The sequence below is a fragment of the Mandrillus leucophaeus genome, unplaced genomic scaffold, assembly GCF_000951045.1.
Source record: "Mandrillus leucophaeus isolate KB7577 unplaced genomic scaffold, Mleu.le_1.0 Scaffold621, whole genome shotgun sequence".
Classification (NCBI taxonomy): Eukaryota; Metazoa; Chordata; class Mammalia; order Primates; family Cercopithecidae; genus Mandrillus; species Mandrillus leucophaeus.
Window position 1 is genome coordinate 692,473 of NW_012106709.1, and position 72,089 is coordinate 764,561.

Genomic DNA, 72,089 nt, shown 5'->3' on the forward strand with positions numbered 1-72,089 from the left:
TATTATGAGAATAAAAGATTTATTAGGGGAGCTACAGTTTACCAACTGAGGGAAGAGCTGGGGAAGTGAAAGTGCAAAAGGGAAATTTGGAGGATCTGAGATAAAGCATTAACCAGGCCACCTGAAGCACTATGGCAGGTGGACATGCTAAAGCTTGCAGAGAATTCGTGAAGCACAGCATATCCAATGTCAAACTAGACTGTGAAGGGGAAGCCCATGGAGAGGTGTCTGAGAAGTCGTGGCTTCTGTGCAGCCTCTGCCTCTGTGAGTCTACAGCCAAGTAGCTAGTGATGGTCTTAGGGCCGCTGTGGGTCAGCTGGGGCAACAGTTGGAAAGATAAGCTGAACAGGAAGTGGAGTGGAGTGAGGAAAAGCTGGGGAAGTGAAAGCCCAGAAGGAAATTTACACATTCAGAGTCAAACAGACTCTCCCAGTTACTACTGTGATCTGGAGAATGTTAATTAATTTTTGTGAATTTCCATTTTCCTGGTTGTATAATAAACATGGATAAAATATCTACCTTTAGGGGCTGCTTGCTTGCCTTCTAACATTTTTTGGAAATCCATTTATCCTTCTGTTCATTTTTAAGCTGACATAAAATGTTTTCATCATAAAGTAAACTAGTTTCAAAAGATGTGATTTCTGCACTGTTTTAATTATTAACGTATGATAAAATGGTAATATTATTTTTAATTTATCTATGCAATATAAATACAATAGCAGCTTTTCCCACCACCACCGATTTAAAAAATATATGAATAAGCTCTTTTTCAATCATCAGAAATTTTACATTGTTCCATTTTCTCTTTGAACTCATATTTCCATTCCATTTTTCCCATATAATTTTATCTTAACATATTTTTATGCTTGAAGGTCTTTTATTGATAGTAAAATTACAATAAAATATGTATATAAAATGAATTTTCTAAATATTAGTTGTGATGATAAGACCTAATATTTTTTATCTGAATTATGATATAATACAATCATTATTGGCATATTATTTATCAAAGAAAATTAAATATATTGTAGAAATTGATAAGTAAACCTAAAAAGTAAAGTTTAATTAGAAATGCACTTTTTAATATGTATATATACATAGGCATGTCTATGAATATATAGAACTCCTTTCTCTGACAGTGAGAAACTTGGATTCCATCACCCTTAATATATTTACTTACCTGATCAATCCCACTCACAACTTACCAACTGCCCATCACCACCACCTCCATCACCCCATGTCTACAACCACCTCACCCCTTTTAGGCTCTGGCATTCCACACAGGGCCACTGTGTAGATGTTTTCTTCATCCTGCTTAGGTTCCCACACTTGGTGCTGGTCTTGCATTCCTACTTCCTCTCTTTGTGTTACTACATTCGGCCCTACCTACTGGCTTTTGGACTAAATTATTCAGAAAGGAAATGAGAAAGGGAGAGAGGGGAAAGAGAGCATGCATTTTCTATAAATCTTAACCCTTCTAATTCTGAGATAGGTAGGTAGATTAGATAGATAGATAGATAGATAGATAGATAGATAGATAGATAGATAGATAGCACAGAGCTTTTCCAAACGTTTCTCACCTAGATCACATAATCCAAGATGTCCTTCAATACTTATTACTGATACGCTTTTGTTGCTTTATTCTCAGGATCTTCCTCAGCATCAGTAATTTCTTTGGAAAGAATTGGGGAGAAAGAAGATACACATCTTTAAAAGGAAATTGTCACTACCTCTCTAACCGAATTCTGCAAATATATCTGACTTCAGAATATCCAAGCAAAGACAGAATACACAATTTTTAAATCTCCCACTTTTTCTAGGACAGAAAAATGTATGAGAAACGGAAAGACAAAAGCCCTATCAAAGGCTTATGGTGACCTGGTTAAAGAAAGTTGCAGGCACTGTGATAAGAGTTTGGATGGGTGAAACATAACCCTTTCTTTTGTAATATGATATAAGTTTGGTTGTGAGATGGGGAAGTGGGAAAGGAAAACCAAACTGAAGCCCTGACCACAGACTTATTCTAGGCAGATCAATTTTAGCAAAAAATAGAGAAAATGAAAATGGATTTTCTTATATCTTTTACTGCCTATAAAGTTCTTGGAAAACTATCATGGATTCTTACAGGCACATGTACCCACTTGACTAATTGTTGGTGTAGATGCTCAAAAACATTAAAAGTAGCAATAAATTTTAGTAAATTGATGGCCCTTAAAAAATAAAATAATTCATGCAGATAATCCAATAATGTCCAAAAGTTAGAATGAGATGAAACATATTAAAATATCAATGAATAATCACTTCTATTTGATTAAAATATCAATTCACCAATGAGAATAAGAAATGGGTATAAATTACACTTCACTTCTTTTCTTCTTTTTTTTTTTTTTTTGGGATGGCGTTCACTCTGTCACCTAGGCTGGAGTATAGTGGCGTGATCTTCGCTCACTGCAACCTCCACCTCCCAGGTTCCAGCAATTCTCTGCCTCAGCTTCCCAAGCAGCTGGGATTACAGGTACCTGCCACCATGCCGGGCTAATTTTTGTGTTTTTAGTAGAGATGGGGTTTCACCATCTTGGCCGGGCTGGTCTTGAACTCTTGACCTCGTGATCCACCCACCTCCGCCTCCCAAAGTGCTGGGATTACAAGCGTGAGCCACCATGTCTGGCCTTACACTTCATTTCTATAAGATAGAAAAACATGTAGTAGAAAGCATAAAAGTAATTTTTAAAAATTTGTTTTAATTTTTTGCCATTGTAAATCCAACTTTTCATATTAATATATTTATCTCTGTCATATTCTCAACTATTTAGATTTAAGATGTAAATTACTATTTAAATTACTGTTCAAATCTTAAAAGCAAGAAGTATTTTTAGGACAGGTATCCACTTATTCACCCATTCTGTTTCATCATTCAGCAAATAGTTGAATGCCTACCAAGAATTAAGTACAGAGACAGCACAGAGAATGAAATAGGGAATTTATATATGGTCCCTGCATCCGCAGAGATAGAGTCAAGAATTCTTTGATTGAAAGATACACAAACAAACAAATAAAAAAACCCATAAAATAAAAAACACGGGACTTAAGAAAATGCAAAATACACATTAGCTTGCCAAAATGTGACCCTTAGCTGCAGAAATTTGAGGGCCCTGTTTTTGAGGTGACTCCACTGGTTCATCCAGCCATAAGTACCTTCCATACCTGTGTACTTTTCCCCTAATTCAATCACAAGGTAAATTCAATTGACATAGCTCTTCGGTGGTGTTTCCACCTCTGGGAATTGGTGTGTGACTGTAATTGGTAGCTCTGCAATAAACAAAAGGAAAGAAGACTTTTTTAAGGCTGAAGATGTTGGGGGTGCGGAAACTGGTTCTTCTACTGGCAGAAAAACGGAAAGTGTATCAGGAGTAGGAATGTCCGCCCTAGCTTTCAATCATAAGCCAAAATCCTCTCTGGTTCATCTTATTTAAAAAATCAGCTTAGTTTCTCTTAGTTTAAAATTTTAAACTGTGGGTCAATCCCTACAATGCTATTTCACTTTTCCACTTCCCTCCCTTTCTCTTCTTTTTTATTTCTCTCTCTTTTACTGCTAGCCATATGCTTCAGCTTTCCTTAACAGAGTTCATGCCCATAATCATAGTAATATAGAATTTATTTTAAAAGTCAGCGTTGTAATGTTTTTCTATAATTATAATATTAAAATAGAGCTATAATAGTCTTCAGATTTATAAAAAATATTTTTCAGATATATGTATGTACATACATTTGCGACATGTGATGTACACATGAATGCTATTCACATTGTGCAGCACATCGTATAGGGAAGCAGCTCAATCACCAGTCAGCACCTTCATTTCAAGCCTCTACCCTGGTGACCTACTAATGTTAAAGGTGAAGGAAATGTCCTGTGGTAACTGGGGCTGTTTAAAAGAGGAAGGATGTTGCCAGGGACTCAGTGCAACCCGATATATAAAAGGAATCCACTTTCCTTTTTACTGCACCCTAAGGTCATGCAGTGATTTTTATCTTAATGTCATTTTTTAAATATTTGGGGTTTTGTGGGGTTTTTTTGTTTGTTTTTTGGTGATTTTCTTTTTGCCCTGTTAATAACCACTTCAGTAGCCTAAATTTCAGACATTAAACTGATATTGCATTCCTTGCTTTGAGGCTCATATTAAAGCCATTGTTTTCTCTGTCCGTGGCATCTTAATATGCGTGGTGTTGTCTCTCCTGACTGGTGGCCAAATTTCCCTCAGGCTCCAGTTCTAACTGCCGATGGCAAACCTGTCCTGCCTTGCAGTCCCAGGGGCATCTGCTCAGGCCTCAGTTTCAGCTGCTGTAGAAGCTGCCTGCCTGTCTGTTGGGGCCAGCCACTCCTTACACCATGCATGGGTCTCAGTTGTCCTTGACTAACATGCCTCTTGTCATTGTCCTCAAGAGGTTATCCTTTTCATACGAACTTTGACTCAGTGTCCTCATTTTTGTTTTCAGGCATTTGATGATGTGATGCTAAGATCTGCGAGTTTTTGAGTTTGCCTTTTGTCTGATTTAATTTCTTGTGACTGTGGCTGAAAAAAGTTTTGAAATCAGACATGTTAGAAAACTCAGGAACGTTTGAGATGCTCCGCCTTCAAAACATAAAGCAATTTTTAATGCAATATGACTAACTGAAATCTTTGAAATTATGCTCCCTCAATCTTCCACATGTAATTTGTGTGATTGTGCATAGTATATGGTCTACAGTTTAAATCAGGCCATTCCAAATACAATCTCAAAATTTGGTGAAAACTTCACCTGTTTGTTTTCACAAGATGTAGTTTAAAAGAGACAGAAACCTCATAGAAATTAACATTTCATGACACAGGAGACAAAAATTTTAGGCTCTTGCTAAACTCCATGAGCTCTTTGCACATGAAAACTGGTACTGCGTTGCTGGATATTTTCTTAGTGAAGCTACTGCCCTCCTCAGTTCCCTGCTACTCAGCATTTCCAGAGGGGCCTTGAGCAGTGAAAGGCCTAGAGAATGCATGCTAACTTGGCAATAGTGACAAACGGGTACTTGGAAGTTATTCTGCATTCAGAGCAGAGCACAATCAAGAGAACGCTTGATTACTGGGGGGAAAGGAAGGTGAAAAGTGAGGTGTGCCAACAAAATTGCCTAGGCCTTCTGGATTTGGGGCATACTTTTTTGTTAACTATTTTTAAGAAAAATCATTTTCAAATGATATTTCACCTTTTCCCCTCATTTTTATGAAATTTTGCATTTCTATCAGTTTCAAAAAAAAAAAAAAAGACTTAACAGTAGGTAACTGTTGTCTCTGGATCATTGGTTCTCACAGTGCCATATTCATATATTCTAATGGATATGAGAGTTGTTAGTTTAAAGAATTAATGAAAAGATGTCAATTTTCAATTTTCAAGATGAATTAACAAAGCAAGTCCTAATCGATACGACTATAGCTTTTGGTTGTTAGACAAGCATGTCATATGTATGTATGCATGCCTTCATTTCATCCCTGTGTTCTTTTGTTTAAACAAATTCTGTTAAGAGAAAACTGAAATGGCAGGAGCTTACCAACGCCTGGGGGTGTGTGAAGCGGCCCTCATTTGCCCTAACTCTGGGAAATCATTCCACTGTGGGCCCAGACCAGAATACTAGCGTTAGTAACTTGCACTATTTTAAGTAGCAGTGTGAAGACTAGACATAGGTTTCCTTGCTGTAACTCAGAACTTATTTAAATTATGAGAGCCCGTGTTTATTACTTATATCAAGAATTAGAGATGACTTGGCCTGGCATGGTGGCTCAGGCCTATAATTCCAGCACTTTGGGAAGCCACAGCGGGCAGATCACTTAAGGTCGGGAGTTGGAAACCAGTCTGGTCAACATGGAGAAACCGCGACTCTGCTAAAAATACAGAAATTCCCCGGGCGTGGTGGCGTGTGCCTGTAGTCCCAACCATTTGGAATGCTGAGGCAGAAGAATCCCTTGAAACCGGGGGGTGGAGCTTGCAGTGAGCTGAGATTGCGCCACTGCACTCCAGCCTGGGCGACAGAGTGAGACTCCATCTCAAAAAAAAAAAAAAAAAAAAAGAAAATCAGAATTAGAAATGACTTTTATTTTGTCATTTATAACATTTGCAATTTCCAAATGTCCTCAATGAGCTTTTATTTCTTAAAAAAAAAAAATTAAAAAGTAATTTAAAATTTAAATATCTAATTCTAGAGTTAGGAGTCAATATTTATATCAAGGGTAGTTTAATTTAGCTCATATGAGTTAAAGAGGAGGAAACATTTTGGGAATTGGCATATTGAGCGTAAGAAAGATTCAAAAGAAGCATACCAAAACATGGCTTTTGGGGTTTAAGGTGATTAAAATATATTTTTGTACTTGTCTACATTTTCCAAAATTTCCACTGTTAGCATGTATTACATTTATCGGTAGAGAAAATTGCCTTTAGAAGCATTGCTGAGCCCCGTGTGCAGCCCTAGGTATCTGATTCTGCTTTTATCAATGTTGTAGTTCCTTTCTCTTTGCACCACAGAGCAAATAAAAAGCTTAGAACTGTTACTACACCATGTTGCTATAAGAAAAGAAAATGCAGAAAAAACTTAGCATTATAGACGGCACTTAAGAATGAAGAATATAGAAAAACCACTTGTGTAAAGTCACTCACACCAGGGAAGGATTTTGCTAAGTGCTTATTCATTCCACCCCTTCAGTGAAAACAACATTCTCCCAAAGCCTAAAATTTCACAGTTCGAAGTCTTATTTAAAAAGTGCCAATAGCTGTCATTTCTACATTTGAATAAGGTTAGTCATTGTTGCTTTTTTCCTAACACCTAAATCACTTTAGTTCACTGAAACTCTAGTGATGTGGGCGTGGGAGTGGTACCATGGAGGCATTTTACAGCGTGGCATATTCCAAAGCAGGGAAGATACATCTGAATGGAGCCCTGTAGTGAAAGGCTCTGGGAGGCTGGGGATAAGGAGTGTGCCCTAGGTACCTAGAAATAAAGGGGAAGGCCTGGAAAATCCTAGGAGACTTATAGAATGAAGAAGACACATATCAGAGGCAAACCTCATTTGCTTAGAGTCAATCTACTGGATGATACAGCCTTGAGGACAGGAGGAATAGAGAAATTAAGAGGTCTACAAGGGATGAGCTCAGAAACACCAAGCAGATCCAGATAAACAAGCACACCCTCCAAGATCCTTTACAGTCTGTTGTCTGATATTTGAATTGTATGACTTTAATACTTACCAAAGTATAATACTTCCAGCAGGAGTAATGCTTTTAAAGACACAGCAGAGAATAGGGAGTGATTGTTCATGGAAACAACATTTATTTCTGGAGTGATACAAATGTTCTAAAATCATATAGTGACAATATTTCCATAACTCTGTGAATATGCCAAAACCCACTGAATTGTACACTTCAAAAAGCGTGTTTTTTTTAAGTGAATGAAGTAAACTCCAATGAAATTTATTAGATGACCTTCCTTTCCCCTCCTACATACCTTAAAAAAGATATAAGCAATCATTTAAATCTTACAGAGAATACATGAACTTACAGTGGAGTTCAGGGAAGAAGGCAATGTGAGCAAATAATTGGAAGACAGAATGGAGAATACTCAAAGGGGCAAAGTCAAAACAACTAGAAAGCAATGAGCACTGATGCCCAACTCAGACCCTCAGAGTCGAAAAAGACCTAATGGCTGCCCTAAGGGACATTAGAACACATTAGATTAGTCTCAGGTAGAAAGCTCTACTGTCTAGAGGGCCTTGGCAGGCAGTGTCAGCCTACAGAAAAGTTCTCTGATGACTTTTCAAGAAAATAAGAATAACCATCTACAGTTTTATGTAATATCAACTTATTAGTTTTGAATATTGGCAACCAATTGAGAAGTGCAATAATTTTTTGAAAATCCCAGGTCAAAAGACACTTGGTTGGTAATTCATAAAACATCACATGGGGTGACCCGCAACCCCAGGACTAAGCACCTGGACAGGCCGTGGAGTTTAAAGGATGATTTGACAAGCAGAGGAGCCTTTCCAGAATTCTTATGGGAACATTCCATTCTCAAAACACTGTTTACCGAATAAGCCATCTCTCCACCCTGATTTGTTTGGCAACTGTGCCACATATCAAAACTCCATAAATGTAAGTATCCTTTTCTGGGCATTCTTTTCTATTTCATTGGTTAACCTGTATGCCTCTGAGCCATTATTAAGTATAGCTGGCAAGTGGGTAAAATCTTTTCCTTCAAATATATCCTAACAATCTTAATGCTCATTCTTCTCGATTATGTGTGTGTGTGTGTACGTGTGTGTGCATGTATAATGCCACTAATCTCATCATGGGGGCCCTACTCTCATGAACTCATCTAAACCTATTTAGCTCCCAAAAGCCCTGTCTCCAAATACCATTTCATTGGGAGTTAAAGCCTCAGCGTATAAGTTGGAGGAGGACACAAACATTTGGTTCACAACAGTCTCCAAACCCCCAAGGCCTATCCCTTTAAGAAGATGCACTTCTCATCCTGCTTAGGGTCTGATTCTGCTCTGAATCATTCTTCCATATGGACACCTCCATTCCCCACTGGGTGAACCGGATGCCTATGCTGGGCCACCCCTTTGTGTGGACGCCCTCCTCTCCCTGACCAGGCTCTGCCTACTTGCTCTGGGCAGCCCTCCTACAGGCACACCCACCTCACCATATTTGGGCTCTGAGAGCCCATCCCCTACCACTGTGGCATCCCTTCCCCTCTTCCATCCACATGAAGCCTACCTGGCTGTGCTTCACCTAATGACTTTAGAATTGAATTGTCTGGGAAGGGAAAGGAAGAGGAAGAAAAGCCCACAGGTTTTTAGAATTATCTTGTCAACTTCCATGAAAAGTCCTCCTGAGAGTTCTATTGAAGTGGCTTCAAATCTATAGATTGATTGGTAAGAATTCACATTTTTACAACACTGTCTTCCTATTCATGAGCACAAGGTATCTATTAGTTTGTCTTTAATTTCTTTTATTAATGTTTTATAATATTTTGTGTTTAGAGTTTTACATACACTTTATTAGTCATATTCTTAAGGTCTTTGTAGTTTTGCTGGCCATTTTAATTTATTTGATGTCTTTTAAATTAGGTTGTCTATTTGTTGCTGGTGCTCAAAACTCCAACTTATTTTTTTTAATATATATATTTTTAAGACAGAGTCTCACTCTGTCGCCAGGCTGGAGTGCAGTGGTGCAATCTCCGCTCACTGCAACCTCCACCTCCTGGGTTCAAGCAATTCTCCTGCCTCAGCCTCCCAAGCCGCTGGGATTACAGGCACACACCACCACACTGGCTAATTTTTGTATTTTTAGTAGAGATGGGGTTTGCCATTTTGGCCAGGCTGGTCTTCAACTCCTAACCTCAGGTGATCCGCCCACCTTGGCCTCCCAAAGTGTTAGAATTACAGGCGTGAGCCACCATGCCCAGCCTCCAACTGATTTTTTAATATTGATATTAAATCCAGCCATCTTGCTAAACTTTCCTATCGTTCCCATTAATATGTCTGCAAGTTATAAGGACAGTTATGCTTTGACATTTTTTCTTCTGTTATTGAACATATAGGACAAGTGGCTACATTTGAAGTTTCATCATACATATGTAATGTAACAAAGTTTTAAAGTTGAATAATATCTTGATACTTCTCCCAGAAATTTTAAAGATTTAAAAATAGTTTAGCTTATGTTTTCCCCCCTTATGCCTTATATGATATCGTTAGTACTCTTGTTGAATATTTTATTTGTTTTTTAAAAACCCACATAATAGACATTATTGTTTATATTGATGATGTTTGTTTGAATTTACATGCCTGTTTATCATTCCATTTTCATCATTATTTCTTATGTCTCAGACCATCCTTCTAGCATGATTCTTCTTGAAGTGGATTTTTCTATTTTATGTTTAAAGTAGGTTACTTGGTGGCAAAATGCCTCAGTTTTATACATCTCTAATTTCTTAGAAATGTTGCCCTTGTGATTATTATCTATTTTATGAACAATAATTTTGCTAGGTACACAATAGGCTGACAGTGGTTCACTCCCAACAGTTTGGAGGTACATTTTGCTGTCTTCTGGTTCCCATTTCTGTAGTCAAATGTCTGAGGTGGTTTAACTATTGTTGATTTTTAGGTATCTGTCTTTACTTCCTGGCTGTTTGAATGATATTTGCGTCTGTGATATTCTGGGACTTCAATGGGATACATATAAATGTGTAACCTGTTGGGATCTGTAGAATCATGTGTATTCACTTTGGAAAATTTTCCTTAAATACTTTTTTCTTTGTTCTCCAATTTCATTTTCTGAGACTTCAGGTAAGTATGTGTCAGTCTTTTCATTCTGTCTCAAATGTGGCTTACCTTCTTTTTGTATTTTCCATTTCCTTTATTTCATTACCTATATTCTGGAAAAATTTTTCAGACATATTCTCCAGCTCATTAATTCTCTTTTCAATTGTATCTGATCTGCTGTTTAATCAAGCATGGAGTTTTTTTTATTTCAATGATTATTTTATATTTCCAAATATTCCATCTCTTTAAATGTCTGTTCATTCTTTCAGGTTTCCCCTGGGGTATACTTGTTTTTGTAAATTCACAATGTATTACTTCCTTAAATATTTTTTGTTACTTCTGCCCTTATATTTATTCTTATCTTAAAGTCAATTTTTTTTTTTTGTGCTGAGTGCACAATCCTAGGTTGAGAATTGTTTATTCCCAACACTTGTAGAAATTATTCCACTATCTTTATTATTCTTCAGGTTTTAATTATATATAGTATATGACAATTTTTCACATCTGTTGTCCTAGTGTCTACATTTATTCCTTCCTTGTTTTTTTCTTGACTTTCATTCATAACTTAATCTTCTCATTTGTTCGGCAGACTTTATGAGTTCATAGTTGCTTTTAACTTGTGCTAGTCCAATAGTCCCAACTTGGGGAAGCTTTTTGTTCAAACGAAAGTTGAAGATGCTCCTATCCTAGAAACACTTTGGCCTTCTCAGAACAAGAGACTGAGACTGAGCTTCCCTTTCTTGTAGCTGTTCACGTATTTCATGCTGCTTTAGTTCTGTGACTTCAGGACACCACCTCTCCCTGCTGCCCGCAGTCCTGATGATTTCTGTGTCTCTCTGGCTCCCTGTTGTTGTGACCCCTGGCTTCTCTGGCCTGGCTCCCTGCCTCTGTGACCTTGCTCCTTGCCTCTCTGGCCCTGCCTTAGGGCATTCACAACCTTCTCTCTAATAGTCTAGAAGGGCCCTTTGATTCCTGTTGACTCTAAGAAGTAGAAGCATGGGTTATCTGCATTCAATGCTCCTCCTTTTCTGCTTGGCTCTATTCACATTTCTTGCCTGTTTGTTTGTTTGTTGGATGCAGGAGGTCCACAAACCTCTCCTACCAATCTATATAACAAGTAGTGTGTCCAAGAGTTCACTATATTTGTTTAAGTAATTGATTAATTGTTGTTAACTGGCAAAGTTATCATGACTGGGAAACAGAACTCTAGATAACTTTTATATATCTTATAGCGTTTTTTAAAATCCATCTGATGGTGTCTTCCCCCTCCTAATAACTAAATTTGTCTGTGCTTCCTGACATAAGAGTAGATACATATTGCCTTAGGTCTGCTGTTTTATGCCATAGTTTTAATGTTATTTAAAAGGATCCTGTGGCAGTCATATTATGTTGCTGAAGTATTGAAATGTATTTCAAGAATGTATCAAAGAAATCAGGAGATTTTTGTAGGCTTTTTCAAGCTTTCATTAAACATCATTGATAATTCAAAATTTTTAATTTTTATCCATAACAACAAAAAATTATTGTCAGAGGAAGATATTCCACACTTTACTAAATGAAGCAGAAGATAAATCCTTCTGAAACTGATAGTAACATTCCAATGTTGGTGAAATTGACCATCAGCAAAATCTCAGACAGTGAATCTTCAGGGTTTGATGTTCTGGAGGAATTTTCTCACACTCAAGAATTAATGAGTGAACAATATATTCCGAAGGAAAAGGTGAAAAATGACACTCAACAGGAAGGAATTCATCCACAATCTTTTATTTCGCTAAAAGAACATGTATCAGAATTCTTTTATCTTTTATAAAATTTGTGCACTAGTATTTACATGATATAGTTTGTAAATGGACAAATGCTGAAGGCAGGCCTTTACCCAAAGGAAATTAGATAAAGTAGGAATGAGAAAAAAGATCATCAATTGAGCATTCTAAATGATGTCTATAAGTCTAAAACTGAAAATATTTTGCAATTGTGGAGCAAAGACAAAGTCCATTTCTCTTTAGCAAAATTAGGAGCCATCAAAGTTTTCAGAATTATTGTGTTTTGATAATGCAAGTGCCCCCCAAAAACAGGAAAGGAAAGAAAAGAAACAAAGAAAAAGAACTAAAAAATAATAAAAATGTATAGCCTTAACTTGAAATCTGGAATCAATGGACAAGATTTATGTATTCCAGGTTCATGCATAACTGTTACTAAGCATTTAGTTGCATTCAAATTACACTGCCCATTTTTGATGTGGAATTGTATGTATATTTTTGGGGAGCATAGAGTATATGAATATATACATATATGTGTGTATGTGTGTGTGTATACCTTCAAATGTAGGGTAATAAGGAGTGTTTGGCTTTGCTATGTTTTTCTTAGTAAAATTTCAAATGAAGTGGTTTTTCACTATCCTTTTATTCTTACTTTTGTAAATTATATTTTAAAAGTGTCAGTTGAACCCAGATGGTAAATGGTGATGATTTTTCTATTGAAGCTAAACATTCTTTTTTTTTTTTAAATCTTCTTGAGGCTTCAAAGATATATACATATATATGTAGGTAGATAGATAATAAGATAGATAAATGCTCCTTGAAATATATGTATATATTTCTATTGTTCCATACATAACTTTTATTGAAATAGAATATGCCTTTATTTGGCCCTTCCTTCATGTTTCTATATCTTGGTTTCTCATCTTCTCAACTATCCTTAGGTCTATCCCTGTCTTCTGTTTCCATTATCTTCTCTCCATGTACATTAAACTCTTGGTCTCTACCTTCTCAGCCCCTCTTCCTGCCATTACCAGCACATGGACTCACTAAGACTCCCTCAAACCATCCCCTATAATATTAATGAATTTTTTAGCACTTAATTGTGTGATTTCTTGTTACTATTTTTAGTTTTATTTATTTGTTAATATTTTAGTTTTAAGTGGAAGTATTTTCTTTTGCTTTAATTATGTTTATCTAGCTCTGGAATCTCCTTTTATAAATGTGTTGTTTTATCATCTCATCTGTGATTTATTACTTCATAGAATTAATGTTCTTTTTGAGGGGCATTCATTATAGGTAGTTTTCCTCTGTTTTCTGAATTCATGTATTATCTCTGAATGAATTAATCATCTGTAATTTTTGCTTATTTTGTTCCTTTCTTTAGCCTTCTGTTGTAGGATTTTTGCTTTTTCCTGTGCTTAAAAAATATCTCAAACATATTTAAGAAGAATGATTCACTATATCCTTTTCCAAGATTTAATTGTTTAAATAAGAAAATAGGTTTTTTAACCTATTACTTATATAAAATTCCAAACATTTTAATAAATTAACATGCTCATTTATGCTCATGTTTTATAAAATAGACATTTCGAAGATTAAATAACAGATTCAAAGGAAGTGGAATGTATGTATGTGTTGATTTTAACATTAATTTTTCTCCAACTTAATCTGTCTTTCTAGGTCTTTTGCAGAAAATTCTCTACCAATGTAGTGCCTAATGGCCCTGAGCAGTAATAACTCGAGAATCCTATGGTATCGACAGTAATATCTGGCAGCCAATGCACAGCTAAAAGGCTGGGTATGCTAAGGATCTTTGTGAAGACTTTTCAGTCTCTTAGAAAGCAGAAGCCCTAGATTTATCTGTTCTCAAGGTCACTAACTTTGCCCTCCATTTTAAAAACATTACTGCAAACATACTGTTTGAAAGTTTTTAAAAAGCTGTAACTTAATTATGTAAGTTAATAACACTGGTGTATTTGAGGAAATGAGAGCTCATTATTAAAAACAATTATGCATATATTTTAAATGAATACCTATTTGGTGTATAAGGTTTTGTTTATATTTGTGAATGTGTGTGTGTGTGTATGTGTGCATATATATATATATATATATAAAGGCAGGAACTCTGACTTTTCTGCCATTGATTCGTCATGACATAGCACAATGCTTGGCATATAGTCAGTATAAGATAAATATTTATAAAATGATCTCTCTCCCTCTCTCTCTCTCACTTTCTTTCCTTCTCTCTTCCTCTCTCTCTCTCCCCCTCTCATTTTTTATGGCCTGCAGTGGAAATAAAAATAAGCTATTTTGAGGCTCTGAGATACAAGGTTCAAATGTGACTAAAAATAACTAACCAAATAAACTCATACTTAAAAAAACTAAACTATTCTGTGATAATTATAAATTCACTTGCAGTTGCAAGATATAATAGAGGGAGATCCTTCATATCCTTTACCCTCAGTTGTAGCAAATGATGAGCTATAGCACAATATCCCAACTAAAATATTGACATTGAAAGAGTGATAGAAAACAATTCCATGGTGGTGAGGATCCCACGTTACCTTTTTATAGTCACATCCACTTCCCTCCCACCCCCAACCCTTCTTCATCCTGAACAACCACTAATCTGTTATTTACTTCTATGTTTTACATTTCGAGAAGTTTATATAAATGGAATCACATAGCGTGGAACCTCTTGGTATTGACTTTTTACATTCCTCATAATTCTCTGGAGATTCTTCCAGATTATGTGTATAAATAATTCATTCATTTTTACTTCTGAGTAGTTTTTTTATGGTGTGGATACAACACAGTTTACTTAACCATTCAGCTACTGAAAGACATCTGGTTTTTTTTCCAGTTTTTGGCTCCTAGGAATAAAGCTGCTATAAACATTCACGTACAATTTTTTTGTGTGAGCCTAAGTTTTAATTTATCTGGGATAAATGCTCACGAGTGCAATTTCTCACTCATACAGTAGTTACACAGTTACATTTTTAGGTTTTGTTTTTGTTTTTGTTTAGAAAATGCCAAACCACTTTCTGGGACGGCTGTACCATTTTACAATCTCGTGAGAAAGATATGAGTGTTCCAGTTTCTCTACATCCTTGCCAGCATTTGGTTTTGTCCCTAATTTTTACATTGAGTCATTCTGATACGTGTGTAACGGTATCTTTGTACATTTTGATATATACTTCTTGGATAGTTAGTAATGTACATCTTTTCGTGTGTTTATTTACTATCTATAAGTCAACTTAGGTAAAATGTCTCTTCGTGTGATTTGCCTATATTTTAATTGAATTATTTGTTTTTTGTTGTTGTTGAATTTTCAGAGTTCTTTCTGTATTCTAGATGCTAATCTTTTGTTGGATATGTAGTTTAAAAATAATTCTTCCCAGTGTATACCATGTCTTTTCTTCCCTTTAACAAGGTCCTTCACAAAGCAAAATTTTAAATTTCTGATGAAATACAGTTTTATCAATTTACTATTTTATGGTTTGTGTTTTTGCTGTCAAATCTCCTCAGATTAACTCTTCTATTTTTTCAAAAAGTTTTATAGTTTACCATTATATATTAGAGTACTGGGTCCATTTTAAGTTAATTCTTTTTTAAGACATGAGACCTGAGTTCTTTTGCCTGTAGATATCCACTTAATTACTCCAGTACCATTTGTTGAAATGGCTGTCTTTTCTCCATTAAATTGATTTTGCATCTTTGTCAAAAATCAGCTGGGGATATTTGTTTGAGTCTATTTCTGTGTTCTCAATTCTGTTCAGTCAAACAATGTGTCCCTTTTTCCACCAATACCACACCATCTTGATTACCGTAACTCTGTAATAAGTTTACAAATTAGGTAGATTGATTCTTCCCACATTTTCTTGTTCAAATATGTTTTAGTTATTGTAGTTCTTTGCCTTTTGGCATAAATTTTGGAATAATCTTATTCATGTTTACAAACATCTTGCTAGGATTTTTAGAGAAATTGTGTTAAGCCTGTATATATTTCAGGAAAATTTACGTCTTTACTATGTTTAGTCTTTTAATCCAGGAGAGTATGTATGTATGTACATATATATACACACATGTGTGTATAAGAATGCCTTTCCATTAATATAGATTTTTGTTGGTTTCATAATACTGAATATTTTGTTGGTTTCATAATATTTTGTAGTTTTCAGCATATAAGTTCTATACATGTTTTGTTAGATTTATACTCAAGTACTTAAATTTTTGTGATTGCAAATAATATTATATTTTACATTTTTGATGTCCACATGTTTATTGCTAGTATATAGAAATATAATTGATTTTTAAATGTTAATCTTGCATCTTCTGTCATTATTGTACTCTCTTATTAGTTCTAGTTCTGTGTATGTATGATTCCTTGCGATTTTGTACATAGATAATCATATCATCTGTAAATAGAGGCAGTTTTACTTCTTTCTTTCCAGTTTACACATCTTTTCTTTCCTTTTCTAGACCTATGTACTGGCTAGAACTTCCAGTACTATGTTTAACAAGAGTGGCAAAACAGACATTCTTACTCCTTTCGTGATATTAAGGGGTAATCATTCAGTCATTAACCATAATGTATAATGCAGGTTTTTGTAAATGCCGTTTATCAAACTGAGGAAACTCCTCCCTACTGCTATTTTTCTGGGAGTTTTTAAAATCATACACATGTGCTGAGTTTTGATAAACTGCATTTTCTACATAGATTGATATTATAATGTATTTTCCTTTTTCAGTCTGTTAATGATGAATTGCACTGATCACTTGTCAAATATTAAACTACTTCTGCATTCCTGGAATAAAATTCACATTGTCATGGTGCATAGTATTTTTGTACGTTGCTGAATTCTGTTTGCTACTAACTTGTTAAGGATCTTTGTGTCTCTAATCCTGAGTATTCTAGGTCTGCAGTTTTTTGTTTTTTTTTGTTTTGTTTTGTTTTGTACAGCCTTATATTTCTGTACTACCTTTGTCTGGTTTGGTATCAGGATAATACCAGTTTCATGAAATGAACTGAGAAGTGTTCTTCTATTTTCTGGAAGAAGTTGTATAGAATTGGTGTTTGTTCTTTAAATGTTTGGTAGAATTACTCAGTGAAAACTTCTAGGCCTGGAAATTACTATTTTGAGGTTTTAAAATTATGAATTCAATTTCTTAATAGTTATAGGGCATTTCAAATTATCCACATTGGGTGAGTTATGGCAGTTTGCATCTTTTAAGGAATCGATCCATTTTTATGTGAGCTGTCGAATTTATGCGTACAGAATTGTTTACAGTATTTCTTTATTATCCTTCTGATGTCTTCAGAGTCTGTAGTGATATTCCCACTTTTGTTCCTGATATTGGTTATTTGTATATTCTCTCTTGTTTCTTTATTAATCTTGCCAGAGGTATGCCCATTTTTCTGATCTTTTCGAATAACCACTTTTTGTTTTCACTTATTTTCTCTGTTGTTTTTCTGTTTTCAATTTTATTGATTTTGCTCTGTATTATTACTTTTTACTTTCCTTGCTTTGGTTCTTATCTATCTCTTCTTGTTCTAGTTTTTGAGGTGAGAACTTAGAGTATTAATTTGAGATGTTTTTATCTTTTTTCTAATGTACACACTTAGCGCTAGAAATTTTCCTCTCTGCACTCTTTTAGCTGGATCCCACAAATTTTAATATGCTGTATTTTTATTTTTTACAGCTTAATGAATTTTTTCATTTCCCTTGTGACTTGCTCTTTGACCCATGAATTATGTAACAGTGTGTTGATTAGTTTCCAAGTATTTAAAATTTTCCTGGTACCTTTCTGTTATTGACTTCTAATTTGATTCCATTTTGGTTTGAAAACACACTCTGTATAACTTCAATTTTGAAGAATTTGTTCAGGTTTGTTTTATGGTTCAGAATGTTGTCTTAGTGCATATCCACTGACCCTTGAAAAGAATGTGTATTCTGCTTCTTATGTAGTGGAATTTCTCTAAATATTAACTAGATCTTTTTTGTTAATAGTGCTGTTGAATTATTTCATATTCTGGCTGATAGTCTGTCTAACTGTTCTATCAACTGTTGAGCAAGAGATGTTGAAGACTTCAACTATAATTGTGAATTTGTCTATTTCTCCTTTAAGTACTATCAGTTTTTGCCTCATGTATTTTGCAGCTCTGTTTTCTGGCCCATACACATTTAAGACTGCTATGTTTTCCTGGTGAATTATCCTTTTTTCTCTATATGATGCTCATGTCTGTCTCTGGCAATTTTTTTTTGGCTCTAAAATCTACTGTATCTGCTGTTACTACAGCCACTCCTGCTTTCTTTTGGTTAATGTTTGCATGATGTATCTTTTCCTCCTCTTTCTATCAATCTGGCTATATCATAGTTGAAGTAAATGTTTTGTAGACAGCATACAGTTGAGTTCTGTTTTTTGTGAAACATTGGCATGGGTCACTCCGCCAATACCTGGCTTTTTAATTGATGAATTTAGACCATCTACATTTAATTCATACGTTAGGGCTTAACTCTGCTTGTTCAGTTTTCCTTCCTTCCTTCCCTCCCTCCCTCCCTCCCATCTTTTTTTCTTTTTTTTTGAAACGGAGTCTCACTCTGTTGCCCGGGCACCCAGTGGTGCTATCTCGACTCACTGCAACCTCTGCCTCCTGGGTTCAAGCGATTCTCCTTCCTCAGCCTCCCAAGTAGCTGGGACTACAGGTGTGTGCCGCCACTCCAGGCTAATTTTTTGTATTTTTAGTAGAGACAGGGTTTCACCGTGTTAGCCAGATGGTCTCGATCTTCTAACCTTGTGATCCGCCTGCCTCAGCCCCTCAAAGTGCTGGGATTACAGGTGTGAGCCATGGCGCCCGGCCCTTTCTTTCTTTTCTTTTCCTTTCTTTCCTTTTTTTAACCTTCTTTCTTTCCCTTCTTTCCTTTCTTTCCCTTCCCCCTTCGTCTCTTCCCTCCCTCCCTCCCTCCCTCCCTTCCTTCCTTCCTTCTTTCCTTTTCTCTCTCTCTCTCTCGCTCTCTCTCTCTCTCTCTCTGTCTCTGTCTCTCTCTTTCTTTCCTTCTTTCTTTCGACGGTGTTTTTGCTGTGCTGCCCAGGCTGGAGTGCAATGGCCCGATCTCGGTTCACTGCAAACTCCGCCTCCTGGGTTCAAGCAATTCTCCTGCCTCAGCCTCTGGAGTAGCTGAGATTACAGGTGCCTGCCACCATACCATCTATTTTTTTATTTTTTTTATTTTTTTTATTTTTATTTTTATTTTTAGTAGAGATGAGGTTTCACCATGTTGCCCAGGCTGGTCTCCAACTCTTGACCTCAGGTGATCCACCTGCCTTGGCATCCCAAAGTGCTAGGATTACAGGCACCAGCCACTGTGCCTGCCACAGTTTCTTTTTATTTCCGTGTTTCATTTTTCTGTTTTCTTTTTCTTGCCTTTCTGTGAGTAACTTGAACATCTTTTAGAATTATATTTTAATTTCTCTACGTTTTCAATTGTACCTCTTTGCATAGTTTTTTAGTGGCTGCTCTAAGTATTATAGTATGTAGTCATTTTACCAGTTTGAGTGAAGTGAGAATATTTTACCTTTTTATGCCCCTTTCAAGAAATATGGGATTCTGGGTTAAAAGTTCTTTTTTTTTCAGCAGTTCAAAATTGATTGCTGTTTCCCTATGGTCTCTTATGGTTTCTTATGAGAAATCTGATGTCTTTCAAATTATATTTCCCCTATAAATGGGTTATTTCTGCCTTACTACTTTGAAGGTTTCCTTTATCTTTGATATCTCAGTGGATTTCTTGACTTCATCATTTGAACTTCATTCAATTTCAGACTGTAAGCTTACGCCTTTTACCAAATTTGAGAAGTTTTTTGTCATTATTTCTTCAAGTATTGTTTTAGTTCCATATAGTTTCTCCTCTCTTTCAGGGACTCTGATGACATTAATTTTACATCTTATATTAAGTCCCACAAGCCTAGTATGCTATGTTCTCCTTTTGTTTTTCAATCTTTTTCTCTTTATTGTTTAGATTGGGTCATTTTTATTGTTCTATCTTCCAGTTCACTGATTTTCCAGTTTTCTTCAAATTTGCTATTAAGCCTATCCATGAGTTTTTTTTTTTTTTAATGTTGCCTATTGTGTTTTAAAGTCCTAAAATTTTCATTTGCATTATCTTTATATCTCCTACTTCTTTGCTGATAATCTTTTTTTTCATTTATTTAAAGTGTGTTTTTACTTGCTTATTGAAGTATTTTTGTGATGGTTGATAATTCTAACATCTCTGCCACCATGGTATTGACATTCACTGATTATCCTTTTTATTCAGTTTGAGATCTTGGTTCCGGGTAAGATCAGTAATTTCCAACAGAAATTTGGAAATGTTGGGTGTTATGTTGTAAGATTATGGATTTCACTTAAACTTTCTGTTTTTGATTGCTTCTTTTGTCAGTGCTCCAGTGGAGGGAGAAGGGGCACTGCCTCATTACTGCCGCTTGAGGATAGAAGCCCAAATTTCCCACATGGCCCCCCCTGATATCCCAAGGGTAGTGTCTCCTTGTTACTGCTGGTCAGGAGTGGCAGTTTGTTCCCCACTGAGCCTCCACTGAAAACTTCCTGGCTGAGAGAGGTATGAGTACCTTGTTCCCCTCATGAGCTCTGCTGACAGCACCTTAGTGTGGACAGGGAGCAGAACTGTAGCCTCGTCATGTGGTCTCTCCTAACATCACAGGGAGGGAAGGGCCCTTGTTACTACCACGTGGAGGTGAAAACTCTGGACTCAACTTTCCCTAACACCAGCCCCGCAGCAATGCTAGAGTCTGCAAGGGTGCAAGTCCAGGCTCCCCTCGGCTTTTCGTGACATGGATGAGAGTAGACTCATAGTTTTATTCATGCAGTTCGGCTGAAGTAGAGTGATTATTGTGTAAAAGCATTCTGTCTTGCTGTGCTGCCTCTATCCTGTTATTTGGCTTAAGAGAGCAGGCTTTTGTTGGTGCGTTTTCTGTCTGTGCCTATTGACATTTCCAAGTTGCTGCCAAAGAGAAACTCAGGAACCCTCCACCATGTTATTCTTTGGATTCCAAAGTCCCTAGTCAGTCTCCTTTTCCCCCATCCTTTCCAAGTCTTACACTTGTCATATATATAGGGTCCAAAGACTTTAGTTGTACATAGAGATAGGAAAAGGAAAAAATACCTCCACTCCATCTCCCTGGAAGTAAAAGTCTCTGCAAATTTTTTTTTTTAATTAAAAAAGTTTAATTTTCTCATATTTCTCTTGATGAAGCAACTTCTTCAAAAGTATGCCAACTTTGTAGACTTCTTAGAAATAATAATGCATTATACTTGCTTCAACAAATATAATGGTAGATTATTTAATGTGTATAAATATTCTTTAATAAACAAAAAACACCCTCTAATACTCACCCAAATCCTACAGAGGTGCTTGTAAAGAAGAACGATGAAAATAAGAATTTCCTTTCCTAATAGATTACAGTACTTGACAGAGGTGAATTTCTGGAGCATAGCTCTGCCTTAATTAGCTGTTGCTATAATAATGCTACATAAAAAGCATTCCCAAACTCAGAGACTTAAAACTTATTCTCATGCCTGTGGGTCTTCAGGTTGGCTGCAAGTTGGCTGAGCTGAGCTGGACTTCAGATTTCAGGTTCTAGCCTGCTGTCTGGGTTCCTGTCAGGAGACATGTGTTTCTCATCTTCCCAAACCAGCAGCTCCTGGCACATGTGAATGGCTTCATGTGTCTCATTCTAAAGTTCAGGCTGAAAGGTTAGACACTATCTGAGGCACATGTTTTCCATGATAGATTGTCAGGTCACTGATCCCCACAAGACATTCAAGGCCTCTGCTTGCACCTTGTTTACTAACATTGCACTGCAATCACATGGCCGAGTCCAGTAGCAATGAGACAGGGTAGTGTACCCAGCATAAGGTGGGAAAAGAGAGGAGTCACTATTTGCTAATACAAACGCTAATACAGACTGTGATGATTTCTTTTACTAACCTTGTTCCAGTGAGGAAGGGGAGAAAAAGCCAGTTCACTTGCCACCTGGAACTTTACAAGTATACTAGGGCCCTTTTCATTTTACTCAGCTATTTAACATGCTGGAGCCAGTTCCCTTGTCTTAGATCCAAAATTAATCAGTTACTAACGATTCCCTGACCTTTTTCCTCATGCCTGCTTTCAAAGTGACCTCTCCAAGTTTGGCCTTCTCCAGCTGCTGTCGTTCCTTCAAAGAGCTGTTTCCTCTACTTTCCTATACACCCAAATGAAAAAAAAAAGACATCCTGTTATTCTTTGGTGCAGATAAACACGTGTGTGTGTCTTTTGTAAAGATTTTTTATATGATGACAGAAAGAGTTCCTCTAGAATCCTTTCCCCCAAATTTAATTATTTCTTTTATTGCATTCTTGGAAATTTCCATTTCCTTTAATTCTGAATCTCATAATTTGTTTGCCTAATTGGGATGCTATAAAGACTCTCAAGATCAACCAGTTGTAGGAGTGCTGTAAACTTGGTATTTAATTCTGCCTCTGTCACTTCCCAGTTGTTTTATCTTGGGCAAGTCAAGAGCCTTTCAAAAGCTGTGTTCCCATATGTGCAGTGGAGCTAAAGATATCGATCTTACTGGATTATTGTGAAGACTGAATGAGATTATGCATTTCAAATTCCTCTGTGAAGAGGCCAGTGCTGATCAATTATAAATGATTCAAATATAAAAATTGAGTGGAAGGGAAAATGCTCATTTCCTCATTTCCCTTTATGTTTATTTCCAGTTCAAAACATTTGGAAACAAATGGAGGACTTTTTATTTAGACAGCTAGAGTTAATTCCTTTTACACAACTTCATGGGTTGGAGGAAGCTGATGGAGTTAGATTTTCCTCATATCTATTGCATCAAAGATTCATTTCAGAGAGTTCACCCATTGGTAAAATCTCCATCACCCATTTGTCTAGTCATGAGCCCTGGTTTTGCCTCTTGTGTGTGCTATAAGACCATGCAAGGCCCTAGGCACTCTTCTTTTGGGAATATCCACCCTTCACCATATTAAAGAGATTAAAACACATTCACAGCTCACCATAAAAATAGTGAAGTTTTTGTTGTGAAGTCTTTGCTGTGAAGATGGAAAATATTTTATGATTTTGCTTTAGAAATTATTTGCTTCAATAAATTTATTGAAATTTTTATTGCATATGCTTTATCAGCCATCATTCTACTTTTTAGGAATTCTTGAGAAGTAACAAAATCAAACTGAAAAATTATTTATGACGTTATTCTATTTCTTTGAATTCTAAATTTAAGAAATATGTAATGAGGTTGACAGGATGTTATAGTTTATTGACTTTAAATCAAAATGTATTAATTTTTAGGCTTTCTTTTCATATTTGAAAGTGTATATACTTTACAAAAGTGTGTGTGTGTGTGTCTGTGTCTGTGTGTGTGTGTGTGTGTGTGTGTGTGTGTGTGTATATATATATATATATATATAAAATGGGGGATTTCAAACATTGTCCTAGGATCTTTAAAATACCATAGTTCTGAGGCATGTAGTCTGGGTAAAAGAAATCACAGATGTGGTTCTTTAAGTATTTCCCCTTGTAAAATTTACCTAATACTTCCGGACCTGCCAGACCTCATTGCTGTGTTGGAGCAAGTTAATGCCTCAAATGTTTCCAGTGTCAAAATTCAAGTATCCCCAGTCTACCTTCCAAATCCTTGTGTGGGGTAAGCAGAAAAATGATCCCCCAAAGATGCCCACACTCTAATCCCTGGAACCTGTGAATGTGTTATCTTACATGAATAAAGGGATTTTGTAGATATGACTAAATCATGGACCTTGAGGTGGGGGGTTATCTGGTTGGGCCCAGTGTAATCTCAAGGGTCCTTATAAATGAAAGAGGGACTTGGGAGGTCAGAGAAGGCGATGTGATGATGGAAGCATGGGTCAGGGTAATGATAGTACTGGCTTGGGAAATTGAAGCGGACCACAGCCAAGTGTGAGAGCCTCTAGAAGCTGGGAAAGACAAAGAATGGAGTCTCCCTCAGAGCCTCCAGAAGGAACTCAGTTTTGCCAACATCTTGATTTAGCTGAGTAACTGTAAGATAGTCAATTTGTATTGTTCTAAGTCACTGCGTTTGTGATAATTTGTGGCAGCAGCAATAGGAAACTGAGATAGCTTTATGTCATTTGCAAAGCTCTTTTACAATCCTAGGAATTTACACCTCCATTTTGCTAGTACCTTTCTTCTTCCCTCTTGATCCCAGGTTCTGCTTGCCTTAAACTCTAATCCCTTAGCCCCAGGATCCTCTGTGAATGCTTCCCACATGGTGTCCTTTGGGACTGTCTATGTTTTTATGCACAAGTTCCCTTTTTTCCCCTCTCTTCTACAGTCTTTCCTTACCTTTCCCTAAACCTTCCTACAAAAGCACTCTCACTAATATAGACAAAAGTTTACTCTGCATGTGATCTGAGCCTGGTCTTCAATCGGGGAGCTGAAACAAAAATGTTTATTTGAAATATCATGCTTTATTTTGGAGGCTGAGGCAGGCGGATCATGAGGTTAGGAGTTCGAGACCAGCCTGGCCAATATGGTGAAACCCTATCTCTACTAAAAATAAAAAAATTAGCTGGACATGGTGGCGCATGCCTGTAATCCCAGCTACTCAGAAGGCTGAGGCAGCAGGAGAATCGCTTGAACCTGGGAGGCAGAGGTTGCCTTGAGCCAAGATTGTACCACTGCACTCCAGCCTGGGCAACAGAGCGAGACTCTGTCCCAAAATAAAAAATAAAAAATAAAAGAAAAAAAGGAAAAAAATGTTTTAATGTCAACATCAAGAAAAATTTTAGTAGTATTAATATAATGTTTTAAATATATTGTCGGTTCAAATGGTTTTCTGCCTGCACTTGCCCTTGGGAGTAAAACAGATGCTCCATGAAGGTGTGTCTTGTTCACTTTGGACCTTCCTTGACTTGTGGCACAAAAGCTGAATTTCTTTGCGTATACTCGTACCTGAAGAGCCAGGTGTTAAACACAACCTGGATTTGCCCGGGGTGTTGTATTTGTCAATCAGCACTACTGCATTTTTACTTTCTGTTCCGTTGTCTTCTTCATGCATGAACTAAATGTTGAGTGTGATAGGGGAGAAGCTTCCCCTAACAACCTGGATTTGCCCCGGGGTGTTGTATTTGCCAATCAGGACTACTGCGTTTTTACTTTCTGTTCTGTTGTCTTCTTCATGCATGAATTACATGTTGAGTGTGATAAGGGAAAACTTTCCCATAAAACCTAAAATGGCAAAGTGAAAAGGTTACAGTCAATTCTCAGCAAGAAGAACAAAGGTACTTGAATTTAAATAGCCTTTACATAGCACATCCCTTATTGAATCTCTTGGAAACAGTCATTTTTTCGTCTTCATGAAAATAATGAAAGTCAGCCGCACACAGATTTTCCACCAGTGGGCACTGGGGACTAGAATAAGCACATTTTTCAGCTAGGCTGACTCATCCACATCCATTGGAATGAAAATCTCTGCCAAGTATGGCTGAGGAGAGGAAGATGTAAAAACTATTTGTTTATATCATGTTTTTTATCCTCATGCAAAGGGATTTATGTGATTTGTGTAAGAACAGCAATTAATTTTCATGTATTTCTTCCTTGGGTTTTCCCCAATTTCCACAAAGCACTGGCCACTCAGTGGAGGAAGACTTTTCTGAAAAGAGATTTAAACCCTTTCCAAAGTTATTTTTGAATCATTCTACGTAGATTTGACCAAAGATGAAGTTTTCACTTGCCTTTATGTACTATGTATTTGAACTGCTCATAGAATCCATTGTTCTTTAAATACACTGTGCATTCATGGATAAAATGAAATCTATATGAGATCTCTCTGAGGATTTTTGTTATTCTCATGCTTTTCTTCTGAGCATCTTCAAGTAATTGATTTTTACCCAGTAACTGATAAGTAGTCAGTTTTTTATAAAAAGTGGTTACTTTGGGGGAATTGGGAAGAGGGAAACTAGCAACTGGGGATGCAGTTTATATATGTCATGTAGCTCAGAGCATGAGGTATGTATTAGATTTTTTACAGAGTAATTTAAATTAATGAAAGAAAATAGAAAAGGAAAAGAAAGTGGTCACTGTACTGAGCTCATAAGAGAAGTGATGCCACACAGCAAAACAAGCACACAGAAACTTGTCTTAGCATTCTGAGGCCTCATTAAAAAATGAGTTGCATCTGACAGATGTGTAGTTGTATGCATTTTTAATCTCAGCCATATGGAGGCAGAAATCCTACTAAAACAGTGCTATTTCAAACAGTTATATCTATGGAAATGCATATAAATAATGCTTCTCATTCAAAGATGAAAGGTAAAACAGGCAACTAAACTGTTCCTATAAGTTTAAATGAGATGCTCAACAAAGAATTGTCAGTAAGGGATAATTGCTATAAGTCTTCAGTAGACATTAAGATTCCATGTACTTTTCCATTTAATTTTAGTGAAAATTGTGTTACTGCACTTTGACATTGTAACTTACAAAACCTTTTAATTTTTTGGAAGTAGGACATAACTCTAAATACCATTATAAATAATGAATCTTGTATGACTGGGTACATTACCTCAAGGGAAATCCCCTGCCCCTCATGAACCTAATATCAGAGCATCTAGATCAGCAAAAGAATTCTAAGAGCTTCCTAACGTCAGACAGGTCTTCTTATCCAATTCCATCCAAACACAGAGGCCAAGACTTCTAACAGCACTGATAACATCAACTCCAACAGCAGATATGTGTGTGTGTGCGTGCATGTGCGCAAGCTTGGGGGTGTGTGTGTGTGTGTGTGTGTGTGTAATTTAAAAAACTTTTATTTATTTATTTTTTATTTTAGTGATGAAGCCTTACTATGTTGCCCAGGCTGGAGCACAGTAGCTATTCATAGGTAAGATCATAGCTCACTGCAGCTTGCAATTCCTGGCCTCAAGCAATCCTCCCACATCAGTTTCTAGAGTAGCTGGGATTATAGGCACATGCCACCTAGTTATATTTTACTACAACTAAGTAACTAGTTTAATCAACTGTTTTGCTAAATTAAACTGCTGTGCTGTGGTTCGAATGTGTCCCCCAAAGCTCATGTGTTGGCAACTTAATCTCCAGTGCAATAGTGTTGTGATGATCGATTCTTGAGGGTCATGGGTCATGAGGGCTCTGCCCTCTGGGATGGATTATTGCTATTAATTTGAAAGTAGGTTAGTATTTGCCTCAGAAATTGGTTCCTGATAGAATGATTTCAATCTCTTGCCCTCTCATGCTCTCTGCCATCCACCATGGGATGAAACAGCAGAAAGGCCCTCGTAGTGGTGGGCCCCTCGATCTTGAACTCCCCAACCTCCAGAACTGTAAGAAATACATTTATTTTCCTTAGAAATTACCCAGTCTATGGTATTTTGTTTTAGCAACACAAAATGGGCTAATGTATTTTGTGAAATAGCTGATTTTCTCCCCAATTTAGCAAAGTATGAATCCAACAGGTTAGGCTGGCTGTTTTGCAAAAACCATACTCCCTGATGAAGAAATACTAGAATTTTTTTCTTCTAATCTTTTTTTGTAAATAACATCCAGCAAATAAAGCTGAATTTCTAATTAGCTTGCTTTAATTTGGAATTTTTAGAGACTACTTTTAAGTTTAAAAATATATTATAATCACATATGTGTTATACAAATAATTATAATTATATGATATATAACATAATTTACATATAATATGCCTATAAAGTAAAAGCCACAGTAAATGCTGACACTGGCATTGCAGATGTAAAATTTCTGTAGTCAATTCTTATTTTCTTTAAAATTGCGTATCGGGTTTTCAAATAATAAAAAATACAAAGCAAGGTAGATTATAGAAAATAATTAAAGAAATAGGGCCATTTAGCATCTACCACTAGCTGAGTGACTTTTAACAAGTTCTTTAGCCTTCCTGTGGCTTTATTTCTTTTGCTGTAAAAGGTTCCGCTTGTGAGATGATGCATATAAGGCATGTAATACAATGCCTAGCACACAGTAAGAACTCAACAGACTTAAATTTTAAGTAAATTAAGTGCCATAACCAGATGAGTAAAATATAAAGAAATCATTATTACAGTCTATACTGAATATAGAGAAAACTTAAAGCAATAAGATTTTTTGTAGGTTTAATGGTGAGTTATCAATAGTATTGCTCTCTACTTTATATGAAAAATAATACATGTTGAAACTCCTGCAATCTTCGGTTGAAGTAAGATAAGTATGACATAAAGGAAGATCATCTGGCTGCTGATATGGCACCTCACAAGGTGGAAGTTTATTAGTGGGGCCACTGGGCTCTGGTTTTGTAAGTGAAGAAATTTGATTTTATGCAGATCAGAATAATTCAGATTGTCTAGAATAGATTCACACTGAATAACATGACAAGGGTGGATATGTAAATCAAATGCCAATGTGTTAATTTGCCTTTCTCAAGTACTGAAATACTTGAACTCTCCATTGAGGGTACCAATAGTGAATCAGATACGTGATTTAGTACAGATAGAAAAAGAAATTAGGAAATGGGTGGTTTAGAGGATGTATATGCCCTAGACAGGGGGAAGACGTCACAAACTTTTCCTTTAACAAAGTAAAGTACAACTTACTAATTAATAGAACATTCTTTCCTGCTAATTGCAAGCGCTGCTGAGCTCACAGTGAGGAGTCAGCATCAGCCTCCAGCCCTGGGAGTGAACCACCTGGAATGCCAGCCCACATTAGATTACTATAGTCCCAGACTTCATCTGACCACAAGTGTATGAGAGATATCAATCAAGAGCTGTCCAGCTGAGGGTGGTCAACATAGAACTGTGAGAAAAAATAATAAATTGTTGTTTTAAGCCACTAAGTTTTGGGATGGTATGTAATGCAGCAATACATTCTAGAAACAATCATCTACTGTCCCTCAATACATCTTTTGCTTCAACTAGATTATGATATTCAATAAGCTTCCTATTCTTTTGTATTCAATATTTTTGGATTACTTTTGCAAGACCTTTTTATTCATTTATTCATGTAACACATACTTATTGCTTCTATATATCAGATACTATTCTAGAAATGGCAAATCCCCTTCCTTTACAGATCTTATATCTTAATGATGGAGACAGACAATAAAAAAGATAAGTTATAAGGGCTAAGAAGAAAAAATAAAACAAGCAAAAGATAAAACATACAATGCTGAGGGATGAGTGGAGCAGTGGAAATGTTATAGAGGGTAGATGAGGAGGCTTCCCTGAGAAAGTGAGTTAATACCTGCAGGAAATGAAGGAGCTAACCTAGTGAATAACTCAGGAAATTCTAAGTGTGTCTGGTGGAAAAGAGGACAGTGCAAATAGAAAAAAGGATGAAAGTAATAAGAGATGAGGTCAAGAGAGATAATGTCGAGCCTTTTAGGTCATAGTTAGAATTGTGACTTTCGTTTGAATAAGACAAGAGTTCACTGAAGTGTTTTACAAAGAGGAGTGACATTAATTAGACATGATTGACAGAATCATTCTGAGTATTGTGTTGAGAACAGACAGTAAAGGACCACAAGTAGAGAGACCAAGAAGGAAACCACTGTAGTCATCCAGGTAAGAGATGATGGTGTCTTTGGCTAGCGTGGTATTTGATGAGTGTCAGGGGTCTCGGATTTGATTTTACTCCACTTATACTCTAATATGTTAAACTGTAACTGTTTCACAGAACCTGGCAGAATATATGACACTCCTGGGTCAGAGGCAAAGGACTTTATTACCCAGGGCATAGCAACCAGCATGAGCTTTATGTTTGTGTTGGTTCCTCTTGTCCTGCCAAGTCCCTTAGAGGCAATATGGACAGGCCTAGATGAATGCTACATAATTGGTAGGCATGTATTGCAGCTGAGGAACACTGAGTTTGGGAAATCCATCTCTTTTATAATGGTAATAGGCAATAAGCAAACCTGTGTCCTGGGGGGTGGGATTGCCCCAACCCTTCAGGATGCTCATCACAAACACAACCCTGAGAAAGGTCCTGAGTGAAGGGTGGTCAGGGCCTTGCATTCTTGGCATAACTGGCCAGAATGTATAGGGACTCACAGGTGGTTTGTCTGGCAAGTGGAAGTGAGAAGTAGTTAAATTCTGGATATATATTTAAATTAAAGTTAAGATTTGCCAGTGGCTTTAATTTGTAAGACATTTTTCTAAATAATCCAATATTTTATTAGTCTAAATTATTTGAGACCAATGTTATCTACAAGTATTGGGAGTACCTTATATTTACTCCCAGCATGCTGAATGTACCTACCATCTAGTTGGATATAATTGAGTACATCCCAATTCTAAACCTCAAAATAATATATTCAAGTCACAACACACTTAAAATCCTCAGATGAAAAAAGAGATTAAACATCTGAGAATGTTACCATATCCCAAATTTGGCAACTGGTGAGATAATGCACTAGATAATATAGTTTATAAAAAGTGGGGACATTATCATTTAAATTTTTTCTAACTAAAGAAAACACTATTTTCTCCTTGCAAAGTCTACCACTTGCATCATCTGCTTCTGAAAGATATCCACTTTCAAACTACGTTTTGCATATGTGCAAATTTCCAATTATACCCTCTTTAACCTTAGAAGGAATTCAAAGATCCAAAGTTGCAAGATAATGCTTGCATTATCAGAAAAAAATATTTATCAAAGAGCTAAATGTACAAACATGTTACATAATACATTTCCCTTTTTTGTAACAAAAATTAATGAAAGTAATATTCTACTGGTTGGCATTCAACATTTCAGCAATCCAAGGTGTGTCTGAAGTTCTTAAATTAGTTTCTCAATCTGGGGAAGTGTTTTAGTTCTCCAGGTTACAATTATACCTAATCAATAAAAAATAATTGAAGCTGAAACTGCTAGTGTATGATCAGTAGAAAGCCTAATTAATATACTCCATGGGAACATGTCGTACTAATAGAACATTCCTTCATGCTGTGTTTCTCAACACTGACTAGATATAGAATCAATTGGTGCTTAGAATACAACACAAAGAATACCATGTCTAGGCCCCGGTCCTGGAAAATTGGCTTCAGTTGGTTTTGAATGGAGCCAGGCCTTAGGATTTTTTTTAAAAAAGCTCTATAGGTGAATGTAATGTTCAATCATCATTGAGTACCACTGTGCTACTGAATTCCAAAATACCACTGCCCCAAAGTCAAATGTGTGGCCTAGTGTTCTATATCACTAGACATATTGAAAATAAAATGTTCTCTGCCAGGCACTGTGGCTCACGCCTGTAACCCCAGCACTTTGGGAGGTTGAGGCGGGAGGATCATCTGAGGTCAGGAGTTTGAGACCAGTCTGGCCAACATGGCAAAACCCCATCTCTACTAAAAATACAAAAATTAGCCTGGCATGGTGGCACACGCCTGTAATCCCAGCTACTCAGAAGGCTGAGGCAGGAAAATCGCTTGAACCCAGAAGGCGGAGGTTTCAGTGAGCCGAGATGGTACCACTGCACTCCAGCCTGGGCATCAGAGTGAGACTCCATCTCAAAAGAAAGAAGAGAAGAGGAGAGAAGAGGGGAGGGGAGGGGAGGGGAGGAAGGGAGGGGAGAAGAGATCTCATAGAGAGGCATCTTCAAATATCCCAAATCTATTCTTTCTCTTTTGCTTCTTAGAAAGTGAATAATAATAGTCTTGCCATTCTTGCTTATTTTATCTGTGTGCCCTAAACTTCCAAATATAAAGACTCCTGTCTATCCGAATTGCAGCATCTTCCAAATGTTAATAAGGAGACGCAGATTTGATCAGGCTGGGGCTACTCTACCACTTATGTTCCAGGTGAAATTGCCTTCAACATCTCAATTCCCAAGCTTTTAGGAATCCAAAGCTATCTTCAAGATTTCTACAAATTCATAGAGAATAAGCATTCTCCCAGCCTCTTCAATGTTTTGGCTCAAGTTGCCTCTGCTTGCAACATGTGAACTTCAGCTGGAAACTCAGTCCTTCTTTGCTGCTCACACTCACTAGACAGCCCCTTGCATAGAATATTCCTGAGTTTCGTTACACTTTCCTGACCATTCTGGCAACAAGGGAAGGTGGTAAGGCGTGCAATTCTGGGATAAACTGCTAGTTGTCTCTCAATATACATTCTCTTCCTTCCTTTCAGTAATTCACCACTCCCTTCTCCCCACAACTCAAAGACTGTCTTTGTTTGGAAAGACATGTCTATTCCTAAAAGAAATTCTGATGACAGTTGTTGTGATAATATAAACCATATTAAAGCATTTTTGAATAACAATTGGTATATATTAGCCCCTTATATATACACAGGAAATATTCTTCTTTCTTTGAAATAGTTTGCTAATATAAAATCTTATTTTTCTACCTAAAAATATCTTCCAGAATTTGGAAGTAAAACATCAAGTAGTCTAAAACCATGGAATCTGACAGGTTTTTAAAAGTTTTTTCTGAGATAGGGCCTTGCTCTGTCAGCCAGGCTGGAGTGCAGTGGTGTGATCATACCTAACTGTAGCCTCAACCTTCTGGGCTCAAATGATCCTCCTGCCTCAGGCTCCTGAGTATCTAGGACTACAGACACATGCCACCATTCCCAGATAATTTTCTAATTTTTTTGTAAAAATGAGACCTTGTTATGTTGCCCAGGCTGGTGGTCTTAAACTCTTGGCCTCAAGTGATCTTCCTGCCTCCCAAAGTGTTGGGATTATAGGTGTGAGCCACCTTACCTGGCCAACTTTGTAGATAAACAAATTCAAGTTGTTTGTAGTTTTATTTTCATTTTATCTCAAGATAAAATAAATGAATGCTGATATAACCAATGGTGCCATTGTTGCAAAACTAACCTCCATAAGCTGGCATCAAATACAGACATCTCTAGTCTCAGCATTTTCTGCTTTCTTGATTGCTTAGGCTCTTTAAAATTAAAATTCTATGACTGTTTGACTAAGCCAGCAATTAATGATGGTAGAATTGAGAGTGGTCTGGTAAATAAGAGACTCTATTTACCTGAAATATTTCCTTTATGCCATGAAATGTAAACCACTGTTAAAGAGCATATAAAAATGTCTGCCTGTTCTTATGGTTACACATTTTTTATCTTCATCTTCTTTAAGCAAGAAGATACAGGCTTTCTATCTCTCCCCATCAACTAAAGTCATGACTTTTGTACTAGACAACAGGGTGGAGGTAACGAGAAGGGAAGAATTAGGGTGTTGGGAGCAGGCTGGCCATGGTGATGGTGTTTATATGTGTCTTAAGAGTGTGGCCTCAGAAACCAGATACCGCAAGTTCAAATCTCAAATCTACCACTAACTATCTGTGTGATATTAGGCAAGTTGCTTAACTTGTCTATGCCTCCGTTGGATTAAAGATTTGTAGAATAAGAATAATGATTTATTATAATAATGATAGTGCCACCTAACAGGGGTGTCATGGAGATTAAGGTTCATGCAGTGCCCTTAACATATTATAAGAGTTAAATAAATGCTAGCTATTATATTAAGAAACTGCACTGACTAGACTTGATATCAACTGAAATTTCAGTTTGAGTGGGTAGAATCTAGTACGTAATATCTCATCACCTTTGCAACTAATTATACCAACCAACAGAAGTGACACATTTTATTATCTAAGAGACGAAATGCCATCCCCGGTCATAGAAAATTTCCTCCTACTTATTCTTTCTATCGGGGATTCCACCCACTTTAAATGAGAGTGAAAATTCTTAAGAACACATCTGTTTTGTCTTATATGTTATATATGTCTTCATATTCACACACAGATAGTGTGTACTTTCTATGTGTTCTACCCATGAAAACAGCAGAAAATGTTAGAGGCACATTATACTCTGCATGAAGCATCTGAAGTCAGCAGAAGGAACAACAACAAAAAAATGATTGTACTGTCAGAGTTAAAAATTCAAAAATATTAATCAACTTTTATAATCATCTGTAGGATACCATGCATAAATGCCCCTTGTGAATTTTTCTCCCTCATGTCAGTGAATTTTATAACTAGCATTTTTTAAAAAACAAACCAAACATTTAGTCAAGTGCATGGTTCTCACTTATCTCTGATGCTGCATTGTGGAAATTGTTTTTGAATACTTAAAAAACAAAGCTCATCATCATCCTCACCAAACCAGGGCTGACTGTCAGCTTAATGGTAAATGACCCATGGCCCCAAAGTAATGCCTTTGCAGGTGGGAGTGTTCCAATGAATATTTGGACATTAACTGTCAAAAGGGATATACACAGCAGTTTCAGCATTCAAGGGAAGGCATGTTATTATATCATTGTATAAATGGACTTTGCCAAACAGTAGCAGGGATAGGAGAGGGGGTAATCTCTAACCAGCTGTTGTGGTGGAAGGTGACTGCAGCCGTCTATCCCCCACTGCATGCGGAAATAAGAGAAATGCTTGAAGTTTAGTAAGTTTTCAGATTTCCAGGCACCCTTTTGTTTAAAATCAGTTCTAACTTTTGACTTCTGCATGCTGCATTTCGTGTTCCACACAGTAAACTTTCTTTATTTTGCAGAATCGCATTAACTTCTACTACACTGCCACATTTTACTATGCATTAAGCATCTGGTACAATAGACTAAGCAACACAGAAAGCAGGATTATGCTGTCAGACTTAATAATTCAGGAATATTAACCAGCTCTCATAATTATCAGTAGTTCTTCACGTGTAATTGGCCCTCGATGTACATTTCTGTACTTCTCTGTAGCTCTCTGCATAACAGTATAAGGTAATAGTGCCTAATCTTTCATGTAACTAACGGAGTTAATTTGGCTAAATGAAATCAATTCATCAGTGATAGTAGCTCCTTGCCACAATAAAGAATTACTTAATCACACACACACTCAAACACATGTATACACCTTACGAAACAGCTATTTTTAAAACAACACAACACACTTATTGCAGACAGTAGTGAAGGAGTAAAGCTGTTTTGCCTTAGGCAAACTTGAGAAAGGAGAAAAGTAAACCATGTTCAAAACTTTACCTGTGAAGTTAACATCAAGAGCTTGGCTTACTGCAAGCTTTGGTTTGAGACCATTTGCTTCCCTTTTTAATTAAAATGCTTTTGGTCATCTGCTGTGACTCTACTTGTACTACTGCAGGACTGTTTAAATCCACTTTATACTTTGTCTTAAACAGCTTAATTACAATTTAAACAATACGTCATTTACCTGCGCAGGTCAGAGTTCAGGATCCTGGGCTGAAGCAGTGAGAACTGATCAGAAGCTCTTGTTGTCATCATATCCTTATTTGAATATATCAAGTTGAAAAAACATCTACTGTGTTGATCCTAGACAAATGTCTCTTTAAACATTTTACTAATTGATATTAACAGTTGCCATGCCTTTGCAGTTTCCTGTTTTCTTCCCTTGCTTTCAATTGCCATTTCCTGTGCATGCCACCATATCTGAGGGAAATGACTGCTTTTCTCTATGGTGATTTTCTACTATTTATATGAAATGGGCTTTGAAACAATAGAAACAGATTTGTTGAAAACAAATAGGAGTTGCTAAATAGGAGTAAATGTGCTCTGAGTGAGGAAGGGAGTTTATAGAGTGGCAAAGGGAATGTACATCAGTACTCCTTCCCTGTGCCTGAACTGTTCAAAGCACTCTAGGTTGTTCTCTGCTCCTTGACTATGTTTCAGACGGATAAAGTTTGCTAATATTTGAACTCTGGTTAGGGGAGCTATCTAGTAGAGACAGCTTTCATATGTTTCTTTTCATATGTTAAAGGAAGGATCTACCGAATGCATTTCTTAGAGCGATTGTTTCAGCAACTGACACTGAAAGAGTTCTAGAATCAGAGTGGGTCTGCCTGTCATTAGGGAAGACACACTTAGAGGGAACTGTTAGAATATATGCTACTTGCTATCTGACCGTAGGTTGCAAAAGCTAGCCTTTTCGTCTCTATAAAAGGGTTCCTAGTGAAATAAAAAGAGAGAAGTTCTTAAAGTGAAGGATGCATGTTTTCAGAGGTAAAAATGAGGAAGTAGAAAATATGACAAGCTCATTCATTTGGAAAGTCTAGCTCATGAAAATAAGTGGAATAGTATTTCATTAAAAGAATCATTGAACCTCTCTGAGACTCAGTTTCCTCATTTTAAAAAATGAGAATGGCATTCAACTTACAGAGGTTTTTCTGGGGATTAAGTTAGGTATATAAGGCACTGAGCATGATACATAATAAATGCTTTATAAATGATATTTATATACTCCTGTTTTCCTAGAACTCATTAAACAGTACCTCAATTGGATTTGACCCTTTTTATATTAACATGTTGTGACTAAATTAAATGGTTAAATATCATTACATAATGTTAAATATTCTGAATATTGAATTCAGAAGACTCATTTTCCTTTACACAATTTGATTATAAACGTAAAACAAACACTATTTCCCCCAAGGAATTTAGTCAACAGGGAAGTTTTTTTTTTTTTTTTTTTTTTAGACGGAGTCTCACTGTGTCGCATAGGCTGGAGTGCAGTGGCACCATCTCCACTCACTGCAAGCTCTGCCTCCTGGGTTCACACCATTCTCCTGCCTCAGCCTCCCGTGTAGCTGGGACTACAGGTGCCCGCCACCACACCCTGCTAATTTTTCTATTTTTACTAGAGATGGGGTTTCACCATGTTAGCCAGGATGGTCTCAATCTCCTGACCTTGTGATCCGCCCGTCTCGGCCTCCCAAAGTGCTGGGGTTACAGGCATGAGCCACCACACCTGGCCCAGGGAAACATTTTAAGACTTAATTTAGAGAAAAAAAATTCAGGAATATACGTTGTAAAATAAAATCTTAAAATTTCAGATGTGATACCTGGTGCGTAAATGGCAATAGAACTCCTAAAAAGAGAAAATAAATCTAGGCAATTTATTTTAAAAACATCTTTGTTTCTGTTTATTTTTTTTCAGTTTAAAGGAAGTACCCTGATCTCTTCCCACGTGCCAACCACTGCACCAGGGACAGAGAATACAATACAAAATAGGATATAGCCACTACCTCAAGAATTTGACAGACACAATAACACTTCTTTATAAAAACAATCTAAATGCAGTGATAGAAATAGGCATACACTTTAGGACCACAGATAAAGTGAGCCTGACAGGACCAGTGTAGAAGAGAAGGAGGGAGTTGGGAGAAGCTTCCTGAAGGAAGTACCATGTCGGCCAAGTCTAATGGAAGTAAGTGAAGGCATTCCAGGCAGAGCAGAGCATGGGCAGAAGCACAGCCTGCCAGACAGGGGAGTGAGTGCTAGGAAGCACAAGGGCAGGTGGGAGGTAGGGACAAAGCAGGACACAAAGGCGAGATGCTGGAGCAGATCACCTAGAGCTCTGTATGCTGAATTCAGGAGCTTAACATTAACCCTGTGCATGGATGAGTGCTTAAAGGTTTTCATCAGGGTAGCGAATCAGCCAAATCTGCATTTAAGATAAAACAGTGACATTGGTACCCAGGTTGAATTGGACAGGGTTGTTGAGGATAAGATGGTGAAAGGAATACCATGTGTTGACTCTAGGTGAGGAAAAATGAAGATCTGAATTAGAACAATGCTAAATTCATAATATCAATATACTCACATACACACATGAAAAGACAAACATATTTTTAGGTATTGCAACACTGTTTTCATTTGAATTTAATGCATAGATATAAATATGTAAGATTTTGGTAATTTCAGTGGGGATATATGGGAGTAGCTAAAGGAATCAGAAAATTTTACTTCTTCAGGACCTTCCCAGTCATCTCATATTGAGATCTTTTTTGTCATCAAAAGTAAAATGTTGTGTTTCAAAACAAATTCAAATAGGATACAGTCAGAGAAAAAGGACAATACCCCCTGATAGATTAGTCCTGCATCATTATCTTAGACTGTTGTTCTCTACTCATGGGTAATCACTACAGTCACTTGCTATACATTAAGAATAAGAGAAATATATTGACTATCAACACAATTATTAGATTTTGTTCTGAAAGTTCTTTTTAATGTAAGACAAGAAAAATATGCAATGAGAATAGATACTTGAAATGAGCTAATTCGTATTTGTATTATTTCTAATTCTGCAAAACATAAAAGATTCAACTGTAAAAACTAATAAAAACTAAAATGAACGTTCAATAACATGGCATCTTATGAAGTAATTACAAAACTAGTACATTTTCTGTATACTAGCAATTGCCACCTACCACTAATGAGAAATAATTCTATTCCTAATGATAAAATTTAAAATATTTAACACTAAGTTAACAAAGATGTGTAGAAAGTATTTGAGGAAAACTGAAATTTTTTACTAGGCAAGGTTGAAAGAGTAGAATAAATTGAGTGCAATACAAACTTTGTGAATTTAGAGGATTTACCATTTTTAGTATGTGAATTCTACTCCCAAATTAATCAGAAAGTCATTATGATTCTAATGAAAATACTAATAAAGAAAATTTTAGAACATAACTTAATCATTAAAAAATTTTTGGTAAGCAAAACCGTCTCCCAAATTACCAAGACAATTTTGATAAGAAGAAGCAAGCAATATAGGTATTTGCCCTAAAAATAGTTACAACTGCTATAAAGCAATAATAATTCCACCTATTTTTTTCTTACTGGTGTTGCAATAGTAAAACATATCAGTAGAACAGACTAGATCACATCGGCCTCATTATCAACCCCAATGATCAAAGAAACTTAATGGTACATAACTTTTGACTTAAGAAATTGGCCAAGATTACAAATACGTATCCTATATTCATACACTCATAAAAACTGATCACAGGAGTCGTATTTCCTTTTTATATTTAAATTAACATGACAGAAACTCCACCCCAGTCTTACACCGGTGCTGTCCCTGCTGCCACATATCTCTGGATTCTTGGGGATGCTTACGTGCTCTGAAGTTTGGTTCTGGTGGTCACCTGCCCTGGCCAGTGGTCTCACTCTAGACCACTGTTCCACAACCTCTGCTGGCCTTCTCTGTCTTCACTTTAACCTAAGTGAGGAAACAGACACAGATTATTCTCTTTGGCCAGGGTGAGAACAAACTATGCCCCTTAACTAGGTACACTGAAGACCATGTACATGACACTCCTCAGACTGTGGGGTTAACCTGACAGGGGTGGGGGGCAGTTGAGCCGGACTGAAAGGGAAGGGGGAACTCAGACCTTGCCGGGTCCCTTTCTACTCTTTTGAATTAACAAGAATGTCAAACATATGCAACGGCCCACAGAACAGTACAATGAACCTTGTGGACCAAACACAGGCAGGTCTTACCACATACAACCCACAACCCGTCCTGCTCCATCCCGTGTTATTTTGAAACAAATCTCAGGCATTGATTTATTTCTTCTGTAGACATTTCAGAATGTATCTCCCTAACATAGGGATTTTTAAAACATAATCACAAACTTATCACACCTAAAAAAATGATCAGTGTTTCTGTAGTATCACTAAATGTCTAATAAATGTTCAAATTAAAAAAAATAATAACAAATGGGAATTACAGCACAAAAACCATACCACATTACCTGGTAGATAGGACTCTAAGAATCCAGAACTGGCAGCTTTTCTCCTGCACCTTGGGTGTGGCCATGTCTCCAAGCTCTGTGGTCACCACTAACAAGAATATCCTTGATCAAAAATCTCCTAGCTAAAGCCCATTCATGAAAGACAGAGAGAACAGAATCTTTTCCTATTTTATATTTGCATGATCAAAAGGCCAGTTAATTTTTTTTTCTCAGAACAAAAGAACAGTCTGTTCTCACAGGTATTTTATGCCATGCTCCAGTTAACTTGTCTATATTCATGTCTATATTATTTATGGGAGAAAGTGTAATGCAGTGGGCTAGAATCTTGGCTTTGCCTCTGATTATCTAAGTGGCCTTGGGCAGGTTATATCACTTCTCTGAGTTTTCATTTTCTTTTCTATAAAATAGGATTAATAACATCTACCTCTTGGTTGTTGTAGGAATTAAATAATGCACATAGACAGAATGTCATGCGATGGTTTGATAAATGACAAGTATAAATAATAATATTCTTTAAACTGAACATATGATAATAATTGGCACATTTTAGTTTGAACATGAATCCAGTGTGAACACAAACTCTGATTCTAGAGGTGGGAAAAGGGTACTTCAGTCATTCATTAGTTTATTCAAAAAATGTGTACCTCACTTTGCAACATTTTGCTAAATGCTAAATACATGCTAAATGTGGAAAAATTAGAAAACATTCAAAACAAAAACACAAAGTCCCCCCTACCAATATCACTTACATTTTTTCCCCCACGGACATAACCACTGAGAATATTTTGGCAACCCTTTTTCTTGTTCTCTCTGTCTTTGTAACTCTGTTGCTGTCTGTGTCGATCAACCAGGTTCCCAGAAGAAAACACACTGGGGACAATTTAAGGACACTTTTTAGAAAGACACTATTTATAAGATGTGATCTGGTTGTAGAGAAAAAAGAAGGGACAGTGTAAACAGCAAGGAACCTGTTAGTACCTAGAAACATGAGAGCGTGAAGGGAGGGAGAAGTTTCCAGGATGGGAGATGGAGGAGCTCTGTGAAGACACCTGCCTGATTCCATGGAGATATATTGGAGGTTCAGAATGACTTTGCAGGGAGAAAACTGTGGGAATGAACTCTGAAAGAGCCTCTCTCTCCTCCCTTTATGGGTCAACCACCTGTTTCTCCTGGAGTAACCTAGCCAGAAGCCAAAGGGCAAGAGACCACTTATTGCAGTCCACACAGCTTAGCCACCCTAGCTGCAGGGCTGGAGGGTGACTTTAAAATCTATAAATCTCTTAAGAGAATAAGGACACTTTTGAGAGTGAGTAGGAGTGGATTACTAATAATGCCAATAACTTCAGAACAATGAGCATAAACTGAGAGTGTCCCAGACAAACCAGGCTGTCATCACTCCGTGGAATAAAGTCTAGAGCAAATATGAAGGGAAAATAGAAGATATGGTGCTATCTATCTGTCTCTCCCTCTCTCCCTCTCTGTCTCACATACACACACACACCCCCATAATTTTATTCTAGTACACAACTTTTAAATCCTTTTTCAAATATAGGGGTCTGTCATGAATTTTTTTTAATACGTGTTTTCCTAAAACATAATTTTTAATGATATAAAATAACCCTGTATTATGGTCATGCCATAATTGACTTACACATTCCCTCGTCTTTGAACGTTTAGATATTTTCTGATTTTCCCATAATAACCCTGTGATGGACATCCTTGAACATAAATTATTGGGTGTATCTCTTATTATTTAGTAAATATAACTTGAATAACCACTATGTATAACCTGTCAAAGTTTAAAAAATGAGTATAGGCTGGGCGCAGTAGCTCACGCCTGTAATCCCAGCACTTTGGGAGGCCGAGGCCGGTGGATCATAAGGTCAGGAGATGGAGACCATCCTGTCTAACACGGTGAAATCCCACCTCTACTAAAAAATACAAAAAAAATTAGCCGGGCATGGTGGTGGACGCCTGTAGTCCCAGCTACTCGAGAGGCTGAGGCAGGAGAATGGTGTGAACCTGGGAGGCGGAGCTTGCAGTGAGCCGAGATTGCGCCACTGCACTCCAACCTGGCAATAGAGCGAGACTCCGTCTCAAAAAAAGAAAAAAAAGAAAAGAGTATAATGTTCTTCTTACAGGTTATAGTCTACTGGTGGAGACTTCTAACAGCAACCTCAACAGCAAAAATATGAGACTTCATACACCAAACAAAACTTCCACCCCCTGGGAGGAAGAGGGTCACTGACATCAGGCTACAGCCATGGTCTTTGCTTTTGGCAGTTGTTGTCCTCTCTGGGTGTTCTGGACTCTGTTTCATGGAGATCACTCTTCCTGCCTATAGATCTTCCATCCATCCAGCAGTCACCTGGCTAAAATGGGGAGGGTAGTGTCTTCCTTTTGTCTAGTTGTCTTACTTTCATAAAGAGCTGAATGGACAGACTCAGCCACCCAGGTCACTTTTGACCTGGGCTGAGGGCAGACACATGTCTTTCAACAGAACAAAGACCCAGGACAAAACAGCACTAGAGAAGGAACTGTTGGTTAAAGCTAGAGGTGCCAAGGAGCCCAAGAGTGAACTGCAGAGTGGCAGAACCAAGGGCTTATGGGGGTCCGTGGGACAAGTTAGAGAAGCAGCACACAGAAAAAGGTGAACTTTCAAACTTCTAAGGAAACATTCAATTTGAATAGTTTTTTGACATCTGATTTTTCATTTCTTCCTATTCTATAGCAAGTGAATCAGACAAGAGGCCAAAAGAAAGATGATTTTAAAACATCCTGGGCCGTGTATAGCAAAGACAATCCTAAGCAGAAAGAATAAAGCTGGAGACACCACGCTACCTGACTTCAAACTGTACTACAGGGCTACAGTAATCAAAACAGCATGGTGCTTGTACAAAAACAGACACATAGACCAACGGAACAGAATAGAGAACTCAGAAATAAGACCACACATCTACAACCACCAGATCTTTGACAAACCTGACAAAAATAAGCAATTGGGAAAGGATTCCCTATTCAATAAATGGTGCTGGGAGAATTGCCTAGCCATATGCAGAAAATTGAAACTGAATCCCTTCCTTATGCCTTATATAAAAATTCACTCAAGATGGATTAAAGACTTAAATGTAAAACCCAAAAGTACAAAAACCCTAGAAGAAAATCTAGGCAATATCATTCAGGAAATAGGAATGGGCAAAAATTTCGTGATGAAAATGTCAAAAGCAAATGCAACAAAAGCAAAAATTGACAAATGGGATATAATTAAACTGAAGAGCTTCTGCACAGCAAAAGAAACTATCATCAGAGCAAACAGACAACCTGCAGAATGGGAGAAAATTTTTGCAATCTATCTATCTGATGAAAGTCTAATATCCAGACTCTACAAGGAACTTAAACAAATTTACAAGAAAAAAACAAACAGCCCCATTAAAAAGTGAGCAAAAGACATGAACAGTCACTTCTCAAAAGAAGACATTTATGCAGCCAAGGAACATATGAAGCAAAGCTCCACATCACTGATCATTAGAGAAATGCAAATCAAAACCACAATGAGATACCAAATCACAACAGCCAGAAAAAAAATCAAGAAACAACAGATGCTGATGAAGCTGTGGAGAAATAGGAATGCTTTTGCACTGCTGGGAGGAGTGTAAATTAGTTCAACCATTGTGGAAGACAGTGTGGTGATTCCTCAAAGACCTAGAACCAGAAATATCATTTGACCCAGCAAATCCCACGTTTAAATATATACCTAAAGGAATATAAATCTTTCTGTTATAAAGATACATGCATACCTATTTTTACTGCAGCACTATTCACAGTAGCAAAGACATGGAATCAACCCAAATGTCCATCAATGATAGACTGGATAAAGAAAATGTGGTACATATACACCATGGAATACTATGCAGCAATAAAAAGGAATGAGATCATGTCTTTTGCAGGGACATGGATGGAGCTGGAAGCCATTATCCTCAGCAAACTAATGCAGGAACAGAAAACCAAACACTGCATGTTCTCCCTTATAAGTGGGAGCTGAACAATGAGAACACATGGACATAGTGAGTGGCACAACATACACCCTGTGGACTGTTTGGGGGTGTGTGGTGGGGGAAAGGAGAGCATCACGAAAGACAGCTAATGCACGCTGGGCTTCTTACTTAGGTGACTGGTTAATAGATGCAGTAAGTCACCATGGCACATGTTTACCTATGTAACAAACCTGCACATCCTGCACATGTACCCCACAATGTAAAATAAAATTAAAAACAACAACAACAAACAAACAAAATCATGGGTTAATTTTTCTTAGTTCACAAATAATGTGAAATATTATTCTGAAATTAGAAGCCGATTAGAGTCCATGTCATCATTTTAGTTACTTGTTCATTTACTTAAGTATTCTATTCAGACATTCATACTCATAGATAAATAAGTATTTTACAGCATTTGTCTAGTTAGTAAATATAATAGATGGAGGGGGATACTTATAAAAATATAACTCCCAGAGCAATTTTTTAGCAACATGAGATGAAACGGACTTTTATCCTTGTCTTATTTCAACTAGAAACATGTTGAATCACATTATTGTTTAGGGGTTTGCTTTCTTTAATTTTTATAAACTAAGTATCAAACAAAATATTATATATATACACATATGGAATGAAAGCTTTTGGCATGATACATTTGTAGGTAAGGACATCTTCGGTTTTTGAAGGAAAAGGCCTTCTGATGTTTTTATAAAGGGACTTAGAGCGTTTCGTTTCAGTGCACACATACTTGCTCTCACCATGAGCCTTTGTACCATTCTCTAATGCCGTTGCACATCTGGATGATGGTGGGTGGAGAGTGATGACATACTGAGGACTATTTTCTATCTTTCCTTTTTATATACCTTTTTTTTTTCTTCTTTAAATAGAACCATGCAGATGTAACTGTAAAACCTTTATTCTAATGAGAGAGCAGAGAGTTTGGGAGAACCCACCTGGAAAATCTTATTTTTTAATATCTTTCCTACTTTCGTTATAGAGAGCTCACCAAGTTTATAGGTTAGGGAGAACTTAAATGAAATAAAGAACTAAAAGTGGGGAAAATAAGACAGCAACAAATCATAATAAAAACACCAGTTGAAAAGAAAAGTGGAATCAAGGATCTCATAATTGTGTTCATTTCTCTGTTGGAAATAGCCCATTTGGAAAAACCTGTGATCCACATTTACAAATAACTTCATGATAAGACTAATTTATCCTGAGTGTTGGAACTTTTGCTTGGTAAACACAGCACAGATTTTTGTTGTTGTTGTTCTTAACAAGGAATGAATGACAAAACCTATAGGGAAGTTACTGGTATTGATAATCTATGAAACTGGAAAAGCTAAGATTTGGTGGCATTTTTTTCCTTATATGTAGAATGGCATAAATTATTACTTTTAAATTTGAACCATAGAAAATCTGAGTTACTATCTCTTAGCTAAGTTTAAATAAGTATTCAACAGAAGAACTTAAAGAAGATACATTATAAACTTGGAACTTTAAGGTTTAAGACACTTGGACAGGATTTTAATTAACTAATTCATTTTTCCCCTAATGTAGTTATTAGGAGCATGGGTTTTGGCATCAGAATGTCTGGGTGTGAATCTTGCTTTATTACATCTGAGCTTATACCAGGAAGAAATTATACAACTTCTCTGACCTGTTTCCTCATCTGCAAAAGGAAGATAATAAAATTGACCAGAAAGGTTGCTGTGAGCATCAAATTAACTCTACCTTGCTTAGAGAAGAATCTTGCAATTAGTAAGCACTTAATAAATTTTATAAGATAAATACCAATATTGTCATAATACTATTAGTTATTTGTTAAAATTTTTTGACAGACCCTCTGCTGAAAGTAGGAATAAAACATGAATGTGATTATTTCTTCTATCAGCTCTCTGTCTTCTTGGAGAGAAGTCCAGTGCAGACCTGGGGTTCTTAAACAGGATTCTGTGGATAGGCGTTAGGGAATCTGTAAATTCCATATAGAATTTGGGAGAAGAGAATTTTTCCTCCAATTCTATACAAAATTTGGATGACAATTTTTTTTCTTTTTTTCCTGAAGGTAGGATTTCCAGCTTTAACAGATTATCTTGGGGCCAATGATCCAAGACAAATGAAGGATGATTAATCTACAAAGATGATTTCACAACAGATTACAAAGCCTCCTTCAAGCCTCCTCCCAGAGCAAGATGGAGCAAACAGTTGATCAGCCTCAGAACATCAGGGGAACTTAAGGTCTCTTTAGGGCCAAAGTACTAATGAATCACAAAATACTTTCATTTTCTCACTTTCTTCAGAAAATTCCCATCATATATTTTTACCAAGTGCGCACGCACACACAAACCCATATCTACGTCAGTGAAAGAGGATTTGATACTAAAAAAACAGCAGAAATCTTTTTACATTCACGAGAAAGGGTTTTTCTGAATCATCTACACAGCATCATTTAACTCTTTCCCTACCCTGTACATGATGACTTCTTGTAATCCCCCTACTTTGCTATGCATTCCCGAGGGGTGGGAATGGAGTAATAACAAGCCTTGAAGCCCAGCATCTAGCACAGGGACCCATTCACAGTAAGTGGTCAGTTAAATGTTTTGTTCTTAACGGCACTTTAATTAAGCTGCACTAAAGTATACAGACGCAGATATGCATTTCTTATGAAGAAGCATGAAATATTTTGCTTTCTGTGTTGCTAGAATCAACCCCACTTACCCATATTTAGTTTAATATAACTCATTAGCAGCTAATGATTTTCATCAAGTATTAAAAAATTCTCAGTTGTCACTTGACTATATACAATGAAAGTGACAGACTGAAGGCAGAAGACTATGCCATGATGTTACAGGAAAATGTCAAGGCCATGTGAAAAAAAAGGGGCAGTCAGAGGGAAGGGAAGGAAGGAAGAGCGAGAAGCTGCCACTTGAAAGGTGGTATCATGATCCTCAGCTGTCTGTCACTGAGAAGAGTTTGCAACTTACAGGGTTTCTGTGGTTTCAGTTGGTGCATGATGCTGACCTTCTGATGAAGTATATTTTTATGGAACTGATCAAATTCCGCTCTTTCATATCTGCTCCTATATGTCCTGGTTAACTTCACCGTGGTCATCATCTGCCCTATTACTTCCATTTTTCTAGGGGGTTTTTAGGTACCCCAGGAAAGTACTTTTTGTTCTGTTTTAAACAAAATTTATTTTTCATTTAAAATGGTACACAAAATGCAGAGGTAGGAAATAAACTGAAACCTTCTTACAACTTTGCATGGGAATCGGGGATGACAGGAGGCCCCTGTGAGGTGCATGGTACCTGCTCAAGTAAGGAAGAGGGGAGCCAGCTTCTCCCCACAGCAAGGGCGTGTCAGGTGCCATCCCTCGGTGCTCTGGCTGCAGGACACTTGACACGGAAGCTGAACACACATTAGAGTTCTCAGGCAAAACTCTGTGGTTTCAAGGATCTAGACAGCTGGGAACAAATATTTTCTGTTTCTGCCTAATGTAAAGAATATAGTATGGCATTTGGAAGTTCCCTTGAGTCCTGATGGTCTGGCATTTTCATCGCTACTTCCTTAATTCAGACTTCTGCCATCTCTAGCCTATGTTAGGCCTTGGGCTCCAAATTAGATTTTTTTCACAGTCCTGAGAATCTGCAGTGTTTTCACATTATCCTCCACTACCTCACTGACTAATGCCCCAGGTACACCGAACTACATTGAGTTCTGCTTGATCAACCTGTCCTCAGGCCTGTATATATGCTGTTCTTGCTCGAAATACTCTCCTCACTTCTTCCCTTCCCGTTCTTGTGCACCTCCCTTCACCTAGATATGAACTCATCACTAAGTTTTTGCTTCTCCAGGAAACTGTCCCTCAAACACCCTCACCCTCGTGCCTGGGTCTGATGCCCCTCTGAGGTACTTCTTCAGTGCCATAAACTGACCTCAGCACAGTCCTATGTTCCTGCATTCCAATTGTCTGCTCACCAGACAAAAGCCTCATATGACAGCTAAGTGTAGGTCTCACTATTCATTACATCCCAAGTCCAGGAGAGTCTCAATAACTAGCCACGAATGGATAAATGAAGGGAGAAACAGGTGACTGTGCCAAGGTTCAAGAATGTGTTTACTGCGATTGCCTTTAACAGTCTTTGTGCTCACGGGTCAGAACCTCTCTCGTATAGTTCCTAAGGACAGTATTTTGTTACTATATATATTTTTTAAATGGGAGTTAATGAGAAAATTCTTTAATTTGATTAAAATAATGTGAAAGGAGTTTATAAGTCGTTTTATAAGATAAGAGCAAGATGAGTTCAATGTGCTCTCTAAATGGAGTAATGCTACATCCCAGTTATGTTAATTGCCCTGAAATGATTCTTAGTGCCATCCCCTTTTATTCTGTTTCCTGATTTGGACCACGCATTAAATGGTCATTCCATTTCTAAATACCTTGGGAATCATGGAGAGAAGAGGAATCACAGACATGCAAAGAACACTTGGAGGACTTTCTGGAAGTTTGAAAGTAGAACTGAAAAATATAGCCAATACACGTTCCAGTTCTACTTTCTCAACAGCACAATTTAAATTTTCTCAGAGCTTTGCATAATCATGATTAATGATAAAAGGGAAAGAAGTGGTTTTGCTAGAGCTTCTTAAGAAACGACTCTCAGTCTCTATCAGTTACCCAAAGATAAACACTTGCAAATTCTTATTTGGGGAAGTAAGATTATTATCAATCAACATCTAAAGACTAATGTTTCCCAGAGTGTCTTATAAAAGCCTGGTTAGTGAGTGTTGTTATTTCAGATTGCCTTTTGTTTCTCATCCTTTCTTTTCATTACAGCTGATTGTTAATTTAAAAAATGAATTGATATGACAATGAATGTATGATAACTAAGTGGTTTATTTGAGAATGTCCTTGTTGATTTATGTGAAAACACAATCCTAAGAATACCACCTTCCTCCCCCAGGCTGCTTGAGTTCAGTATACAGATTTGCAGGATTCATTTACATCAAGAACCAACTAACTTTTTGGAAACCAGAAAGACATGATTTCTACAGAGTCTGTTAATTCTTTGTAATGTGTTCATTGTTTGCATCTTTAATTGAAATGTTTTCAATAGATGAACTCATCTGTTTTTATAACATACATAAAAAGTACCATGAATTGGCTTGGTATGTACCCAAAAGAAAGGAAATCAGTATATCGAAGAGATATTATCACTCTCATGTTTATTGCAGCACTATTCACAATAGCCAAGATTTGGAAGCAACCAAGGGACCCATCAACAGATAAATGGATTAAAAAGTAAGGTACATATACACAATGGAGTACTATTCAGTCATAAAAAAAGAATGAGATCCTGCCATTTGCAAAACACAGGTAGAACTGGAGGACATCATGTCAAGTGAAATAAGCCAGGCACAGAAAGACAAACTGCATATTCTTACTCATTCATGGGAGTTACAAATTAAAACGATTGAACTCATGGAGATAGAGACTAGAAGGATGGTTACTAGAGGCTGGGAAGGGTAATGGGGGTTAGGGAAAGTTAATGATTAAAAAAAAGTAGTTAGAATGAATAAGAACTACTATTTTATAGCACGACAGGCTGACTACAGTCAACAATAATTTATTATTCATTTTTAAATAACTAGAACAGTATAATTGGAGTATTTGTAACAAAAAGAAATGATAAATGTTTGAAGTGAAGGATACTCCATTTACCTTGATGTCATTATTATGTATTGCATGCCTGTATCAAAATATCTCATGTATCCCATAAATATACACACCTACTATGGTACCCATAACAATTAAAAGTTTTTTTAAAAGTGCCATGATTTAGAGACCTCTTTTCATAGCAGAAGTTGATCATATAAAGAATGCCTCAAGTTGAGCATGAGTACCCAAACAGGAATTAAAAACTATGTTTTATCTCGCTTGAGTTATACTCTAGTCATGAGATTGCCATCCAGATCTCAAGATAGGAGGCCATGAGGTCATCTTCTCTCTCCTCCCAAGGCAAATGGTGTGCCCCTCCCATTTTTCTCTCTGCCTCCCTCTACTCCTTCCTAATCAATAGATGAGCCACAGTACAAACAATGTCATCCTCAAGCGACAGAGTGCTCTCCTTGATAGCCTGGCTTGTGTTCCACTACTCTACCTCTCCCTATTGTCCTGCATTTGCTAAGGAATGTGTCATCTTTGATTCTGTGCATTAACTTCTCTGTAATCTAATTCATATCTTCCTCTGTGATTCACATGGCATTAGCCATTGTTTTCCTTAGTCCTTCTTCTTGTTCTGCAGGTAGAACCCGACTTGCCTAATGCTTGAGCAAGTCAGAATCTGGGTCAGCAATGCATTAGCAGGCTGGTATATCCTTGCAAGCCTAGTATCTGACAAGCCAGGATGAATCCCGTCACTCATGAATTTGCCAATCTTAATCATCCCCAAATCTTGTAGTATTTGTCCAAACTGGAAGTTATCCTATGTTTTCTGATTAACATTTCAATTCCTTGAATGGGATTTGAACCTGAACATGTTTCCTGGGCTGAGGCTCTGATACTCTGCCTAACTCAGGTCACTTTCTCTCCAGAGGCTTTTAATGTCCTGACTTCATTGGCATCCTGCCCCATATGACAAGCATTTAATCTCTATGATATGATGTTGAGCAGTGGTTTGGAATGGAACCCATTACCATGCTCCCCTCATAATTGACAATCTTTTGGAATGTGTTTGGTTGATCTGAATCAAGCTTGGTTTTGTCATGCTCGTAAGACCTCTTCCAGAGGGCAGTTCTATGGCCAGCTTAGCTTTAGAAAATAAACCCTACTTCTTCCTCATCCCCTTTGGCTTGCTGCTAATGTTCCAGCATGTCCTTCTTCTAAAGCATCTTAGGTTAGGACTCCAATAAAGCTGTACCTCAAGTTCACTTCTCTACATATTTACTGATTACTTTCTGTGTTCAAGTATATAGGGGGAAGAGGAGCAAGACTGATGAAATGGCACATTCTCAGCCCTCCAAGAATGTACGGCCTGTGTGCAAGATAGACATCTCAAGAAGCAACGTTAATGTATTGCAAATAAAAAAGAGATTTACCTGTAAACTTGCCAATTGTACTATAAGCACTTGAATGATGCTTGTTAAGTTGCACTCTGTGATACGGACAGGCTTTGTTCCCTCTCTTAGCCTCAGTCCCAATCTATCCCCATCCCCCAACATCATATTCTTTTCCTAATAAACATTCCTTATGTACTTCCTTACTGGGCAGCAAACTGTACCCTTGTTTCTGTACGTTTGTTACAATCATATCTGGGTAATATAAGAATCTCTTTGAGAGAGACAATTTCCTCTTTTTTTCCCATAAAATCTTGCAATATTTAATTAGTGGAAAATAATCAAATATATTGCTATTTGGTGAAGACTGTTCTGTTAGGTGGCATAAGGTTTTTGGTTTTTTATCAGCAAGGAAAATTAAGTAATATTCAATATTTTTAATGTTTATCAAAGGCCCACAGGGTACTAAAAATGCCTTAGAACAAATGCAGAGTTCCACTGTCATGTTTACAATGAGACAAGAAGTATTTTAGCTCTTTCCTCCTACTGTTACTAATCTATTTCATAGACTGATTTTTTTCAGGCCCTATAGCCATTCATGATTCAATCTGTCAGCATTATATAGCTTCCTTAAGGAAGAGGTGTATCCCTTATATCCCAAATGATCAAGAAACATTTGCAGGATTTACATTGCCCAGAACCAGCATTTTCCTATGTTTCTAAGTGTTTTTATTTTTATTATTTTTCCTAAGCAACATCTGCATACATTTATGTAATTCTTAACTATATGCTTGGTACTGTACTAAGACCTTTGCAACTCACTTAATCCTCCCAGCAAACCCATGAGAAATGCAATCCCATTTTATAAGACAGGAGAGTGAGGCACATTGACGTTAAGTCATATGGAGAATGCTGGAGCCTGCTCCAAGCCTGAATAGTGGCCACTGTGGAGTCCACATTCTCAACCACAACACCTAGCTGCTTTCTAAAGGTGACTTTAGACAGTTTAGTACTCATTAGTATCTCTAGGAAAGAGTGCATAAGAGACCCTTGTTTTGATGCATTCTTGATCTACAATCTCATTTATAAGAACTATTTACTCCTTACAACTCCTAGTGTAAGCCTAGTAGCCTCCATGTTATTTTTATATGGTCATGGCACCATTGACCACAGCTGAATAGACCAGTGTTGGACACATAACTCCACCTGGTACAATCAGATTCTCTCTCCTTGGAATTGAAATCAAAACACCATCAGCACTAAAGGCTGAAGTTGTATAGAGTCAAGGTTTGTACAGCCATTTCCTGCCATGCACAGGCATGTGTGTTCATGTGCTTTTGGCAAGGTACATGCACTGCTGCAGAGAACAAAGACTTCCTGGCCCCAGAGAGATGGAGAAAATGGCTTTAACTTCTCTTTTCCTGGCTTGAATTGATTGTAAGATCTATTGGCCCATTATACCTTGGTTCTATTGAATACTATTGTGCCAAGATTTCTGTTTGTTATATATAACCAAAGTTGTTGAGATGTGGGCAGCAAACATTCACACTTTTTTATCTTAGTACTTGCTGACAGAGCCAAGTTTATAGACAAGGTTATTCATTATTGATTACCATTCTCACTGTCATCTTCATCATTCCTGCTTCCCAAGTTTACCTGTTAAAACAAAAATCCAGGCCAGGCGTGGTGGCTCACGCCTGTAATCTCAGCACTTTGGGAGGCTGAGGTGGGCGGATCACGAGGTCAGGAGATCGAGACCATCCTGGCTAACACAGTGAAATCCCGTCTCTACTAAAAAATACAAAAAATTAGCCGGGCATGGTGGCGGGCTCCTGTAGTCCCAGCTACTCAGGAGGCGGAGCTTGTAGTGAGCCGAGATCATGTCACTGTCCTCCAGTCTGGGAGACAGAGCGAGACTCCGTCTCAAAAACAAAAACAAAAAACAAAACAAAACAACAAACAAACAAACAAAAAAACTACCTCTGGAAAGGTCTGGGGGAGGCTTGAATTTTTCTTTTTTAGCAGATGTTTCAGAGCTTTTATTGATAACTATTTGAAAGCAAGGGGCTTACCTATAGAAGAGTCCAAAGATAAACTTGGATCAATTCACACTTCTGCCCAGGGCTGACCTGGACTTAGCTTTTGAAGCAGACAATTCTGTAAAAAGAAGGTAACCAAAGCTAAGGACTGCCATGAACTGCACGTGGTAATAATTCATCTCATGTCTGCTATTTAGTCATGTGATTAATCCAGAGATGGATTTATAATCTTATATGCAAATTCATAGACGGAGGATCAGAACAATCTAATAATTAGAGATACTCAATACTGAATGGTCTTTAGCTTGGTTGTTCCGAAGCCTCTACAGAGAGTCAGCCTCCGATGAACATATTTCTTACTTTCTCTGAAAATAAGATCAGGAGATATAAGATGTTCCCTAATTCTGGTTCAGATAAGAACCTCTTGATGTTCTGGCCTTGCAATTAAAATTTCAACGCAGAAAAATCTCTTCTCTTAACATTTTTCACAATGTCAAAACAGCCTTCAAAAAGTAATACTTCTGCCTATAGAATTAAAAAAGAAATAGACTGAATAATAGTTATGTACGATCTTAAAATCACAGCACTTGGAAAGCGCCTTAGAGACAAACATGTAATCATTTTTGAAACTGAGGAATTTGAAAAAAACTAGACAGGATTTCAATGTTCTTTAGTATTATTTTAAAAATATTCTTTATCCATGAAAACATTCTAAAATAATTCATGAGATTACCAGTGTTGATAAACTATTTCTAGGCTTCTAGGACATAAGTGAGGCATCTTTTGCAGGGATTTGAAGACTGTGCTAAGAGAGATATAAATTTGAAAACCAATATGCATTTGAATATGTGTTTTTTTAGTTTAAGTTTCTCATAAAACAAACTAAAGACACATATTTTACTTTTTATTTTCTTGTAAAAAATTAGAATGACTAGCATAAGGGAACTAAGTGGAAAGTCAAGCAATAAAGACAACTTTGTAGCACAAGAAGATATTTGATATTCTGTAACTTTCCATTATGTCCCACTTTATGTAGGTGCTACAAGTCTGATTTTCTTTTGACCATTGCTAATATTAATTGACATTTTAACTGAATGCTCTATTTACAAAATCATGGTACTACTTTCAACAACAGCATCTATCACGAAATACATTTCAACTGTTTTGCAAACAAACTTTCTTCCAATTAATAATTAAACAGAGGAACAGCTTGCAGTATATGCTTGGAACTAATTTTACTATATATAGTTGGAAATGACAAGCACATATGAAGATGTGACTGAAGCCTGGTAACATTTAAATATTCAGTTTTTCCTCTGTTACCTTGACTAGAGCAAAGTTGGTTCCCAAGGTAAAAACTAAGTGGTCTGCCGGCATATGGTCTAACCTCCATTTGAGTGCTAAAAGCTGGATACTGTTTTTGTGAAACAGATGTTGTTGAGTGCAGCAATGCACAACTGACTCTAGCTAACAGCTGGGAATCCTTCGTGACCCATATACCGAGAAATAAACATGGTCCTATGCTTGGCAAAAGTGTAAGGAAGCAAATTTCCATTTGTTAAGGGCTTATCAAAATGAAGAATAAATGTTTTTAGCCATAAACTGATTTTATTCACCAGAATAATCTTTCCAGCAGCTTATGTGATGGCCTCATAATATTACAGGCACCCTTTGCCAGATGAAGGCTGCAGTTGCACTGACATATAGTACAGATGGAAAATAAACATCTGCCTCAATCAAGAGAGTAGACCAAGGACAAGGTTGACGAATAATATCTGGCATGACTATCTTTTCAGGGAAGCATATAAATGCTACAGGACCAACACCACTGGCATCGTCTGGTGTTGTCCTTATGTGGTTACTGACCATGAAGAGAGATGATTAGTATGCACTCTCCAAGGAGGAGTGGTGCAGATGCTCAGGATGATATGATTCCAACTCTCTAGGATCTGCTTTGCTGTAGCCACACCATGTGAGTCGCAGAGCAATTCCATTTTATTTATTTATTTTTTTCATGGTTCGACTGCATTTATTATCGGCAAAGTTTCCCTGTTAAACATGACAAACAAGAGAAGGATGGAAGAAGAGGACGAGCGAATTTGGAAAAGATAGAAACATCTTTTTTCATGGTCATAGAAAAATGTCAACAAAAGCGCCAAGTCCAAGTTCAAATGATTTCTTCCGATGGAGACTAAACTCCAAGGTTTTGATTGTGAAACACTAGATTTTATTATGTGGTCCAACTCCACCTTTGGCAAAATCTGAGTGGCATAATGTACTTTCTGTGAGAGAGGCACACAGGCAGGCACACACGTAAATACACACACACACTGTGGTCCTAGCACCAAGTTCCTTTTGTCCTCATTGCAACCAAATGATTCATGTGGCACAAATAATATGACAGATGTAGCTTTAAAAATTCAGTTTTATTGCGAGTGTCTTTTTGACTGAAACTTTTTTCATTTTCTGGTATCTCTTGTGACCATATGGAGTTTAGATGGCAGTGAATTCCCTTCTACTAACTCAAACCCTTTTCTGCACCTGGGCACAATTTTGGATAAGAAGATGAAATAAAGGCGAAAAGTGTCAGGATTAATATACCAGATCACATTATGAGTAAAAGTGTACATTTTCCTTTTTTTGGGAAAGGACAATTTCAGTACTATGATTTTGTTAGATTTTATTTTTAAAAGTGACATTGTGGAGATTCTATGTATGGATTTTTAAAATTATTTATTTCCCTCGAATGATAGAGAAAGACAAAGACTTGCTTAGATTCTGATATCTAGTTGAAGCAATTATGATCATTTAACCTTTTTAAAACTTTAGTTTAGAAGGAGTTGAAGTCTCAGACTTCACCAGACTCTTAATAGAGCAAATATTTACTGAGCGTTTACTATGTATCAGGTGCTGTACTTAACTCTTTTCATGTTCTAGTGCATGTAATATTCACAGAAATCCTATGAATCATAAACTATTATTATTAATCCCATTTTATAGACAAGAAATTAAACCACAGAGAGGTTAGGTGATTTGTCTGAAGTCACACAATTAGTTGTGGTGAAACCAGGATTTGAACTGAGGGATTGAGCTCAGGAGCCATTCTACTGTAAAGACACATGTACACATATGTTTATTGCAGCACTATTTACAATAGCAAAGAATTGGAACCAACCCAAATGCCCATCAGTGATAGGCTGGATAAGGAAAATGTGGCATACACATACCATGGAATACTATGCAGCCATAAAAAATGAGTTCATGTCCTTTGCAGGGTCCTGGATGAAGCTGGAAGTCATCATTCTCAGCAAACTAACACAGGGACAGAAAACCAAACACCACATGTTCTCACTCATAAGTGGGATTTGAACAATGAGAACACACGGACACAGGGAGGAAGGGGAACATCACACACTGGGACCTCTTTGGGGGGTGGGGGGCACGGGGAGGGAGAGCATTAGGACAAATACCCAATGCATGAGGGGCTTAAAAACCTAGATGACGGATTGATAGGTGCAGTAAACCACTGTGGCACATGCATACCTAGTAACAAACCTGCACATTCTGCACAGATGTCCCAGAACTTAAAGTAAAAGTTAAAAATAAAAGTTTGCCTTCTAAACAAAAGTTTAAGCCCTTGACCATGGTGCTACTAGGAGTTTCAGAAATTATAGCTCCTTTGGTACCAAATATCAAGATGTGTTGTTTTTTGTTACCTCATTAATAGGAACTCTATTTGCTATAGCACACAAAAAGATGTTTCATTTAGTTACTTTGAATATATTGGATATTGTTCTTTCAAAAAAGCAATGTATAACCATTGTAAAGTCAAATAATATGGATATTTATGTGAAAATTAATATCAAATCAACTTTCCTAAAGGGACAAATGTTATTAGGTATGTATTTCTTTGTTGTTAAAAAATGTTAATTGTATACATTTATGGAATACAAGTGATTGTATTGAATACAAGTGATGTTATGATATGTGCATAAAATGTGGAAGGATTAAATCACTAACATATCCATCACCAGAAATACTTATTTTTGTAGTGCGAATATTTGAAATTTTATTCTCCTAGCAATTTTGTAATGTGCAATGCATTATTAACTATAGTACCAACTATGTAATAGATCTCAAAAACTTATTCCTCCTGTCTAATTAAAACTTTGTACCCTTTAACCAGTATCTCCCCATTCACTCCACCCCCCAGCCTCAGGTAACTACCATTCTACTTTCTGCTTCTATGAGGTCGACTGTTTTAGATTCCACATTTAAGTGAGCTCATGCACTATTTGTTCTTTTGTGCCCAGTTTGTTTCACATAGCATAATGTCCCCTAGGTTAATTCATGTTATCACGAATGACAGAATTTTCTTTTTGGGGGAATTGAATAGTATTCCACTGTACATATTCAGGTATGTATTTTATACCTTTTTCTACACTAATTTCACTTTTTCTCTCATTTTTCTCTTTTGTTCTTTCTTCTTTAATCTCCAAATGAGATAACCCTTTACACATTATTCTGTAATTTTAAAGCACAATATTCATAGGGTATATACATATCATATTTATAATTATATATTACTTATAATAAGTAATAAATTAGATTATTATATATTTCTATTATCTATTTAATCATTTTCATAATGGTTATCATTTAAATTTTTAACACATTAATTTAGTGACTTTTCCTAATCCAAACAATGCTCTAATAAACATGCAAATGTTTATATCTCCATGCATTACTACTTTATATATCAGTAAAAGAGAGTCTCAGAAGTGGGAGTGATAGTCAAGGGGCATATATTTTTTTATGAGATTAATTTTTAAAGTTTCTAAAATGCAGAAAAAGTTGACCTACAGATACACATTTATTTATAATGATTTCTTCAGTTACTGTTTTCTCAGATTTACTGAGATCAATTTACATATAGTCAAATTCACCTTTGAAAGTATGTGGATCTATGAGCTTTGATGCATGCATCCAGTTGCACAGCCACCACCACAATCAAGTTATAGAATTGTTCTACCAACCCAAATCTCCTCTCATGACCCTTAGTAGTGAACCTGCTTCCTTCTCCCAGATACCTGTCTTTACAGTTTTGCCGTTTCCAGAATCTGACATAAATGGAGTCAAGTAGTTTATGACCTTTGGATTTAGCACAATGCATTTGAAATTCATTCATCTTATTGCTCATACCAATAATTCATTCATTTTTATTGCTGAGTAATATGCAATTATATGGTTGTACTACAGTTTGTTTATCCGTTCACTAGCTGAAGGACATTTGAATTTCCCCCAGATTTAGTGATCATGAATGAAGTTGCTCTATTTGTCTAAAATTTACATGAGCATAAGTGTTTATTTCTTTTTGGTAAATACACAGGAATGAAATTGCCTGATCATGTGATAAGTACATCTTTAACTTTATGAGAAACTGCAAACTGTAATCCAAAGTGGCTCTACCATTTTGCATCCCCATCAACAAAGTTTGAGAGTTCTTGTTGGTCCATATTGCTACCAGCACTGAGTATTGTTGCTTTGTCGTTGGTTCTTCAAAATTTTAGTCATTCAAATAGGTGCATAGTGGTGTCTCTTATGATTTTAATATGCATTTTCCTAATGGCTACTGATATTGAACATCTTTTCATGTGTATTTTTGCCACTTGTATCTCTTCTTTGCTGATGTATCCGTTCAAATCTTTTTTTTTAACTGGTTAGTTTTCTATTTTTTGGTGTTTGAGCATTTATATATATCCTTGGCATAAGTCCATAATCAGGTAATGTGATTTGTAAATATATTCATCTATTCTGTGGCTTGCTTTTTCATTCTTCCAATAAATTAACGTTGTTAATTTTGATAAGGTCAAACTTATCAATTGTTCTTTTGGGGATTATGATTTTGTTGACATATATAAGAAATATGTGCCCAAATAAAATAAATTTTTTTCTTAAATGTATATAGTTTTACTTTAGTTTAGGTATTGTTTGGATAAGATTTAGGTCTATGATTCATTTTGAGATAATTTTATATGGTATGTATTTTAGGTATATATTTTATACCTTTTCTCTACACTAATAATTTCTCTAGGTACGCCTTCTCTAAGGTATGCATTTTATGCATCTATTTAGATAAATAGACTGTTGATATAGTGAATTATGTTGACTCAACATGGGGAACCAGTTTTGCATTTTTGAAATAAACTTCACTTGGTCATGATGTATTATCTTTTATATACAGATTCAATTTAAAAATATATTGAGAATGTTTGCATAACTATTCACAAGGGATATTTGGTCTAGAGTTTGTTGTTGTGGTTGTTCTAATAATATCTTTATCTGGTTTTATTACCAGAGATTTATCTAATAATATGTTTATCTGGTTTTATCATCATAAAATGATATGGGATGTGTTCCCACCTTTTCTGTTTGCTGGAAAAGGTTATATAATATTGGCATTATTTCCTCTATGAATGGTTCATAGAATTCACCAGTGAAGCTATTTGAGCCTAAATATATTTTTTGCTAGTGGATTTTAAACTATGGATTCAATTCCTTAATAGATAAAGGAATATTCAGGTTATCTATCTTTTCTTGAATGAGTTTTGGTACTTTGCATCTTTTAAGAAATGTTTGCATTTCATCTAAGTTTTTGAACTAATTTGGCACAATTTTTTGTAATGTTTTATTATTGTCTTCATAATATTCATAAGGTCTGTAGTGATGTTTTCACTTTCATTTTTCCAATTGGTAATTTGTGTTTTCTCTTTTTTTACTTGGCTGTTTTGGCTATACGTCTATCAATTTTATTGATCTTTTAAAAGAACCAGTTTTTGGTTACCTTAATTTTGTCCTACTTATATTTCATTACTAGTTTTATTAATTTCTTTGTTTATCTTTATTATTTCTTTATTCTTATTGCTTGGGGTTTAGTTTGCTCTTTTCCTGGGTTTCTTAAGATGGAAGCTTAGATCATTAATTTGAGAACCTTCTTGTCAACTGTCACTTAGCACAATCACGTAATTAGAAGAGTCTTTTGCAGAAAATATGAAAAGATATGGCTGTTGGATATAAACAATTAGAGATTTTATAGTAAACAAAATATTCAAATTCTAAAGTTTAAATTAAATCACCAAATAGCACTTTTGTATTTTTTAATATAATTTTAAAAGAGCTTGGAAGTCCTAGCCAGAGCTATCAGACAATAGAAAGAAAGAAAGAAAAGGCATCCAAATGGAAAAAGAAGAAGTTTAATTATTTCTCTTCTCTGATGATATGATTCTATGCCTAGAAGACCCTACAGACTCTGCCAAAAGGCTCCTAGAACATATAGGAAACTTCAGTAAACTTTCAGGATACAAAATCTATGCACAAAAATTTGTAGCATTTCTATACAACAACATTCAAGCAGAGAGCCAAATCAAGAATGAAATATCATTTATAGTAACCACAAAAAAATAAAACACCTAAGAATACAGCTTACCAAGGCAGTGAAAAATTTCTACAAGGAGAACTGCCAAACACTGCTGAAAGAAATCATAGATAACACAAACAAATAGAAAAATATTCCATGCTCATGGATTGGAATAATCAATATCATTAAAATGGCCATCCTAACCAAAGCAATCTACAAATTTTAAACTATTCCTACCAAACTACCAACATCATTTTTCAAAGAATAAGAAGAAACTATTTTGAAATTTATATGGCACCAAAAAACGCCTGAATAACCAAAACCATCCTAAACAAAAAGAACAAAGCTGAAGGCATCACATTATCCAACTTCAAACTATACTATAAATAATCAAAACAGTCTGGTACTGGTACAAAAACAGACACAAAGAGCAATGGAACAGAATAGAAACCCAAGAAGTAATCCCAGCACTTTGGGAGGCCAAGGTAGGAGGATCACTTGAACCCAGGAGTTCGGGACCAGCCTGAGCAACATAGTGAAACCCTGTCTCTACAAATAATAATAATGATAATAATTAACTGAGCGTGGTGGCTTGTGCTTGTAGTCCTACCTACTCAGGAGGTTGAGATGGGAGAATTGCTTGAGCCTGGGAGATTGAGGCTGCAGTGAGCTGTGATCAAGCCACTGCACTCCAGCTTGGGTGACAGAGTAAGACCTTATCCCCCCAAAACCCAAAACAAAACAAAAAAGAAAAACCAGAAGTAAAGTCACACACCTATAGCCATCTGATTTTTGACAAAATCAAAAAGAAAAAAAAAAATAATGAGAAAGGGACTCCCTATTCAGTAAATGGTGCTAGGATACATGACTAGTCATATGCAGAAGAATGAAACTGAACCCCTATGTTTCACCATGTACAAAAATTAACTCAAGATGAATTACAGATTTAAATGTAAGACCTCAAACTATAAGAATCCTAGAAGAAAACCCAGGAAACACCATTCTGGACATCAGCCTTAGGAAATAATTTATGACTAGGTCCTCAAAAGCAATTGCAACAAAAAACAAAAATTGATAAGTTGGACCTATTCAACTAAAGAATTTCTGCACAGCAAAACAGACTATCAACAGAGTAAACAGACAACCTAAAGAATGGGAGAATATTAGCAAACTATGCATCCAACAAAAGTGTAAAATCTGGAATTCATAAGGAAATTAAATAACTGAATAAGCGAAAAAAAATCCCATTAAAAAGTAGGCAAAACAGACACTTCTCAAAAGAAGGTATACAAGTGGCCAGCAAACATTAAAAAATGCTCAACATCACTAATCATCAGAGAAAGGTAAATAAATATCCTGATGAGATACCATCTCACACCAGTCACAATGGCTGTTATTAAAAAGCCAAGGGCCAGGCGCAGTGACTTATGCCTGTAATCCCAACACTTTGGGAGGCCAAGGCGGGCAGATCACGAGGTTAGGAGGTCGAGACCATCCTGGCCAACATGGTGAAACCCCGTCTCTACTAAAAGTACAAAAATTAGCTGGGCATGTGGGTGTGGGTGCCTATAATCCCAGCTGCTCGGGAGGCTGAGGCAGGAGAATCGCTTGAACCCGGAAGGCGGAGGTTGCAGTGAGCCGAGATGGCGCCATTGCACTCCAGCCTGGGCGACAGAGACTCTGGTCTCAAAAAAAAAAAAAAACCAAAAGGCCAGGCGCAGTGGCTCATGCCTGTAATCCCAGCACTTTGGGAGGCCAAGGCTGTGGATCACCTGAGGTCAGGAGTTGGAGACCAGCCTGGCCAACGTGGTGAAACCTCGTCTCTACTAAAAATACAAAAATTACCCGGGGGTGGTGGCAGGTGCCTGTAATCTCAGCTACTCAGAAGACTGAGGCAGGAGAATTGCTGGAACGAGAGAGGCAGAGGTTGCAGGGAGCCGAGACTGTGCCATTGTTGGATGAGACTGACTCCACCCTGGGCCAACAACATCTAGACTCCGTCTCAAAAACAAAGAAACAAAAAAAATTCCAACAAACTACAGATGCTTGCCAGGCTGTGGAGAAAAGGCAACACTTATACACTCGGTAGAAATCTAAATTAGTTCAGCCACTGTGGAAAGTAGTTTGGAGATCTCTAAATAACTTAAAATAGAATGACCATTTGACACCGCAATCCCATTACTGGATATATATCCAAAAGGAAATAAATTGTTCTACCAAAAAGACTCATACAGTTATATGTTCATTGCAGCACTATTCATAATAACAAAAACATGAAATCAACCTAGTTGGTCATCAACAGTTGAGCAACTTGGATAAAGAGAATATAGGACACATATAACATGGAATAGAATGCAGCTGTATAAAAGAACACAATAATGTTTTTGCAGCAATGCAGATGCAGCTGGAGGTCAAATACCATATATTCTCACTTGTAAGTAGGAGCTAAGCATTGGATACTCATAGACGTAGAGATAGGAACAGTAGACACTGGAGACTCCTGGAGTGGAAGCGGGGGAGGCAAGTGTTGAAAAACTATTGGGTACTATAGACAATTGGGTAATTTTATTGCTTACTACCTGGGTAACAGAGTCAATCGTACTCCAAACCTCAGCATCAGGCAATATACCCCTGAAACAACCTGCACATTTACCTCCTGAATCTAAAATCTAAAATAAAAGAGCTGGTAAATGAGCATGAAATGTGGACTAAGCTAGATGGTACACATAGAAGATAGTGGTCAACGTATAATTAGGTGAAGATATGGGGCAGAACAAATTTATCAACTTAATCATGGCCAGGTTACTACTCTATCTGATACCAATTTATACCTGAGGACTTCCATATTCCACATAAGATTTGAGAAGTGGGCTCAAAGCCTTAAATTAATGGAACCAGAGGTATGGGAATGTAGTAGAATAGAACAAAACATCTTAGTATGTTAAAGCTGGAAGGAGGAATAAAATGATCTCATTTAACTTATTTTTTTCTAATAATAGGAAAATTGAGGACAAGAGAGGCTAATTAACTTGGCTATCACAATCTAGATGACAAGGGCAGAATTGAGATCCTGGAAACCTATGTAGTTGCTCTAAAGGCAAGGACCCTGTCTTTTTGGTTTTTTTCAGATTCCCCACTCTGAAGAACACAATGCATATTGTTTTGCAAATAATGAGAAATATTTAAAGATGAAAACCAGAATCACACACATACACACACACACACATGCGTGCGCACAGAGAGAGAGAGAGAGAGAGAGAGTGTCAGACAGTGAAAGAGAGAGAACATTTATTTTGTTTCTTAAAGAAATGCTTTTTCTAGCTGTGTTTGTGGTGAGTCAGTAAAAAATATCTGAAAAAAGTAGATTAGTCTCTATCACTGTTCTTCCTTAGAGGAAAGAGAATCTAAACTTTGTTCTCTATTTCTCTCCTATCAGACTTAGAGAGGTTTTATTTTGCCTGGAGTGGTACCTCTTGAGGGTAAGACTGAGTGATGCCACGACCTCTTATAGTTTTTTTCACGTATACCAGTCGGAGGGCAATTACAGAGTAAAGAAAAACAAATCTCTTTTAAATGTTTGCTATAAACTTTACAGGCAAACAAGTTAGCAGACTCATTGTGAATATCTCTTAGGCATTTTAAAAAAATTCCTAAGTGTTAAACATTTATTAATTGTTATTATGTCCTCTAGCTTTGAGTCAAAAGGGGAATTTTTCCAACTTGTACTCATAGTAATAAGTCAGATGAAAATTATATATGCTGCTACTTAATGAAAAAACATTATTGGTGGTTTGAAAAAGACTTATTCTTTTTTTATATTCCTAGAATCTCTGGGAAACAATCTACTTAGAAAAAAAGCAAGCAAACACACACACACACATGCTATACATATACACAAAACCAGATAACAAAATCACTTTCCGTTGCAGTAGATCAAAGATCTAGCTGTGCCCAGGGAATTTGTTCTGTCTTCTGCCTTCCTTACCCAAGCATTTTACTTTATTGAGAAACTTTTATAATCCCCAAATCCTTAAAAACCTTAGAAAGAGAAAAATATAATTTTTCTAATATTTTACCTTCCTAGTTCAAGTCTTCATCAAGGTATAACATTCTGCCATAAAAAAGAAACTCCATTCAGTTAACAATTAACCTCTAATAAATTGCATGTGCTTTGAGGATGGGTTAAAACATTTTGCTTGTATTGGTTATTAACATGTTTATATGGATAGAATTAATTCATTTTCCTATCTGTGTTATTAATACAGCCTTTTCAGGACAACAAGCCACTGAGGTAAGTCTTGATAGGAGGGAGAATGGAGAGATAGAACCATGATTGAGAGTTTCATCTAGAATGGTCAGGCCTATGCAGAGCTGCAGGAAAGGACACTGGGTAACTAGAGGCCATGTGGTGGCCCCTGAGCAGCTCAGTGGGTGAGAAATAAGGACCATAAAGAATGAGGGAACTGGTGAAAAATTTTGCTTTTCTCATAGTTGTTTTTTTTTTTTTTTTTTTTTTTGATAAGACTCATCCTGAAGATTAACTCATCCTGAAGATTAACATGTGCATTGAAGTTTTCTTGAAATAGGGTAGAAAGGTACAATGCCACCAAATATGTAGAAATACTGTTTTCTTGCCATTCTCTTTAGTTTGCATCACAAAGTTGTATTCATTCATTTTTACACGGCTATAAAGAATACCTGAGACTGAGAAATTTATAAACCAAAGAGGCTTCATTGATTCACAGTTCTGCCTGGCTGGGGAGGCCTTAGGAAACTTACAACCATGGTGGATGGTGAAGGGGGAGCAAGGCACATCTTACATAGCAGCAAGAGAGAGAGCGAGAGAAGGGGGAATTGCCAAACACTTTTAAAACCATCAGCTGTCATGAGAACTCCCTCACTATCATGAGAACAGCATGGGGTAAACCAGCCTGATGATCCAATCACCTCTTATCAGGTCCTTCCTTCTACACATGGGGATTACAATTTGAGATGAGATTTGTAGGGGCACAAAGCCAAACCATATCAAAGATTTACATATTTTAAAATAATAATTCATCATTTAAATGCATAACTATGAATTTAGAGGTCCTGATTCCACAGGGGAAGGGGAGGCATCATTTATACACACCCAAAAATGACACTGTAATTTTTCAAGGGCAGAACTACAGGATTCAAAAGAGCATTTCTAATTGGGCTAAGCCTGTAAACCACTTTCCTTGACATATTATTTTCTCTAGCCCTATCTAGCTTCACACTAAGCTTTCACAAAAAACAGCCTGAATGCATTATTTTACCTCCCACCTTCCATTGACTCCTATCATCCATTGGAATATTCTTTGTCACCCTCCACCACTCTACTGAAACTGCCTTCCCTAAGGAAGGTCCTTCAAACCATCAAACCCAGTAAACACCAGTGCCCCTCACTGGTACTTCTGCTGAACTGAGCCAATTTGTTAGCCCAATGTTGGTGGACAAGGGGCATTCTCTGGTGTCCTGGTTTAGGCTCCATCCAAGGCAGATACGTACCTTAGGCAGGTGCATCTGAGTCTCAGGTTTGGGGCCTTCTCAGGATTCTATTCCTCCTCCAGTTGCTGGGTTCCCTAGTGACTTGGGCCCAGGGCCCAGGCTATTTCCCTGCCTTTTCTCCAGAAGTGTAAACAATTTTTTTCTCTGCTCCCTTTTTGCGGTTTTCATGGGTCTTCACATGTGTCCTCATGGTGATATGTGCTCTTCCCTCAGTGGCTTAAGAAATCTTTGTGTGTGTTGAGGAGAAAGGATAGAAAGATTGGGGCAGGCTTTGAGCCTTTTCTGCAGCAGCTTCTGCTCTCCTCCCCTAGATCTCAACAAGGAAGGCATCCTTCAGTTTCTCTCCCTGTTCCCAATCTTTCTTTTGAGTACCTGGTGAGATCCATGAAGAAGAAAAGAGCCCAGCAGTAAATTTGTCTTTTCCTATGTTTGTGACTCCCATAAGTTCTATAATATCACTATCACACTAGGTCAGTCACAGAATTTAGCATTTTGTTAAAACCTTTAGCTTGCTTCTTCTTGTTAGCATGTATGGACCCTTGGTATGCCCTCAATAAGTAGGTCTTGCATCCTATTTTTGTTGTTGTTGTTGTTGTTGGAAGCACCTACCTCTCCTTAGCCTTCAGGCTAGATCATTATCCTGTGACCTCAGCTTTCTCATTATTCAAAAAATTATTGGCTTTTTTCTTGTTTAGTATATTATTGTCTTTTTCTTGTTTCTTATTCTCCTCAATTAGAAAGACTGCCTTCAGCTTTCTACATTCAAAGTGGAGGCCGAAAGTCTCGCCTTCATTTTCAAAAGGCAGTTTTGATAGGAACAGAATTTTAGGTTGACAGGATTTGGGTCCTTTATACTATAAAGATACCTTTTTTTCTCCTCTGTATGCTTATAAGATTTTTCTGCTGTTTCTCTGATTATTCTGATATATTTTGGTGTAGTATTTTCATTTTCATTTGGCTGGAACTTTGTTGAATTTTTGGATCTGTGAATTTATAATTTCCATTCAATTTGGAAAATTTTCTATGATCATTTCTTCTCTTTTTGTCTGTCCCCCTTCTCTTCTCCTTCTGGGGTTTTAATTACACTATATTACTCACTTGGCAATTTCCACAGGCCTCTGATGCTCATTTTGTTCTGTTCATTTTTCAGTGGTATTTTTCTCTGAGTCTTATTTTGGATAGTTTCTATTTTGATGTCTTATAGTTCACTGATTATTTCTTCTGCAGAGTCTAATATGCTCTTAATTCTATCCAGTGAATTTTTAATTTTATATATTGTGTTTTTCATGCTCAAAGTCTGTAATATATTTCGTTACCCTTCTTATCATGTTCATAATTTCTTCTACTTTTTAAAGCATGTGGAGTATATTTGTGATAGTAGATTTAATGTTATTTGACAGTGTTAAATAGTATTTGATGATTCTCTCAGTGTGCAATTTCTGTGTCTATTTCTAGTGCTTATTTTTTCTCTTGTTTTTGAGTTTTATTTTCCTGCTTCTTTGAATCAATGGTGTTTTCTTTTTTGGATGTTAGGCATTGAGACTTTTATAATTTATATTTCTTTTAGTATTATTGGGCTTTGTTTTAGGACACAGTGAAGTTACTTGGAATCAATTTGTTTCTTTTGAAGCTAATTTTTAAGCTTTTATAGGACATGTTCAGAGCCTCACTACTAAGGCAATATCCTTCTAGATTCTACTTGATTCCTCTTATATGTGGATATCTTTCTACTCTGCCTGACTGAACATAGAACCTTCCTAATCTTATTTTCAATTCCAAGGATTGTTGTACTTATTCCTTTTCTTTCTTGTAGTTATTTCCTCAGCCTCTGCTACTTTCCTCCCACCATGTATGTACAGAGCACTTCTTAGTCAAACATTCAAGAGAAACCATCTGAAGATCTCTGGAGACATCCCCATGCAGTTCATTTCTCTGAGTTATTTTTTTTTCCCACCACAAATTCTAGCCACCTTGGCCTTCCTGAACTCCTAATGATGCCTCCTCTACTCATCCGGGCCTCTGGACCCTGAGTGGGTTTCCTCTTGCACTGCAGTCTGAAAGGTTTCTATGGGCAGTTAGCTTGAGCAGCTACAGGTCTCACCTCATTTCTTTCTCTCAGGGATCATTGTTTTGGGCTATCGACAATATCTGAGAATCGCGTTTCACGCATTTTGTCTACTTGTGTAGTTGCTTAAGGTGGGGTGACAAATTTCATCCCTGTTAGTACATCATGGCTTCCCAGAACCTGGTCCATGTCAAACTGCAATTTAGAAACTTGCTTTAATCCAAACATCTGCCCTCTTTACTCTCATTACTGAGATGCTGGGGGACTGCTGGAAGACATCACATAAACATGAGCAATGTTGACTCTATAATTTTACAGTCCTCAATTTCAGCTGTTTTCCCAGCACCATTTCCCATTACAGCTATTTCAAATGCTTGCCAATCTTTTCAAGTCCCCAATTCCAACATCTAGAAAGTTTTGTAAGCAAATTAACCTTTTTAATATGCTCCAGAAGAGATTAAGGACATCTTAATGGAAATTCCTCAAATCTCCTATCAATACGCCTAAAAATACAACTCCTTCCCTTGTACTCCTTACATATTTTCTTTCCTCTTTTCTGTGATCTTGATCATAGATTGCTACCTTTCGACGTTATATTTTCTTTTTAAAATATTTTGCTCATCATTGTATCCTTTTTATTTTGTCTGAAATATGATTGCTGCAAAAGATTAAAACTTCATGGAAGAGTGAGTGAAAGTCATCCCCTGCACACATAAAAGTTAATAATTTACATTAAAAATCAACTATAGCTATTTTTTCTGCTTCTGTGAAGTGCCCTCTCAAAGGACAATGTCTATAAACTTGTGAATGTGGCTGTTAGAGGCCTCTGTGCAGACAACTATTGTCCTTTGAAAACCTAGTATCTCAATGCTAAACTCAACTTAATGTTTTCCTTTACTGAAGATCCTTCAGTGGCCTCTTCTCTTTTATGGGGTAAAAGCCCAAATTCTAAAAATGGTTTACAGCACCCCTCATAGCCTGGTCTTTTACTATCTCTCATCTTCAACTACTCTGAACTTTTCCATTTATACAAAAATGAACTGACAATAGACAGATTAATGAGAGAAAATGCATATAGATTTATTTAATGTGCTTATAGGATGGGAGAAGCACAGGGGAATGATTATCCAATGACCTAATGAGGTCTGGATGCTTATATATCAGTCTTCATAGGGCAACAGGACACAAGGGCTGAAGGAGTGAATAATTTTCTGGAAAAATGAATGAGTCCAAAGAGCAATGGTTTGGAACAAAGTTCCTCTGAGCTCTGTGGAAGGTAGCAAGAAGGTGAGGGGTGGAAGTTCACTGTGAACAAATGTTGTCTTATTAGGTAGATAAAGCTTTCCAGGAAAATCTGTTAGAGCTGCTCTCAGAAAAATAGATGAAAGTCTTTCTGGGCATGGTGACAACAACTACTCTCTTCTCTTCTCCATGCTAAATCTTTTCTGGTAATTTGATGAGATTCCTAAGGAGAGGGTCTTAAGACAATTGCATTTCTTTTGAAAGAAAGTTTCCTTAGTCAGATAAGGAAATTCCAGAGACAGAGTTCCTCTTATTTGGGGGAAAATAAGAAAATCGGAGAGACAGGGATGCAGGGAAAGGTCAGAAAGAGATCGTGGGGCTGCGTCTTTAGTTGAACCTGTCAGAGGGCCATATTTGGGGGTATTGTTTTCTGAGCCCCAACATATAAGAAGCACATTCAGCACATTTGGCTCTGCCATCCCATCAATCTGGAATTCTCTTTTCCAGATATCCATATGACTTGTTTTTCACTTCCTTCGGGGATCTCCTTAAAATTCACCTTACCAAGTCTTTCTTGACTACTAAGCATGAAATAATAATACTTCATTTCTGCTCTGGTGCTCCTCACAATGTTTCACTTCATAGCCCTTAACGTTACCTAATAGAAAAGATGTTTATTTGTTTACTGATTGTTTCTCCCCATTAAACTGTAAGCTCCATAAAGGCAAGGATGTTTATATTTTTGATTCACTGTTACAACATAGGCACCTTGAATACTAACTTCTCTCCAGTGAGCACTCAAAATATTGGGATAAATGCTTTCCATTTATCTTTAATTTATATTTTGTGGTTTCCCAGAGCACAAACACTTGTGCAGTGAGGTCTGAAGTTCTTTCATGATTGCCTGAAAGCTCCACTAGAAAAATTCTCTTCTACAAATCTCAGGATTTCAGCTCTAGTCATGAGACCATATTCATTATTTTCTTGAAGAAATTTTATTTCAGGAGCTTTCCCTGCCATGGACCTTCAGGAGACAACTCTAATCCATCTCATTAGGTTTAGGTAACTTCAGATCTGAGGCAGCAGAATTTGATTACTTTCTTTCCTTGTGGAAAGCTTTGTTTACCAGGAAATGATAACTTTACCTGAATTATAAAAAGCTCCATATTTGCCTAATATAAAAAGCTCCACATTTGCTTGAATTATAAAAAACTCCATATTTGCCTAAGAGAAATACTTAAGTAAGCCTCCAAATAAAGGTAGATTATTTCAATTTAAAAAAACCCACAGTCTATTATCTGCTACATGTATACATATATACATTTTAATTTATTTAAAAGGATTATAATTTATTATTCTTCATTCAACTGGCTTTCTTTACCTAATCTATTATTAACATTTTCCATGTCAGTACATAAAGGGTTGATTTATTCTCTTTAATATTTGCTTAGCTGCCGTTTAATTTTTAAACTCTCCCATTGATTTCCATTTATGGATCTTTTAACATCACTGCAGAGAACATCCTTGTACACACACCTTTAAACTGTCATTTTCTGAAGAAAGTATTAAAGTAGAATCTCTTGACCAAAGTGTATAAACATTTAAAATTTAGTTTTATTTTTAAATTATTTCCAGATAACTGCCAATTTATACCCATGCCAATAATGTAAATGACTTCATAGTGTCCTATATTCTTACCATCATTGGGCATCATTGTTTTTAATCTTTTTTCATCTGATAGGGAAGATTGTTTAATTTTGCATTTTGTGTTTTATTTTGCATTTATTTGATTAATTGTAAGGTTGGGTATATTTCGTATTTACATTATCTATTTGTATTTCTTCTGTTATGAACTTCTTCTCTATAAGCCTTTCTAATTTTTCTAATAAGGTGATTTGCTTTTTAGTACATAAGTTTTGGAAATATTTCATGTATATAGAATCAAGCCATTTATTTAAATCATGTGTATGTTTATCTGTTTGTTGATTATTTGAGCTATGGAATTCTAGAAGACTTTTTCAAAGAGTTCTATTATCACTGTGGCTTTGTTCAGTTCTCATTATATTCATAACAGCTTTTGCATTGTGTATTACAATGCAAAGTTATTTGATACATAAAGGCTAAGATGTTTGTATATTTTTGATGGGTTTTAATTCACTGGCTGGTCAGTTTCTACACTACTGAGTTATTAAACATTTTAGTTCCAAAATGTGATATATCTTCTAATTGTCTTAAGAAGTTAAGGTTGTTCTAAAGTTTTGACTCACATAAGATCTTTTCTCTTTGTCTTTGCTGTTTCATGAGTTTCTTTTTTTATCATAGAGGGGATTTCTGTTAAGTGTTGTTTATTCTTTCCTGGATTTCTCTATTTCCCAGTTTCAAACTCCTATTCTTAACTAACTTTTTCCAATAATCCTATAATCCTACTAACGATAATTTTAATCAAATAAAAGGAAACAAATGCAAGGAAACCAAAAAATAATTCCATTCCTTAATTCCTTACTTAAACTTTTTGGATTTTTGTAGTCAAGTTACACAAAAGACAATCTTTAAATTCACAAGTTCCTCATAGTGACCTTTTTTTTCTCTCTCTCCCCCTAAAGTCTGGGCTCCTTCCTCACCTTGCTATGGAGTCTACTCAGGGAAAAGTTACCAATTACACCCAAATTATCATACCCAACTAATTCTTGTCAGGATTTACATTATTTGATCTTTTCTGCATTTAAGACCATTTAACTCAGTTGGGGAAATACTTTTATCCTTTGACTTTTACCACATACTCACTTTTTGGACTCCTTTGCCACCTGTGTTTCCTCAGTATGCCCTTTACACACCCATGCTCACCTGAATGTATGGCTGCATCCACCCATATGTGGATCATCCTGAGATCTGTATCTGTGATGTAAAATTCTCTCCTGAACTCCAAACACACAGAATGCTGGACAGTCTATGTGGATATTACAAAAGAAGCTGAGAAAAAAACACATAAAACTGAACTCATTGTCTTCCCTCCATTGCACTTGATGCAG